Source organism: Pogona vitticeps, chromosome 2 (genome assembly GCF_051106095.1).
Source record: "Pogona vitticeps strain Pit_001003342236 chromosome 2, PviZW2.1, whole genome shotgun sequence".
NCBI lineage: Eukaryota > Metazoa > Chordata > Lepidosauria > Squamata > Agamidae > Pogona > Pogona vitticeps.
In genome coordinates this window covers 301,064,987-301,125,934 of record NC_135784.1, presented here as the reverse complement: position 1 = coordinate 301,125,934, position 60,948 = coordinate 301,064,987, and the positions used below count along the sequence as shown (strand labels likewise).

Below are 60,948 nucleotides of genomic sequence, written 5' to 3'. Positions count from 1 at the left end.
GGTGTAGTAGGAATAGATTCTGGAAGATGAGGATGAGATCTTGATGGAACCTGTTGGAATGATACAGAGGCAGATTGATGTTTGGAGTGTTTTTATGAGACTGTTTGGTACTGGAAGGTTGAGGCTGGAGACCAGCGTAAGTGGTGATCGCCTGTACCGACGGCTGAGGAATGGATTGTTGGATGCAGAGGTCCAAGATCTTTCCGTTGGAATGGAGGTCCAAGATCTTTTCGGTACTGTAGGCTGATCCTGAGGAAGCTCAGGTTGCTGTCTCTTCCGACCTCTGTGTTGTTTTAGTACCAGGATAGGCAGTACAGAATCATCGTCCGATGAAGAGCAGTAGAAGTCCTGGTACTGTGTCGATACCAAGGAGAGGGAGAAAAGTCTAAGACATTAGATTCATAGTAGTATCTATGTTGAGAGTGTCAACGGTCCGAAGTTGAGCTCAGGTTGGTAATACTGATATGCTCGATGTTGGGAGGGTTTGGATGTAGGATCATGGTACTGTGGAGGCTCATAGAGTGTGACCCGTTTGGAGTGTTGGTATCTCCTGGAAGGCTCTTGAGATGCCAAAGACCCAGTTGGAATTATGGGTCATACGGGATTGGCACCAAAATCACCAGTATGGTAGGCTTTCCTCAACCTCTTGCGGGCAGGAGAAATGTCGGGTGCCTGATATACTGACTCGGAGTCACCCATCGAGATGGAGCAAACTGTGGACACGGGGCTTTGAGTGTGCTGATGTAGGCAATATGGTGATCAATTGGAGAAAATGGAGAGTGTGCCAGCAGTGGAGACAGAAGTTGATCAGGAGGGAGAAGGGTCTCCTCTGACGAGTCCACACGGATAGTAGGTTGGTCTTGTAGCAGTGCTTGGTCTGGTACCGGTCTACGAGGATGAAAGTCGACGGTAGACTTCTTTCTTTTCTTTGATTTAGAGTGTTCTGATACCAAAGGAGACTTCGGTAACGAGGTGGACTTGGTCAATTGGGAGGTTTGGACTTTGATGTTTGTGAAGTTTTAGGGATCGATTTGGCTGTTGGAAAAGTAGTAGGTGGAACCAGAGATTGTCTCAGGGGCTGGGGTGTTTGAGATGATTCCATAGTCTGAGTAGGTTGTAGAGAACGTTCCCAAAGAAACTATCGAAAACACTGTTGCCTTAATTTAAGGGCTTGCTTGGTAATGTTCTTGCAAAATTGACAAGTGGAAGGTTGGTGAGACAGAAAAGGCAGAGATTGTGGCTGTCTGAAAGGGGGACTTTGTTGGAGCACAAAGTGCACTTCTTGAAAGAGGGAAGAGGGGCCATAAATGGTGGGGAAAGGGGAAGGGGGTTGATCAGGGGAAATTACAGAAGTCTCTTACAATTTCCTTGATTGTAGAAAGTCGAAGAAAGGATTGTTTTCTTTTAGATATCGACAAAGACGAACGGCAGCTCGACTAGAGGAGAGAGCTCAACAGCAGCAAAAAGGAACTGAGGTAATTACCAAGATGGGTGGACCATGTAGGCTAGGGGGCTGGTCCTTGACAAACGTATCATGAAGCTCTAGAATATTCCAGAAACCTCTGCGCAAGCGCAAATCAAACCCATTACTGTTCATGCAGAGACCACGAAGAAGAACGGATAGTTCCAATGGTACTTGGGAAGTGGAGAAATTCTTAAAGGGGAGCTAGTGGGAAGCAGCAATAGTGGAAGGTAATGCTGGTAAATAATCTTTTGCAGACAATGGCAGTGACACTTTAGTTAACTGAGAATTGCACAGAAGACAATTGGTAAATGACTTCTCTTTTATATGTCTAAAACCCTGAGATAATCAAAACAAAGCAACTAGTACAGTATACAGTGGTGCCCCGCATAGCGACGATAATCTGTGCAGCAAAAATCGTCGCTATACAGATTCGTCGTTATGCGAAATAAAAAAGCCCATAGGAATGCATTGAAACCCCTTCAATGCGTTCCTATGGGCTTAAAACTTACCTTTTAAGCAAAAACCCTCCATACGGCAACCATTTTAGCTGCCCAGTAAGTGAGGAACCCGTCCCTGTTTTACCCGGCGGCCATTTTGGAATTGCCGATCAGCTGGGGAAAAATCATAGCTATGTGAAAATCGGTAAGTGAAACAGCTTACCGATCATCGCAAAGCGATTTTCCCCCATAGGAAACATTGTTATGCGATCGCAAAAACATTGTCGCTATGCGGATTCATTGTTAAACGGGGCGCCCGTTATGTGAGGCACCACTGTATAGATACAAATTAGCATGTACATATTTTATTCAAAACTGTGCCATCTTTTTGAGGGGATACATACATGGCTACCTCCTAAGTGACCTGGAATTTCCTGCTGTAGGATTTGCTTGAGTGGGGTAGGTGTACTTTGGACCACCCTTGGAACAAGTCACATACTCACAGGTAGCAGAGAAAAAGGCATACTGAATTCCTTTGTTGCCTGGAAAACTGAGAATTGTAGTCCAAAATGAGAGGTTACCTACCTGTAACCATGGTTCTTCTAGTGGTCCTCTGTGAATCCACACAAGTGGGTGGCTGACAAGCTCACTTACCAGATGGTAGGATGTCACGGTAGAAGAGATGTCAAGACCGTTCTGCCAAAAGCAGCATCCACATCAAGGCAATAGTGCCTCACAAAAGTCGATGGAGTCCGGTGATGGTGAACCTATGGGACGTGTGCCGTAGCTGGCACACAGAGCCCTCTCTGTGGGCACACGAGCCATAAGTAGCTATAGAGAAATACTTACCCATTCTCCGATTCCGGATTTTGGCACTCTGCTCTGCTGGTGCAGTGGTCCAATGGAGGGGTGCAATGGTGACTATTACCGGTCTAGCCCAATGGGGGATTGGAGGACCAGTAAGTATTTATTTGTTAATACCACCCATGGGGGGGATACAAGCATTTAACCCTTGCAGTGCAGGAGCAGTTGTTTTTTCTAAACTAAAACCTCAGCATTTGGGTTTTAATTGCAGTATTGGCACTTTGAAATAAATAAGTGGATTTTGTGTTGCCATTTGGGCACTAGGACTCAAAAGGGTTCACCATCACTGGAGTAAAGCATGTAGCTGCACGGCAGATGGACGGAAGCTCTATTCCACAGTGGAAAGCAGTAGAGGTTGAGAGCGCTCCGGTACAATGAGCTTTAAAATGTTCAGGAGGTGTCTCGTCTGAGAGCTCATAGGCCAATGATAAAGTTTGAACAATCCAGCGAGAAATAGTTTGAGGTGAAGCGGGGGCACCTTTATGAGGGCCTTGAAAACATAAGAAAAGCTTTGGAGACTTTCTGAATAACTTTGTTTTATCAATGTAGAAGGCCAAAGAGCACCTTACATCAAGCATGTGGAGCATGCACTCGAGGGGTGTGGGGGGAGATGGAAATAGAGTTGGTAAAATCAATGGTTGACTGAGGTGAAATTCAGAAACAATTTTGGCAAAATAGAGGGTAACTTTATCTGGATGAAATTGAAGAAAAAGTGGATCTGATCTGAGGGCCGCAGGTTTGCTGGCAGGTTTGGCAGATGTTATTGCTACAAGAAAGGATGTCTTTAGAGAAAGTAATTTGAGTTTGGAAGTAGCCATTGGTTTGAAGGGTGTTGGAGTGAGCATGTTGAGGACAAGTTGTAAGAACCACTGAGGGAGAGGGTGTTGCCGTGGGGGGTGCGAATATTTTGGAGTCCTTTCAGGAATTTCTTTAAAGTTGGGTGGGGAAAAAGCCTCACTGAATCAGAATGAGAAGGCTGGTGAGCTACAACTGACTCCTGTCCTCTGAAGATGCCGGCCACAGAGACTGGCGAAACATTAGGAAGAACAACCTTCAGAATATGGCCAAAGAGCCTGAAAAACCCACAACCACCATCAGATCCCGGCTGTGAAAGCCTTCAAGAATAAAATGTCAAAATTGCCCCTCCACTCCTTACAGAGCCCAAGGGGACTCTCAAACCCATCCACTCCCCTCCCCAAATTCTGGGGTGTGCTTAGTGGTGCTTGTGGCCTCCAGGGGTTGCATATTATTCAGTCCTTGGCGGAAGAGAACAGTCGGTTCCATTTAGGAAACAACACCATATGTGAAGTTTGCTGCTCTTTAAAAATCCAAAGTGGAGTGACGAGAGATCAGTTACACAACATATTGTGAAGGAAGACAAATGTTCTGACAAATTCTTACTCTGATTCTTTTTGTTGCAATTACTGACACATTTTACATTCTTATGTTTACAATGCAGAAAAAAATGGCATTCTTTTTTTATGGTATCAAAGATAGACATATACTTTTATTGCTAAAAAAAGCACACATCTTTGCACATTTAGAAAGAATTACATAATATTGCACAGTAATGTGCAAAGTTCTAAAATTAATTTTCCCCTGCCTGAGACTAGATTTCTTTTAAGAGTTAAAACACCTGAAAGTAATTTAAGGGTATGCCTCTCTACTCTGCAATTTTATTAGAGAAGTCTGCAGGAATGTGAAACTGACTTAACATCCTTCTGCCAGGTCTGCTAAGTGGTGTTTTTGAAAAATATAATTATTACCAAGTGCATAAATAAAAGTTATTTAAGTTGCACAGAATGGCTTTAATAGTAGCATTAGCAATATAGCAATTAATGAACACTTGACTGATCTCCCCAGCACTGCATTAACATGCTAATTGAAAACGCAGGAAGAAAGTATTGAAGGAAACTAAAATTAGTCTTCCACAATAATGCTTCCTTTGTACGGCCCTGAACAGCTGGCATACTTTAAGTGGTTCAAGGAGAATGTTAGGATATTATCAGTCAAAGAGTAAGAGGAGAAATGATTGAAATGTACACAGTTAACAAATGTGTGGTGAAAGGGGATACTGAGACACATAGTACACCCAGGGTCACCCCAAAAGGCTACACTGAGGGAGATTCCAGGCAGCCAAAAGGAACTTCACATTGCACACAAGTCTGAGAGACACTTGCTATTAGTCTTCTGTGCCAGCTTGGATGGCTTTAAAAGTGGAACTGGCCAGCTTCTTGGAACAGAGGCCTATCAGTGATTAGCCAAGGTGGTTCTGTATCAACTCTGATTCAGAGGGTGTACATATTAGGGCTTCAGACTTTTTTTTGGAAGGGGGGGAAGTTGGATGCTCTTGTGCTCATGTCCCATTTGTTGAATTCTAATAGGCAACCGGCTGGAGCAGATCGTCCTTTGCCCAGATTTGCTCAAGATTTGTTCCCCTTTGCATGTCTGTAACAGAAAGGGGTGGCCTCACCATAAGGTGCACTGAGCTGGGCATACAGCAATGCCCGGAATGGCAAATCTGGGGTGCTGATAGCCATCTGCAACCTTCTGTGATCCTCAATTGCCTACAGGTACCTTATTTGCCAATATAATTTCACTTTTTCTTTTTCACTGTCTCTTTCTTACCAGATGTTGGGTGTCATGGCAGCTGTGCTATCTTCTAGATGTAGCCACCTTGAACAATGATGTTGTGCTGTATCGCAATCAGTCTCCAAGGGTGTGCAGCAAGTAATGTTGTCTTCTTTTTCCATTTATTTTTACCTTGGATGACTGGATGTAACACTCTCTGTACTTTTTCTTCTCTATTTTATTTATTTATTTATTTAACTTATATGCCGCCCACACTACCCAAAGGTCTCTGGGCGGCTTACAACATTTAAAATACAATAAAAAGGCAAAATAAAAGGACAAAATAATTAAAATGCAAATAAAATATATACTCTAAAAATTGCCATCGGACCCACAGCTGATATTATTTGAATTAAAAGCCTTCTGGAACAGGAAGGTTTTGACCTGGCGCTGAAATGTCGTCAGCGCCAGCGCCAGATGAATCTCAGTCGGGAGGGCATTCCATAGTCTGGGGGCAGCTGTCGAAAAGGGCCTTTGTCTACAAGCCCTCCCTCTTATCTCGAGGGACGGCTCTTTCAAAAGGGACCCCTGGCTAGATCTTAACTGCCGGGTAGGCTCATATGGAAGGAGGCGGTCCTTCAGGTATCCAGAGCCCAAGCCGTTTAGGGCTTTATAGGTCAAAACAAGCACTGTGAATTGAGCTCGGGCAGCAACTGGTAGCCAATGTTACTTATACAGAATCGGCTTGATATGTTCCCTAGCAGCCCCATCACACACCAGCCGCGTAGCTTGATTCTGGACCAGCTGCAGTCACCGGACTGTCTTCAAAGGCAGCCCCACATAGAGCGCATTGCAGTAATCTATGCGAGATGTTACCAGTGCGTGTGTAACTGTCATGAGACTCCGTTTGTCTAGGTAGGGCCGTATCTGGTATAATTTCCATAGCTGAAGGAAGGCGCCCTTGGCCACCGAGTCCACCTGGGCTTCCAGTGTTAGACTGAGGTCCAGGAGCACCCCCAAGCTGTGGACCCTGTCCCTTAAGGGGAGTGTAACCCCATTCAGGGCAGGGAAATGGCCCTCCAACCTGTCCGGCAAAGCACCCGCTAACAGCACTTCCATCTTGTCTGGATTGAGTTTCAATTTATTAACCCTCATCCAATCCATTATCAGGTCTAGACATGAGTTCAGGACAGAAACCGCCTCACCTGGATTGGTGGAAAACGAGAGGTAGAACTGAGTGTCGTCAGCATATTGCTAACTTCTCAGCCCAAACCTCTTGATGATCTCTCCCAGCGGTTTCATGTAGATGTTAAATAGCATGGGGGACAGTATTGAGCCCTGAGGAATCCCATGACATAAACGCCATGGGACAGAGCAACTGTCCCCCAGCACCACCCTCTGGACACGGTCAGCCAGGAAGGAGCGGAACCACCATAAAGCAGTGCCCCCAACTCCCAACCCAGCCAGCCTATCCAGAAGAACACCATGGTCGATGGTGTCGAAAGCCACTGAGGTCAAGGATTATCAACAGTGTCACACTCCCCCTGCCTCTCCCTGCAAAGGTCATTGTACAGGGCGACCAAGGCAGTTTCTGTACCAAAACCAGGCCTGAAACCCAATTGAAATGGATCCAGAAAATCTGTTTCATCCAGCAGCGCCTGGAGTTGCCCAGCCACAACCCGCTCCAACACTTTGCCCAAATAAGGGAGGTTTGCTACTGGTCGGTAGTTAACCACCAGCCTTGGGTCCAGATTAGGTTTTTTAAGGAGTGGATGAATTACCACCTCTTTCAAGGTGGTAGGGACGACTCCCTCTCTCAAAGAGATGTTCATGGCCTCCTGGACCCAGGTGCAAACCCCCCTGCCAGATCTTCCAATTAGCCAGGATGGGCAAGGGTCGAGCGGAGTGGTGGTAGAACGGACAGATCCAAGTGTGACAAAGTATTCTAGCTTGCTGCATTTGCAAGGGTTGAGCAGAGTGGTGGTAGAACGGACAGATCCAAGTGTGACAACGTACTCTAGCTTGCTGCATGTCATCTTTTCTGAGTTCTTGGACTTTATATACTTGAATACTTTGTTGTTGTTTAGCAATAGCACTGTTCATGAACCTGAAGAAGTGGATTACAATCCATGGGCATTCACAATGAAACAAATTCATTAGTCTAAAAGACGTCACACCCCTTTGCTTCTGAGGTGCTTCTTGCTGAAGCACACAAAAATGACTAATTCTCTGAAAACAATATCTTGTGTCCAATCTCTATTTCTAATGCTTCTATCTATATTTTGTCATCTTTGATCACATGGCTGTGATCCCACTGTATATTGAAAACTGACTTTCCAATACGTATGGAATTCTCATATTTCTCTCCCCTCCTCTTCAAATCTCATCACCAATACCACCAGTTCCAATCCTTATGATATCCAAATGTAAACAGCCTTAAATATGTGCCTTTGATAGCACTCAACCCTGCTAGGGATGGAAGTTTTGAATTTTTTTACTCTTAACTTCTAAAATTCTCCAGGAATTCTGGCAGATGCAGCTGAAACAGGCATCTCATTGCCCATTAGGCTGAATAGAGGGTTCCCCCCCCCCAAATACCCCTCCCAGGAAGCACCACAACAGTTTCCTTGTTTTAGGACAGAGAACCAATCTGAAGGAGACATCCATGGAGATAAGAAATATTGGTTTGCAGACTTCTGGTTTTGGATTGCATCTCACAGAATTCTGCCTGGGGAATTCCCAGAGAATTCTAGGAACTCAGAATCCAAGAGAAATCCAGATATCTCATCCCTATTTGTTACTTTCCTCTTACTTTCTCAGTTTCCAGATTTTGGGCTCCGAAACACCTGTGTCCATGGTGACGTATGTCCGCTAAATCAGTGGTCCCCAACCTTGGGCCTCCAGATGTTCTTGGACTTCAACTCCCAGAAATCCTGACCAGCAGAGGTGGTGGTGAAGGCTTCTGGGAGTTGTAGTCCAAGAAAACCTGGAGACCCAAGGTTGGGGACCACTGTGCTAAATAACTGTTCAAGAGACTTATAAACAAAAGTGCAAGAACTATCTGAAAACAACAAACTAGGAAAACAGCAAAGCCAAGAAAACATTCGAGTTAATGGAAACAAGTCTTTATTAAGTAACTTTTAATATCAGAAAAATAAAACTCTTATAATTCTCTTTACAGCAAATATATAATATCAGTGCTTTGGCCATCATAAGTTAAAGGCCCTTTATCATAAAATATATGTTTTTTTTAAACTTTACTCAAATTGAATTTATAATCCCTATAACCTCCCTACATATACATAACAAAAAGAGTGTAGTAAAATTAGCAAATACTAAACTATACTGAGCGCTTTGTCATTCTTGAGTCTGTGGTTTATAGAAACAGTACACGCACCTAAAGTATGTCGACTCCTTGGCTTATTAGTTGCAGTGTACAATGCAAGAGAATACAAAATACATGCTTGGTGAATGAGATTGTTCATATCTACAAGACTGCAGCTAAAGATTAAGATTTCAATACTGACATTTAAACTATCCTACAAGCTGTTGGCATTAAAGTTATGTATCTCATAATGTAATAATAATAATAGTAATAATAATATGCCATCAAGGCAACTTTTATACTGAAAAAAAATCATAAAATAAAAACCGTTATCTGTAAACTTTTTTATACGAAATGTAACTCTTTCAAGTGAAAATAAAAAATAAAGATTTCTGTATATTTACTAGTTCAATACACATAGAATTTGCTATATTGAGAAAACGTCTGTTGTAGGTTGGGAAAATATTGCTCAAAACAAAACAAAAAAGATTGACAAAGGAAGAGAGAGAGAAGTAAAAAAATAAAGAAATCCATCAGAACTTCTGAGTGTTTTTTTTTTCAAATGCCAGCACAGATTTGGGAACATTCTGAGGATGAAGTAGTGAAATACATCCACAGGTTGAAATGTAAAGAAAACAGAGAGAATGAAGAAAGAGAGAATCTAGTTTTTTCCTTGAGACAGGGACATGTGGTTTTGAAATGAGATAAACCGCTTTTTGCTGGGTCACAGTCACTGCTGCTTTCATGAATGATATAAGAGAGTGGATGCAACTCCTCCCCCCTTATGTTACTAAAAATAAAAACACATGCTTCACATAATGTGCAAGTACAGCTGAAACATAAAAATGATTCACATTTTTGAACTCTGATATTCTCTAAAATACTTAATTTAAGAACAGCTTGATCAAGCTAGCCAGTGGAATGTTATCTTCCTTGCTATCAGATACAATGGGTGCAAAAACCGGACAACTGTCCCCTATCTGATGTATGCCCCCCTTAACCGCTAGAGCAGATGGAAGGGTGAACACACAGTAGACTGCAATTGTTATGGAAACACCACAGCTTTTAACAACATGAATTCTATGTGTGGTCTGATGCACACATGGCACCCCATCACTCCCCTCCCCCCACCCAACGGTTCCCTTCCTTTTCACAAATGGAGTCCATCTAGAAAAGAGCAACATGTAAGATCGGTGCCCTTCCTTGAAATGCATGGGGAAGCCACTACCAGCAGTGAAAGTCTTGTACATGCACTGGAGCTCCTGTCTCTGTAGCATTGATCAAGGTAAGGCAGAATTTCTTACACCTACAGTAATGGAAGACCTGCACATTCCTGATTCTCTTAAGATGCTCCATTTGCATATGGGATGAGAAGGTGGTCAGTTCATGCCATCTTGTCCCCCTGCCCCATGTCCCCTATGAACAATGATCTTGTTAATAAAAATTGCCACTATGCTACTCACTGAATGCTAGGAAATTAATCTGCATCACAAAAATTAATTGCAACATTAGATAAGCTAAGCTTATGTTGTAAAAGGGGGGGGGGAAGTGCCCCCAAACCTGTTTTGAAAAACTGGCAGTGTAAAGAAGGCAGCATTGGAAGTGTGTTTGATACATTGATAATCCTTTTGTACCCTTCCCCCTTAACTGACAGTTTCTGCATTTAGGGCTGTACCAGGCTTTTCACTTTTTATTACCAACAATGCATAGCCAACATTTATCTGAAAGCCTACGAGCACTCATACTCTCTCCTGTCCTGAAACTAATCTTAAGTTCCTGACATTTCTTCCACATTACAGCTTTGATTCCAGAAGAATTTTGCTACAGGTGCCATAGCTGCAACCAAAACGGAGGAAGATTGGCTAGGCTGTGTTAATTTGTACAAGCCTTTTTGAAAATAGTACATGCCTTTCAAACAAGGTTAGCCTAATCTCAAGAAAGCCCAATAACAGTCTGAGTTCATTATAAGTTTACTTAGGGGGTACCATTACATCCAAGCCATTAAGAGTTTAAAAAGTCCATATATAATATCTCTATATATTTAAGAGTGAATTTGAATTGCCTGAGTAACAGCTGTCTGGCAAACTGGACATGATGGTGCTTCTTTTTCACAGATTTTGTTGGCACATTCCATGCAAAACAGGTTGTGGCCACATGGAACCAGGGCAGCAATTACTTCATTCTCAAAGCATATCACGCAGTCGTGCTTCCGTCTCAACTCTGGAGGAGAACTAGACGTGGAGCCACCGTTGGAAGAAGAGTAGCTGTTGGTACCATTTGAAAAAGCAGGGATGTAGACTGGAAGGCCAACTTGCCCAACTGTACTAGGTGGGTCACTTCTCACTCTCCGTGCTAGTGGATGTTCTAAGGTTTCAGGAAATGTAGGTGAGAGGCGAGGAGTGGAGGGCTGACTCCCTCTCCGTGGAGCCTTTGTGTTACTAGCTGGTTCACTACTAAACGTGGAGAGCGGGTTCACGGGTTCAAATGGTGTCCAGATGGTTTGTGAAGGTGTCGGCAAGGAGTCATACGCAGGAGAGTCGACTGCGAGATCCTCTGCACCCACAGAAGGCAATGTTTCGCCAAACCAAAAATTGCCTGTGCTGAATGGACTTGTTGGGCTGAAATCAGCCAACCTATTGCTGCCAAAATAGGAATCAGTAGAGCCACTTCCTAGAGAACTGGAACTGTCATTTCTGTAATTAGAAATCATTCTGGTGCGGCTTGGAGGAGGCACTGGGTTGGAAGTAAGCCAGGCAGATCCCAAGTTTCCCCCTTCAAAACTCACGTCTGTACCATTATAATGGAAATCATTTTCTTCATTCAGTTCAATGTAGTTTCCAGTGCGCATGGCAATATGCATTTCTATCTCTTCACGAGCACGATCTACGTTTTCAGGCATGCCGGTAACTTCAAAGACTGGCTCCTTGTCTCTACTGGGAGTAACTATGTAGGTATGGGTCTGCTGCTGAATCCTTTTGATTGTAGCGCCTTTCGGACCAACCACCAGCCCGACAACACGGTAAGGCACCCTGACTTGGACTGTTGTTTGGCCTGGCAGATTGGGGTTACAAGGCAGCCCTCCCAGAGCAGGGCCATTTTTGTTGCGTGAAGCTCTTATCATGGAGAAGTGTTCAGCAGCAGAAAGAATTTCCCTTTTAGCCATGGCTACATCTTCCTTGCGTCCAGTAACAACAAAAATGGGTTCTTCTCCACGGACAGGGGTCTTGATGTATGTATTCGTCTTGGCTCTCAGTGCCTTTATTTTGCAACCTGAACAGAGAAAACATGCAAACACAAAAGAGAGATGTAAAGAAGTTTGAAGTGAAAAAAACGGAGGAAACACTTAGCCTCTAAATTATCTTGTTCTGCTACTGCATTCCCCAGCACACTCTGATCAGTGAAACAGAAATCCTTTGTTTGACAAATCATGTCACCATACTCAGACCAACTGTTCACCAAATAATAATGGTGCTTCTGAAACCACGCTGAAAGTCTGTGTTAGTCTCTTTCAGTTTGAAATATATAAATGACTCAGCTTTTTAAAAACATTACTACCAACTCACAGGCCAGTCGGTATTTATAAACTTCTTTCAATTTACTTCATTTAAGAGAGCAAAAGTTTTACCTGCTACATTTTTTCTAAAGATCTCAGAATAAGTTCTGAGCTGCTTCACAACATCAAGCGAGTTGAAAAAATTAAGGCAGGGGGCAAAGGACAAAATGTGGTGGAACCTTGAAGATTAATAGATCAAAATCTGCTCCTACTCCACAGAGAATGCTCATAACTACACCCTATGTATTTATACATATATCCATGCTGTGGGGGGGCATGATCAAGTGAGGAAACAGACAAAGTGACAATGCCACAGCTGGGGTGATTGTGTGTCTGCAAAGTCAGTTTGGCTGCTTTAGAAATGCTAAGAGTTTTTTTAAGCATAAAGTCAGTGGATGTCCAGGGTGACATTTATTTTAACCTATAAGATGTTACCAACAACTGACTTATTAATGTATATAGGAATCCACACAACCGAAACTTAAATTTTCATTTCAGTCCTTCCCAAATAATTAGTTAATTTTAAAACACTTATGAATACATTTTAATACTCATCCTCATATGATTAAGGACAGGGAAGTCATGTGGATGTTTCTCACTGGAATAGATTATGTTTTTCATTTTTAAATTTTATTTTAAAAATTAAATCTACAACAAAATTAATTTAAAACGTATACAGTAAGATACAACATAAATTAAGAGCAACATAAGCTAACAAAATCACATATGACCTAGCAACAAAAATGCACGCCAACCAACATTTCTTAAGCTCCTTGCATGATTTCAGAATAGATAAAGGACAAAACAATACAGTTCATAGAGGGTCAACTCCATCCCTGCAGCACCTTGTTTCTTGTGGAAGGCAGGAGTACTCATATACTGTATATAAGATAGAACTTGAAGTAGAGGTGACAGTTAATCTTAAATGACAGAATTATGGGAACCTTCCATTTTATCAATCAGAAGATTAAAAAGGCCAGAACTGTATGGCTGGGATTGTATTTAGGTTTTCTCATGCTCTAGGTAGAAACCACTAAAATCAATGGCATTCAATGGTTAGGAAAAAAAAATCAATGGTTAATAAAATGGACAAACATGTCCTGCTGTTTTTATGAGACTACTTTAAGCTTGAGTGTAAGTTTGCCCCAATTCATCCAAGCAAAGGTGGGGAGTGGGAAATAAAGTCTTCCAGCATGGACTGACTAATCAACAATAATCAGTAATGCAAGAAAAATAAAGTTTAGACAGTTTAATGGTGCATTAAAACAAAAGGCCCATCAGCTATCTTTGATAATCTTGAGACTTTACTTTCATTAGGAGCTAGAAAAATTACAAATTCCTATATACTGAGTAAGTACTGTATTGATACAAAAATGAGCTAGGAGAGTATCTTTTCAAAGAGAATCATATTTTCAACTATATTTAAGATATAATATATAAAATTAGGAAGTGTTTGTACAATGAAATATCTTTTTCAAAGCTGGTTAAGCCTTGCACTATATAGAAACCTGCATAAGACCGAATAAGATTGAAGACTTGGATATTTTAAATTACAATAACCTTGTAAGGGACTATGCTATTAACAGACAGGTTTAATTTGAACAATTTTCCAATTACAGATTGCTAAAGATTACCACCTAAAATATAAAGAGACTCAAAAACTGATGGAAGAAAGGAAAGGCAAAAATGCAAGGTACACAAACTAGATGGAATAATTATTGTGGGTGACAACAGGATGGACTTGAATTAAGCGGCTATTTCAAAAGACTCAATTTAAATAGGAGCAGCCAGAATCCTGTTAGCTATGTCTACTGGCATAACTCTACTAGCCTGAATTTCAGCAGTGAATTAAAGCAAGCTAACATAGCATAGGTATGTGCTACCATATAGTAGTAACATTCAATTCTAGAGATAGCAGCCTGCAAAAGGTCAATGAACTCTACCCAGCCACAAGAACCGGTGATCACTACACACAAAAGACCAGCGAACAAAACCCATCAATCACTGTGACAGATCATCTCTCCTCCTTATCACAATACAGCCACAACAAAAACACACTGATCACCATAATCACCCATCTCCTGAAAAGGATAAAAGCTGATCCCACAGCTATAAATACTCTACTCCCAAACAAACTGCACCAAAGCACAGAGTGCTACTCCTGTCCTCTGAAGATGCTGGCCACAGAGACTGGCGAAATGTTAAGAACAACCTTCAGAACATGGCCAAAAAGCCCGAAAAACCCACAACAACCACTAGAGATAGCAGTTTGGCGTGGTTGGCTGCATCGGGTCCACAGGTATTCTGCAGGCACCCCAGATTTTGCACCCTGTTCTCCTCCTGTGGATGCCTACTCAGAGGAGGAAGAACAGCAGGGAAGCCCCGGGTGCTGCTCCTGACAGGGTGACTGCAGGATGAGGTTGCGTGCAGAATCCCGGGCGCCCGCACAACACCTGTGGGCCCGATTCAGTGATCCATGCTGAACCACTCATCTTTATTCAAGTACTCATCTTTATTCAATTCTTCAAAAAAAAATATCCGGTGTGAATGTGTACTGTGCTCCTGTATCCATGATCAAAACATCACTAAATGTCCTGATATTGCTGCAAGGTACTGTGCCTGTATTGCCAACAGGAAAAAGAATGCCGACAAAGGGCAGCCTGAATAGTAACAACACCAATAGCAGCAGTCCAGATGGTCTACAGCAGGAGTGGGCAATTAATTTCTATAGGGGGGGCACATGAAAAATCTGAACTGTGTTCGGGGGCCAAACAAACTTTACTTAAAAATAAAATGAAACAGCGATGTTATGATTGCTTTTATTTTAAACTTGTTAATCTTCTCAAATACTAAAGAGTTTTTTGTGGTATGTTAAAGATAAGCAACTGTTCAACTTTAGACAAAAAGCTATAAATGGTTTTGATGTTCAAAATTGTCCATGTGCCGGACAGGAGCGGCTTGCGGGCCGTATGTGGCCCTTGGGCCGCACTTTGCCCAGGTCTGGTCTATAGGATACCCTCTTGTGCTCACTACCATCACATCTGTAAAAAATAGCCCTGACAGCTGCTTTGTGTTCGAGTGAGAAGTGAAAAACAAGAGAGCCAGCTTCTGGGATTTTCCCATACTCTGTGTCACTTTGTGAATTACACTTTGCTTGGAGTAACTTTATGAATGTGGGATATTTTGCTTCTGTATTCACAATTCAAAATACCATCCCCTGACATTCTGAATTGTGGATACAGAAGCACAATATCCCACATTCATAAATCAGAGGTTTTTTGAAGAACTGAATTTCCTGCCTTTTAAAAACAGAAGTTTACATATACATACACGACACACATATTCCAATAGAATACTCCTGCAGTGCTACAGGAAAATGAGCACTATGATCTGTACTATGGTTGCTGAAAGAGGGAAAAAGCAAGAATAGCTGGGGTGTGGCTGTAGTCCCTCTGTGCCAATGTATTTTGAAGCGCTGTTTTTGGATTTAAATGATGGAGCAAAGGTGCTAGTAAGTGTAACACATACAATGGAGAAACAAACACACCCTTTAATTTCTCAGGTAAACTAATATTCCCACGCCCACTGTGCAGAATGCAGACTAGAAGGTTGTTCCAGTTTCTAAACCCTTTCCTTGGAGTAGGCAATCTGAGGAAAACAATGTATTACATCAAAAGCTCTAGAAACATGTTGCATGCATGTTTTCCAAAAGATCTCCCCTCACTTTTTGAATTTTTTTTTAAAAAAAGGGGGGGGAGAGCTGGGAGTTAGCAAAGATTGTTATGGGAAACCAAGGTCAAAATCATCCATACCACGTGAAAGAAAGTGAAGAGGGAAAAAGGATAAAAATCAACTCATTTGAAATGTGTTGTTGCAGGACAGCCTTAGAGCAGGGGTCAGGGAACATTTTTACCTTTTATCCCCCCAAAATTTATATATGTCAACATTATCCCCTTGATTCAAAAGGAAGGAAATCATACATTATTTGAATTAAAAATATTATTGAATCTACACAGGCTGTGTACCGAACTAGCAGGATGCACCAAATTTGATAAAGATGTGCACTACTTTTGCTGGAACACACTGCACTCCAGCCATGGTGTGGTATAGGGAGTAGTAAGGTGTCCAACGTGCCTAGCAAGTTGCATAAAATATTTGCTAGCTCGCAGAAGATTTAATAATCATCAGTGGCTGCCAGAGTGGTGCTAGCAATGACATGCTTGCTAGAGACAGCCAACACAAAAGGGGGGGGCTTTCCCTACCACTTTAATCATTCTATGTGTTGTCTGCAAAAAGGAACAAACCAGGCTAAAGGTCATGTCACCCACCCTGGTGCCACAGCCCAATATCAAAGGACCAGTGTGCTTTTTTTATCATCATCAATGGAAAACTCGGCAGTAGCCGGAGGACTGGAACAGATCAGTCGACATCCCAATCCCAAAGAAGGTAAGTGCCAAAGAATACTCCAACTACTGTACAATTGCACTCATTTCACACACTAGCAAGGTTATGCTCAAAATCCTACAAGGTAGGCTTCAGCAGTATGTGGACCAAGAACTCCCAGAAGTACAAGCTGGATTTTGAAGGGGCAGAAGAACTAGAGACTAAATTGCTAACATGCGCTGGATTATGGAGAAAGACAGAGACTTCCAGAAAAACATCTACTTCTGCTTCATTGACTATGCAAAAGCATGGCAGAAAGCGATGAGGACTTAAGGAACCTCTTAATGGAGGGTGAAAGAGGAGAGCGCAAAAAAATGGTCTGAAGCTCAACATCAAAACAACTAAGATCATGGCCACTGGTCCCATCACCTCCTGGCAAACAGAAGGGGAAGATATGGAGGCAGTGACAGATTTTACTTTCTTGGGCTCCATGATCACTGCAGAGGGTGACAGCAGCCACGAAAATCAAAGATGCCTGCTTCTTGGAAGGAAAGCAATGATAAACCTAGACAGCATCTTAAAAAGCCACTCTTTCCGCCCCCCCCTCTTAATTCAAGCTTTCTATTTTGCTTGCCTGTACTTTTTCATAGTTTTGAGTCAGTCTCTCTCTCACACACACATACACACACACACACACACATCCATCCCTCCACCCACCCACTCTCCCTCCCTCCCTCCATTTTCTCCATACATTTAAATAAGGTTGATGAAGCCTGTAGTCTCTCGCACCTTCTTTCCCTCCTTCCCTCATTAACCTGATCCTTTCCCTCCTCCTGCTTGCTTGCAGTCATTTCCGGAGGAAGCAGTCATTCAGAAGCCCCAGATTGATTGATTGCCCGGGGCTAATCCACAGCTGTAATCAATCAAGCAGGCTTATCTCTGATCTCTGAAAGAATGGAGGATTTACAAGTGCCCTGCTGCAACTAAGGAAGTGACAGGGAGAGGTGGCTTACAATTTGAGGTTTGGCTGCAGAGGGTGGGGGTGGATGGGGGGGTAGCACTCTGCTCATTACCCCCAGGATTTTCACTTTTACCCCATTTGGGGTAATTTACCCCTGTCCCCGACCACTGCCTTGGAGATACCAGAGATAGCCAGAAAGGCAGAAGAACGAGTGCTAAAAAGTCAAGCCTGAACTCTCATTAGAGCAAACATGAGGAAACTGAGGCTATCCTACGATGCATATACTGTATAATGAAAAAAACCCTCAACTAACCAGAAAAGACAATAGTGCTGGGAAAAGTGGGGTGGCAGGAAGTGAGGAAGATTTGGCATGAGACCAATTGTCTCAATAAAGGAAACCAAAGTTGTTAGTTTACAAGACCTGAGCAGAACTTACTGGAAAAGACAATATTGCTAAGAGGAGAGACAGCAGGAAGAGATAACAGTGTAACATGAGAAGCTCTTGGTTTGCAAGATCTGAGCAGAGCTGTTAATGATTGGACATTCACTACATATCAGAAGTGACATGATGGCAGATAACTTCTTTGTTTTTTTTTTTCTTAATTACCAAATAATCATACAATGATAAGACAGGTGGAATGATTAAAACTATGGCAGGGTATAAGCACCAAAGCTCTGCTAAAAGAGTAAGACTATTCTCAGCCACAAAGCAAAAAAGTCATTTAAGTAAACTTCTTGATATTTGGTCTCTATATTTTTTTAAGAAATATTTTAAAATTTTAAAATAAGACTCAGAATCCCTTTCTGAGAACCAATGCCTGATTGGCCAGGAAGGAGAAAAGGTTTTCTCGAGAGTCAGCTAAGTGGGTCCTGATTGACAGTATCAAAACTTCAGACTGCCCCAAACTAGGAGCTGATTTCCCTTTTGAAGATGTGTCAGAAGTCTGCTCTCAGAAAACCTGAAATGTTTACTGAAAACAAGCTTGTTTCTTTGACTCTTCAAAAAAACAAACAAACAAACACACAAGCAAACAAAAGAAAACCCTCCAAATATTTCTGTTTCGGGCCTGCAAGCTACTACTTTGTAATATTCTGGCTGATAAACCAGTTTCATGTATGCTCAGTCTTATAATGAAGTGGACTGGTTGCTTTTTCCTTTTGAAAGGCCTTTTTTAAGGATTAATATTTCAGCTTCTGGAGCCCGGATAAATTAGATTGGTCTTTAGGGTTCCTTCTGGGGTTTGAGTGGTAAAACAGATTTCCTTTTTTTAAAAATCGTAACTCAAAAACTCTTTGCCCAAACTTCCCTAAATTTGCCATGGAGCAAAAGCAGACTCCTACATCCGTGCCATAGTTTGTGCTGATCGAAAGTCTAGCTTCAAAGTTATAATTGTTTGGGCTGCCCCCATTTTAAGAAATGCATGATAGAATGTTGATTTGCTCTGCTGCGTGTGTGCGGGGGGCAGAGATCCGTGCCCACAGCCCAGTTCAAGGAAGCCTTCTGACTGGCACTGGGCCGCAGACCGGAGGTTGGGGACCCCTGCTTTTGGTAACCAGGCCCTAAGCCGTTTAGGGCTTTATATGTCAGCGCAAGTACTTTGAATTGGGCCCCGAGCAGCAACCAGCAGCCAGTGTACTTTTTTCAGAACTGGCATGATATGAGTCCACACAGCAACACCACTTACCAGCCATGCAGCCTGGGTCTGTGCCAGTTGCAGTCACTGGACCACCTTTAAAGGCTGCCCCGCGTATAGTGTGTTGCAATAGTCCAATCTGGTTGCTACCAATGCATGTGTGATTGCTGCCAGGCTCTGCTCATCCAGGTATATGCCAGTTTAAGTACAATGTATGTAATAGGATTAAAAGAATGATTTTCCCCTTGCTTGGTAGGACCTTAATACATATCCTTCCCTATCTCTTTGTCTATACTATCTCCAATAATACTACATTCCTGACATTTCCACTGTCTGAAAAATGAGTGTTTCAAAGAGGGATGTATAGGCTTGACTTCTACACAAAGTTGCAGATAACAGCTAGGGTTGCTACTCTGAAGGAACAAATACTACTGAGGTTAACTATTGAAAGCAATCCTAGAGATTAGGATTCCCACGAATTACTGATACTGTCATGCTGAAGGGGGAGGGTCAAGAATAATGTCAGTTAGAAATGGAAAACAGAGTTGATCAAGTTTGCTATTTCATAATTTCATAAACTGGAGACACAAACCCAATCTGAGACCTATAATTTTTTTTCTGATGGTTATTACTAGACTAAGTATTAGGGAAGGCAAAAACATTAACCTAAATAATCTATACAGAAGCCTATAGAACCAGATTGAGGCCCTGATTTTAAAACTATTGAATCCTGTTTATAAAACTTTCAAAGATTACATTAGATGAAATCCTGCTATACAGTAAGTCACAGTAGGTTCCATCGATTCAAATGGACCTAATTTAGTTTGTGACTTTAGCGTAACAAATCACAACTAGAATAGGCCCATTGCATCAATGGAATCTACAGAGAAATTGACTCATCAAATCCCCACTGATTCAGTAGGCCTGCTCTACTGTGACCTACTATGCTAAAGAACAAGATTTCAGTCACTGTCTCATAATATAGAATTAGAATCCATAATCCCATTTCATAACAAGATATTTGTGCGATAGTAATTTTAAATTAAGACCATCATCATATAGGGCTGTTTTAAAAAATTATTTTAAATAAAACATGTCTAATAAAAATTGTAAAAGTCTTATTTCGAATTTATTCATTCCTGGGCACAGATAGTGCGAGGAAAACTGTACTGTATTTTTCAATCAATTTAAAACTTTAAAAACTTGATGCTTAGCTCCACCAAAATTATGTCAAACATATTAATAAAAGGTTCATGCTGGACACATGCTAGACCAGATGACTTTAATTTGTGGTGGTGGCTTATAAAAACTTAAGCATACCGAAGAAATAACAGAAGAATTGTGGCAAAGATGCTGGCACAATCACCATTATAATTTCTTTTAAAACACAATGATAACATAAAACCAATCAAAACACAAGAACTTAGGCTCAAATTAGTACAGTAACACTGAAAAAACTGGGCATGTTTAGCCTTAATAAAAGAAGACTGAGGGGTGATATGACAACACTTTTCAAATACTTGATAGCCATACAGAGCAGGGCAGGATCTGTTCTTGATCATCCCAGAGTGCAGGACATGTAATAACTGGCTTAAATTACAGGAAGCCAGATTTAGGCTGAATAGCAGGAAAAACTGATATTAAAGCAGTACAACAATGGAACCAATTATCTTGGGAGGCGATGAGCGCTCCGGTGCTGGAGGCACCCAAGAGAAAATTGGACCACCATCTGTCAGATGTGCTTTGATTTTGATTCCTGTATTGAGCAAGTAGTTGGACTAAATGGCCTTATAGGCCCCTTCCAACCCAATTATTTTATGATTTTATAACAGCTTCAATGAGATTGAAAACATTAATGAAAAATGTACAAGTTCCAGAATAAATCTTAAGGAGGCAGGATGAAATCTTTTTTGAACTAAGTTAAGATGTTTTCACCACATGTTGAACTTGCTGTCAGAAAGCAGCTCTGAGCCATTGATTTAATTTTCATTTATACCAGCACTGTTCTACCATCTTCTATTTTCATAAGGATTTGCTAACACAGGAATTAATCTTCTATGTGGTATTCCCTTCTACTGGGAATATAATGACACCATGAGACTAAATGGCTAATAAGGTCTTGTTACTTGGATGCAGTCCTGTTTCCAAACCAAGGACTGGGAAATACCATTATCTACACATCAGATTGACAAGTGAAGTCCAGTAGCAGCAGCCCACTAATCAGAGCTGGGCCAACTGTATCAGATACCAAGTCTCCTTCTGCGCCAAGGAAAATCAGTTTCGCCTCCCATCTAAAATTTGACATCTGCAGCAAAACTACTTAAGAGATGGCTAAAATGGAAGTAATTCCTTAGTTTTTAAAGTAGAACTTCAATAAACTGCATCTTCTCTGAAAAACCAGAGTCTAAAGTTGCTTCCATAGAAGGAGTAGGGTATGTCTGTAAAGAATCTTTAAAGCTCTACAGCATAAACAATATGTTGTTTCTTATTATTGGTAAAAATTTACTCCTAGCCACAGAAAAATAAATCCTACCAGATGAGAACAAATAACAAAAAATGAACCAGAAATGGTCACCCACTTGAAGACAACTCATTGCTGGCCTACCATGGTTCGCTGGTTTCTCACCAGAAGGAATGCAGATGTTTAACAGCATCTTCTTAGAAAAATGCATGTTCCATCCATTCAAAATAGCCACTTACAAAGTCAATGTTTTTTTAAAAACTGATTTTCAAAGGAAAGCTGACTCTACAAGCTCCAAGGTCAACCTCTCCTCTGTTATTTGGAGAAAGAACTACCATCCAAAGGAAGCTGCAGCCTCTGACACCTGAAACTTCTGAATGCGTCATCAATCAATGCTAAAACAGTTTAGTTCTTTAGGAATTGGTGATGGAATACAGAAGCAATAGACCACCGCGAGGACATTCAAGCCAAAATAACGGCCATTAGCCTTCTAATGCAGTTCACTGGATGACCTTCATTTTTGTCTTTACTCTGATCTCTGGCTTCCGTGCCCTCCCCATTAATTACTTCTGTGCTGCACCCTAACATGTAATCTAACAGCCTGATAATACATTAAGGGATGATGAGTCACATGCTGGTTTATTGGTTTATGATCTAAGACATTTTCCACTTCCAACACTACACTAGCTGTCAAAGCATAAGGATATAATGAGGAAAAATTGCCATTCCCACACAATGTTTCCAGGTCTCTGGACATGTGAAAAAATAACCACATGCAGGAGTTACACACAGAGAACAGATAGAACTAGAACATTTGAAACAATTAAGCTAAACTATGCTCTTCCAATTTGCTATTATTAAAACACTCTCACCCATTTAAATCTTATATTTGTATGCATTTTTTATAATTATATAGTATTCTAATGATTTTACTATATACTGTACTGTGAACCACCCAAGGAGTGGGAATACTAAATGGGCAGTGTAGAATTGAAAATGAAAATACATACAGTACATACATACATACATGAGAATCAGATATATTCTGCAAAAATCAGATTTAACTTTCAGAAACCACACACAAATGTTGGCAAATTTCATGCACATATTGATCCTAATGCATACTTTCTGAGCCTTGACAATTGGTCAATCACATTTTCTACCTATAAGAAGTTAAAAGTCATAAGGCAACAGGAAAAAAGTTGCTCATGAGGGAACAGGGGAAAAGTTTAGAAAGGGCACAAAAATGTTAGGATCATATTTAATAGGACAGATGTGAAGAGTTGAGACAGTTTTGACTATAACGTCAAAAAGCAAAAACCAAGTTAAAGCAAATTGACTTTAAGAGAGTCAGATTGTTAAATTACACAGATCCTTATTTGTTTACAAATACTGTAGATTTTAAAATATAGCTGCCTAGAATGCTATGTCCATGGAAATTAACAATGGGATTTTCACTGAGACAGCTGTTCAATGAGAGCTTCTTTTCCCCAACCTTGTTTGAGTCTTGAATTACTGTACTGTATATACTCAGTAACAGGAGTGGGGTGTGGAGGCAAAAGACCTGTATCTCAATGTATCCATCCTCCAAGATTTACATACACACATACAGTGGTGCCTCGCAGAACGAGCGCACCGTAGAGCGATGAATTCGCTCTACGGTGATGCTTTTGCGATCGCTAATGCGATCGCAGAGCGATGCCCCCAATGGGCAAAAATCGCAGAGCGAAGGTAGGTAAGCGATTCGCTTACCGACCTTCGCTTTGCGACCCGCTGATCAGCTGGTGGGCGGGTCCAAAAGGGCTGCTGCGCGACCCCAAAATGGCCATGCGCAGCGTTTCGCGCCCTTGGTAAGCGAAGGGAGGGCGCGAAAACGCTGCCGGAACAGCCGAAATGGCTGCGCGCAGCGTTTTCGCGCCCTCCCCTCGCCTACCAAGGGCGCGAAAACACTGCGGCCGCCCATTTCAGCTGTTCCGGCGGCCATTTTGGACTCGCCGGACATCTGATCGCAGCCATTTTCGTGCCCTCGTTCAGCGAGGGGAGGGCGCGAAAATGGCTGCCGGCCACAGGGAAGCACTGCTGAACGGTGAGTATTCGGCCCAATTGGAACGCATTAAACCATGTTTAATGCGTTCCAATGGGTTTTTTCTCACCGCTCAGTGATGTTTCACACAGCGAGGGTTAATCCGGGACGGATTAACCCTCGCTGTGTGAGGCATCACTGTAGATGACTAAGAGATAAATAAACGCAGTATTTCCAACAAGAAAAATGTTTGCGTGAGAAAAGAAAGAGGCTGATAGGCAAATGTGATCCCCCCTTCCTCAAGGTTACCAAGTACCACCTTTCCAATACCATTTCATTGTATTTTTATTCCTAATTCTTAACTTTCCCCCCTGTATCTACAGATGAAGGTCACAACGAAGATATCCAAGGTTAGTTAGCAAAATGTGTACAAAAGGCTGGAGGAGTGGAGTTAGGGAATAAACAGGAATAGTTCTTAAACCTGGACAATGATTGCTGTAGGTTTCTTTGCGACCTTTCATTATTTATCTAAACTGCAGAGGCAGTTCTATATCCATATGCAGGATAAGCTAGGAGACATGAACATTTCATGGCTATAAGAGGGTAAAACTGGGTTTAGAGGGAGTAAATTCCTAAGGCCAATCCTCTCCACCTTCCTGATCCTTCTGAACACACTTCTTTCAGGTAAACTAGGTGATCACTGAAAGCAAACATTTGGAGTTTTCTCTATCTGACACTGAAATGTGGTGAAGAACTGATCCAATACATTTCAAGCAACCAAAGTGGACAAAAAACATCAAGCAAGCAACGCATTTTGAAGAAGCAGGTCTTTCTACTTTTCAGCATGTTTGGAGCAGAGGCCCAGGAACCACATGCCACCGTGGGGATGCATGGTCCTCCAAACTATAAGGAACCATTGTCCCAGCAAGGTTCCCTCTAAGGTAGGGGTCTCAAACTCAATTTACCTAGAGGCCGCTGGAGGCAGCGTCTAGGTGAAGCTGGGCTGCATCAGATTTTCCGCCAAGCAAAGCAAGAGCCCATGGAAGCCGCCCAGGAATTTCCTTAGCCCGGCTGGGGCTCCGAGGAGGAGGAGGAGGGGCGCACGAGCCCTCGTCACTGGCCACGACCCCCTCCGCCTCCTTCTTCACTACCACCACCACCACCAGCAGCAGGACGAAGAAGCAGAGAAGGGAGGGAGTGCCGGTGACTGCCTAGCGGGGGGGGGGGGGAAGGAGGGCACGACATTAAAAAAAACAACCCCTCACAGAATTGCCTTGCCAAAAGAGAAAAGTCACCATTGGTACCCGTGAAATTTACAGAATGGGGTGGGCATCCCACAGGTGCGCGCACACATACACACACACTGAGGTCTGGCAACCTTCCTCTGAGTTTCCCCCCTCAAAAAAAGGTGCACGCAGCAGCAAAAAAGGCACACACCTCACCCCGACAGAGGAGCAAACTTTGCGAGGAGGAAGAGGTGGAAGCACTGCTGGGCGCTGGCTCGCTGGTGCTAGGGGTGCCGAGAGAGAAAGAGAGCCAGAGAGGTGCTTCCCTGGAAGAGGTGACGGCAGCTGTTGGCAGTTTGGAGGCGCTCTTTGAGGATGGGCCGGAAGCAAGCTCCGCTCTCGGGCATCACTCAGCAGCAGCTTAGGCGCTCGGGGGAAAGGGCTGGCAGTGCACCTCACTTGCCAGCTCTCCCCCAAGACAGCGCCTCTTGCACCCTCCATCCGGAACTGCAGCCTGCTAGCCGGCAGACAGGAGGGCTGGCTGGCAGGCTGCAGTTCCGGATGGAGGGTGCAAGAAGCACTATCTTGGGAGACAACCAGCGAGCAAGGTGAGGCTGGATGCATGGGTGCTTCAGGGGGGACAGGCAAGGTGGGGGCCACAAAATATCATCCGGCAGGCCGCAAATGGCCCCCGGGCCACATGTTTGAGACCTCTGCTCTAAGGTGTGCACCTGCATCTGTGCACATGATTCTACCCCCTTCCGCACTCTGTGCACTCACAACAACTGGTTTTAGCCTGTTGGTTCTCGTTGCAACAGAACCTTGTGCACGAGAAACAGAGTTGCACGTACATGGGGTAAAGTCATGTGCATGAGGGGCACAGCCCTGCCCGGCAGACTGAAAATTAGAGGAAATGTTGCTTCCGACTGCAGCTTAAAGGAATTTATGAGGAAAAAAAAAGGAATTTCTTCCAAAGGATGGACGGTGTCATCGAAGCTACCAACATGAATTTGACCCAACTCTAGGAGGCAGTGGAAGACAGGAGGGCCTGGCATGCTCTGGTCCATGGGGTCACGAAGAGTCGGACATGGCTTAATGACTAAACAACAACAAAGCATAACTGAAGACCAGCTCTCCCATAGAACCGTCAGAGATGTGGAGATGAACTGGATTGATACTAGAGGACACATGTTTTTCTTTCACATTCAGCATGTGGAAACTCAGGTTACTACCAGCAAGCTTTTCTGTTCTGCCAGGATTCCTGGCAGCATGGAGGTATGGAGATTGATTGATTGATTGATTGATCGATCATTCATTCATTCATTCATTCATTCATTCATTCATTCATTCATTCATTCATTCATTCATTCTCATTCTTACCCTGCCTTTCTCCTTGAAAAGGACCCAAAGCTGCTTACAACAATGAAAGACAAAGTTTATAGTTGAAAACAACGAGTACACAACACTGATTAATATAATTAAAAGACAATATTTAAAAACTATGAATAATGAATAAGGAGGCATCTTACATCATTACGGCACTAAAGGAAAATCCACTACAGGACTGGCTCAGACTTCACAGAAAGCATCTACTGTTTGCCTTCAAAGGTATTGTATTTTTCCGGGTATACAGTAAGTCGATAGATAAAAGTAAAGGTTCCTTTTGACATTTAGTCCAGTCGTGTCCAACTCTAGGGGGTGGTGCTCATCCCCATTTCCAAGCCATAGAGCCAGCGTTTGTCCATAGACCGTTTCCATGGTCACGTGGCCACTGTGGTGGTACCTATTTATCTACTTGCATTTTTACATGCTTTCGAACTGCTAGGTTGGCAGGAGCTGGGACAAGCAGACAGAAGCTCACTCTGTTGGGGTGGATTCAATCTTACAACGGCTGGTCTTCTGACCTTGCAGCACAGAGGCTTTTGCGGTTTAACCCACAGCACCACCATGTCCCACTGTATAAGATGATACTTTGTCTAAAATCTTTACACTAAAAATTGAGGACTGTCTTATACACGGAAGTAAGCTGAGGAGAGAACAAAACGACCCATACCTTGCCTCTGCAAACAGGCTTCCTCCAATCATGAGCCTTATGTAACTGATGATACTGTACAAACCAATTGGAACACACCTCGTTGGAGGTGGAGCCTGTAGGCAGTGCTCAGATTCAACAAGGACTTGGAATGGTCTGAGTGTTTGAGCCCGGAGGCTGAATACTCAAAGCTAAGATTTCTTAATTTGGGGTCAGAAAAACAGGATGTGTGTATGTGTGTTAATACATGGAAAAATACGGTAAATCTTTACAAATATTAATCAGGAAACAGAATCAAGGATATATGTGTGGACAAAATTAATACTATAAATACTTTGAAGACAAGGGGGAAAGAGAATATGAATACTCACTCACAATCATTCTACAAACAACTCTTGCTTATCACCAGCAACTTCTTCTGTTAAACTTTTTTAGAACAACAAAGGACTTAAAACAAGTATTTACACATTCATGTGTGCATTCTCAACAGTGGCAAAACCAACCTTCCTTCCGTATGTTTTTGACTATTGCTGTGAAACTGTGTGAAAGCATTCAGGGATGAGGAGTGAGAATAATGCTGCCTTTTCCCTCTCCTAACTCAATATCAAAATGTCTGTCAACCCTGACTTGCTATATATATAGCTGTGATGTCATCCTGCTCATTATGTGATCCCTAATTGGAAAGGATTATCAGTGTTATTACTGCCAAGAAAAAGAGGCATCTGGAAAGAAGACTAGGAAATATAAACTGAAAGCACTGTTTTTGACAGACAAAAAGGTAAATGTTCACAGTATCTTGGGGTTTGGTTTTTTTTGTTTTGCTATTTAGGCCCTTTTCCAAAGGCACCAAATTCACTAGAGTGTGATACAAATAGCTTGCACAATCACAGTATGTATGCGAACTGAAGCCTTGGGAAGTAAACAGAAGAAAATAACACCATTACTGCGGACAGTAAGCACCTACTTGAATCAAGTCTGCAAGAAGAGCATTTACTTTGTCTAAGAAAAGCCATCTGCCTTTGGGGGTTTGTTTGGCATACAGCAGGGGCTGATCTGCTGTCTTTATCAATCTACAGTTGTCTCACAGTGAGTAAAAGTCCTCCAAGGAACAGGGGGGAATAACCTGCCCTTTAATGGTTTATGTTTGAGTGTTTACCGGAGCTAAGAAGTGTTTTTTATACAGTATGTATGCCAGACAATCTACCATAGCCTTACCTGTCTGTAGAAATACAAGAAGTGTGAGACATAAGGATCATCATAACTATACTAATGATCACCAGCAAAGATGCAGACATCCTTATAAAACGGATTAGAGGATGAGACAGACACCTAAACACAAGCCTTAAATTATGGAGATTGCTGTCACTGGTATGTTCTATTTTGTCCTGTTCCTACCCTTATCCCTGACCAATTCTGCTTTCAAGCACTAAACAACAGAAAAGGATGGGGCAAATGCTGAGAGTCTTTTTCCTCATAATATATAAGGATTTCATATATACAATAACAATATATGGGTACTGATTGTGAATAATAAAAATCACATTATTAGGATTTCAGTTCTGCTGGGCTCACCTGAAGGGTGCTCTGTAACATACTGTATGAAGAATAAACTGAATGCTTCTATGTATATCCTGACCATGGAGTAATTCAAGACAGACTCCCTTCCCCCATATCATAGATTAGGGAGAAGAACTTCCAGATAAGAGGACAGAGCAGATAGGATTCACATGAGCTCCTCACTGCACATGCTTGAAAACATTTTTTCTCCTTATTCCTTCATGTGCAAAAGAAACACAGCGACAATCCATAGGAACAGAGGTGAAAGAGCTGCAACACAACTGATAATAAGTGCTAAAAACAAATATGCATTGCTCCATCATCTGAACACATAAGACATAATTCTGTCCTGTTAATGGGAGCTTCCATGGAACAATGCCTTCTGAAAACATGAAATCCAAAGTAGAATAATAAAAGAGCATGTTTTCTCAGAACAAAATTCAGAAAGAAGGTAAAATATCACCTTCATTGTGAATGGGGTAGTTCAGTTCTTTCTAATGAAGCTTTTTAGAAAAGTGTGTGCTTTACTAGATAAAGTGCTTCCTTGATTCCAGACTACAATTTGTAACGCAGCAGCCATAAAAGGGATAGCAAGGCTCCCTACAAACATATTACCGATTCCCTCTTTGATAAGATAACCAGCTACACCAAGGACAGCTTCTCAAGCAAATATGCAATAAAGGAGCTACATCTGGTACCTGATGAAAATAACAGACAGTTGAGCCTGGACAGTTACACCACATCCACTGCAAAAAAACATAAGACCACGAGCAGGTCCACAGGGCCATTAGAGCTCAAATGCAGAAGAACTGATATACTTCCTGAATTTAATGTATTGTGTGTTGGGCTTACGAGACAGATTGGGGATTCTGTTGGTGTACCACCCAAGTCTCCCTGCCTGAGCTGCCTGGTGTTCATTTTATTTTATTTTATTTATTTATTTAAACTTATATGCCGCCCACTCTACCCAAAGGTCTCTGGGCGGCTTACAATTAAAATAACAATAAAAAGACAAAACAATTAAAATACAATTAAAATAGATACTCTAAAAATTGCATCAGGACCCACAGTTGATATTATTTCAATTAAAAGCCTTCTAGAACAGGAAGGTTTTGACCTGGCACCGAGATTCGCCTGGCACAGATGTCATCAGCATCAGTGCCAGACGAATCTCAGTTGGGAGGGCGTTCCATAGTCTGGGGGCAGCTGCTGAAAAGGCCCTTTGTCTACAAGCCATCCCTCTTACCTCCTTGACGGATGGGTCTTTCAAAAGAGCCCCCTGGCTATATCTTAACTGCCGGGTAGGCTCATATGGAAGGCTGTTGCTTGGGGACCTCAACATCCATGCTGAGGCTGCCTTGATTGGGGCGGCTCAGGACTTCATGGCCGCCATGACAACCATGGGGCTATCTCAATGTGTCATCGGCTCGACACATGAGAAGGGCCATAACTTGGACCTGGTTTTCTCAATGGGACTGGAAGATGGTGGTTTGGACGTGGAGGGGCTGCTTTTGACCCCACTGTCATGGTCAGACCACTTCCTGGTCAAGTCTAGTCTGTTAGCTTCTATTCCCCTCTGCAAGGGTGGGGGATCTATTAAGATGATCCACCCTCGAAGACTAATGGATCTGGATGGTTTCCTGAATGCTCTGGGGGATTATCTGTCTGATATGGTCAGCACGCCTGTCGAAGCTCAGCTCATCCTATGGAATAGGGAGATGACCCGGGTGGCTGACACAATTGCACCTAAGCGCCCTCTCCCTGCAAGCAGAGCCCAGACAGCTCCTTGGTATACTTCTGAACTGTGTGCAATGAAGCGAGAGCGCAGGTGGAGGAAATTCCACTGGGAGTCCGATCAAACACGACTTAGAGCCCATTATCCGGCCTATATTGTGGCAATATGGCTGGTGAAAAGGCAATATTTCTCCAGCCGTATTGCTTCCTTAGAATGTCGTCCAGCAGAGCTGTTTCGGGTGGGCCTGATTGGGGTGGGTCTACATGAGTTGATTTTGAAGATTTCTTGGGCTTTCTAGGCTCAGCCTTATCTTTATTTTTCTTAGGAGTCATTGGGACAGATCAGAATTTGGCATGGACGTCAAGCTTGATTTCGAAGCCAACTTTGAATGGTCCTTCTGACGAGGGGAAGGAGTCATAGGGCTCGAAACTGGCTGAGGGTTTTCTCAATGTTCCGGACGTGGAGATCTCACTGGATCCATGGGAGTCGGATTAAGAGATTTTCCCCAGAGGTACGAACGAAGTCTTTGTAGTTGCAGTTTAAGAGCGGGTTTAGTAAGTTTTTTACATTTGGGGCAAGAGTGTGTTTGATGTTGCTCTCTCAGGCAAAAGAAGCAACAGTCGTGTCCATTGGTGAGCAGGATTTTATTCGTGCAGAGCACGCACCGCTTGAAAGGCCCTGGAGGGGCCAATAAAAGCTAGGAAAAGGGGGGAAGGGAGAGGTAGTTGGGGGTGGGGAGAGAAAAACCACAGGAAGATGAAAAGATAGATTTGGATAATCTAAAGGGGAGAACATAGAATAAACAGAGGAAACATCCAGCAAAAGAGATGACTGAAGAAGAAAAATACCGGAATGATCTCACAAAATATAATTGCTATAATGTTCCAAAACAGGTCCAACCAAAGCGGCGGCTAAAAACAAAATCAGGGGTGCCCAAATGGGCACAAAACGTTGGTTATAACATTGATATAGATGACTGGACGAAAATATGGAAAGATAATTATAAGTTGATTAAACCAGTATATCTTAAGAGAAAATATCCTTTATATGTTTTATAGATGGCATTTTACTCTGGTAAGATTGGCAAAAATGTCAGAAAGGATCAGTAATGTTTGTTGGAAATGAAACAAAAAATAAATAAATCCAGGGACTTACTATCACGTATGGTGGTCATGTGAAAAAGCAAAAAAAATATTTGGTTATAGGTTTGGGAAATGTCACAAGAAATTTTCCTGAAATGTTTTTACTGAATATAATGCCAGAGATCATTGATAAAAAAATAGTCTACTGTATATATACACATCATCTAGATTACTATGGGCCCCAAACCGGAAGAATGGACAAATATCAACGATGGAGGAACTACTAAAGAAGCTACTGGATATTGCAGAACTAGATATGCCTTCAGATGCAATACGAGATCAACCGAGATACTTAGTAAAGGAAAGCTGGAAGATGATGTAACCTCCCTTATTTGGGCAAAGTGTTGGAGCGGGTTGTGGCTGGACAACTCCAGGCGCTGCTGGAGGAAACGGATTTTCTGGATCCATTTCAATCGGGTTTCAGGCCAGGTTTTGGTACGGAGACTGCCTTGGTCGCCCTGTACGATGATCTTTGCTGGGAGAGAGACAGGGAGAGTGACCCTGTTGATAGTCCTGGACCTCTCAGCGGCTTTCGACACCATCGACCATGGCGTTCTTCTGGACAGGATGGCTGGGTTGGGAGTTGGGGGCACCGCTTTACGGTGGTTCCGCTCCTTCCTGGCTGACCGTGTCCAGAGGGTGGTGCTGGGGGACAGTTGCTCTGCCCCATGGCAGTTATGTCATGGGGTTCCTCAGGGCTCAATACTGTCCCCCATGCTGTTCAACATCTACATGAAACCGCTGGGAGAGGTCATCAGGAGGTTTGGGCTGAGGAGTCAGCAATATGCTGACGAAACTCAGCTCTACCTCTCGTTTTCCACCAAGCCAGGTGAGGCAGTTTCTGTGCTGAACTCGTGTCTGGACCTGATAATGGACTGGATGAGGGTTAATAAATAGAAACTCAATCCAGACAAGATGGAAGTGCTGTTAGTGGGTGCTTCACCAGACAGGCTGGAGGGCCATTTCCCTGCCCTGAATGGGGTTACACTCCCCCTAAGGGACAAGGTCCACAGCTTGGGGGTGCTCCTGGACCCCAGTCTAACACTGGAAGCCCAGGTGGACTCGGTGGCCAGGGGCACCTTCCTTCAGCTGCGGAAATTATACCAGCTACGCCCCTACCTGGACGAGCGGAGTCTCATGACAGTCACACATACACTGGTAACATCCCGCATAGATTACTGCAATGCGCTTTACGTGGGGCTGCCTTTGAAGACGGTCTGGCAACTGCAACTGGTCCAGAATCGAGCTGGGTGGCTGGTGAGTGGTGCAGCCGCCAGGGAACATATCAAGCCGATTCTGTATAAGTTACATTGGCTACCAGTTGCTGCCTGGGCCCAATTCAAAGTGCTTGTTTTGACATATAAAGCCCTAAACGGCTTGGGCTCTGGATACCTGAAGGACCGCCTCCTTCCATATGAACCTACCCGGCAGTTAAGATCTAGCCAGGGGGCCCTTTTGAAAGAGCCGTCCCTTAAGGAGGTAAGAGGGACGGCTTGTAGACAAAGGGCCTTTTCGGCAGCTGCCCCCAGACTATGGAATGCCCTCCCGACTTGAGATTTGTCTGGCGCCGGCGCTGATGACATTTCGGCACCAGGTCAAAACATTCCTGTTCCAGAAGGCTTTTAATTGAAATAATATTAGTTGTGGGTCCGATGACAATTTTAATATATATTTTAATTGTATTTTAATTGTTCTAAATTGTATTGCATTTTAAATGTTGTAAGCCGCCCAGAGACCTTTGGGTAGAGTGGGCGGCATATAAATTAAATAAAATAAATAAATAAATAGTGTCCAGAAAGAGACAGGAACTTAGGGGAAGAAATGATCATAGAGAATTAGTATTTGCAAGAATCTGTTGATGATATTAGATTACCCAGATGATGGCGAAATCTCTGATCTATATTTATGGATGTTTTATTTTTATTGTCTTTTACTTTGTTGTTTTATATGTTTGTATGTATGAATAATAATAAAATTAAATTAAATTAAAAAAAAGAAAAATCAAGGGTGCAGCTGAAAACCTCCAGGGACTTAAAAAAAAAAAATTATATTCTTTGTTAAATCTTACATCCAAGTGAAAGTAAAGTCCGCTTGCCCTTTGTGTCTCAGAAAACTATTTAGAGAAGCTTGCAGCATGTGCGCCATTTTCTTTGCAGACTAAACATGACTAGAGGACATGTTTAATATTGTCAAAGAAGGCAACAATGGTATGGCAAGATAAAACAATATTTAATACTGACTGATGCTGATAGGTTTTGGACCAAAAGAGAACAAAAGTGGACTGGTCCTGCATATCAAATGCCACCCCACAAAATCTTGTGGGATAAAATGTTACTAAATCTTCACTGAAACGTGTCTGCACTGACTCATTCATACATAACTACTGTATTCTCCTTCCCCCAGCACCATACTTATTTTCTTAAGAAATAAAAATTCTTAAGAACTCAAAGAAAATGCATTTAAGAACATTTAAACAATAATAATTTTCCAGCAGTTATCAGGATATCCTAATACAGTACTGTACCTTTTAAATAGAACTATCAAGTTCTATCAAGGGACGTGGTGGCGCTGCGGGCTAAACCGCAGAAGCCTGTGCTGCAGGATCAGAAGACCAAGCAGTCGTAAGATTGAATCCATGCGACGGAGTGAGCGCCCGTCGCTTGTCCCAGCTCCCGCCAACTTAGCGGTTCGAAAGCATGCAAATGCAAGTAGATAAATAGGGACCACCTCGGTGGGAAGGTAACAGCGTTCCGTGTCTAAGTCGCACTGGCCATGTGACCACGGAAGATTGTCTCCGGACAAACGCTGGCTCTATGGCTTGGAAACAGGGATGAGCACCGGCCCCTAGAGTTGAACACAACTGGACAAAAATTGTCAAGGGGAACCTTTACCTTTACCTATCAAGTTCTATCAAGCAATAGTTTGAAAACACAAATCTTTTAAAATAGTAGCTGTGGGACCACTGTGATCACACAATTGTTCCTCAAGGGGAAGATGAGAAGACACAAGAATGTGGAAGATGGTGCAGAGGAAGTAGGAAAATAGTCAGAGGGGGTTTCAGAGAAACTGAAGGCTAGGAAGAAAGTGAAAAGGAAGACAGAGGATTCTGACAAAGAATCATTCATACTGTAAAACTTATGAGGTTCAAGAAAGCGATGTTCATCCTAAGGCTATTCACATGGTTGCCATTCCACAGATCAGGATATAGAACTGCAAGGTCCTTAATGATACAGCATGTAGTTTTTCCGCCATTCAAGACTTCCTTAAAGCACTGTACTAAAACATTGCAATCGGTGTGATCCTCCTGACTCATGTCTGGGGTTCGCTGTTCTCTAAGCTGCAGCTGCAGCAAACAGAAATCACAAAGAAAAAAGAATGGTATAAAGATATAAATGCTACAAAATGAAACTAATAGAAATACACTAAGAAATCATTTCCCACTCACAAGAAGGAAACCTCAGTGTAAACAGTTTTGTAAGCGGTGACCTGATGCAGACTGAGGTCACAATAGAAATGGCCAAAGTCCAACAGCCCAAATATCCTAACTAAGCACTTCTCAGCCATCATTTTAATCTCTAGGAGCTCTGCATCTGTCTGCAGCTGTGTAGACACATCACGCTGCTTGATAAAATGCACAGCTCATCTTAGCAGCTGAGTCCACTTGTTCCTTTCTACTAGGATATTTCACTTTGCACAGAAAAAGAGCATCAAACTAAGAAAGAGCTGTCTGTGTCACTGCAAATGCTGGGTAATGAGGTTCTGAAACACGATAACCCCAGACTGCCCTGCAGCATCTGGCCAGGAACAGCAACAGTGATAGTTCAATTCAAAAGCTGCTGATTGTTACTACAGTACTTGCCCTATTACCTTGCCCACACCACCACAGGACTGGTTGGTTTCCTTTAGTTTGCAGCCAAGTTCAATTCAAAAGCTGCTGATTGTTACTATAGTACTTGCCCTATTACCTTGCCCACACCACCACAGGACTTGTTGGTTTCCTTTAGTTTGCAGCCAGAACACAAAATGGAGCAAAAATATAGCTGTTTTAGAAGCTGAGAAACATCCTACATTGTTGGGCAAAAAGAAGGATGTATGAGTGACGAATGGAATCCTCATTTCTACCTTTCTGCGGAACAAGACATGCTACTGGAATTATTCATGCACCATAAAATGATACACAGTAGTCTCAAAAAGAAAAAAAATCAGTGTGTGGTTGATTGTGCATATTAACTAAGGCATTACATTAGTCTCCAATATGGCCTCTAAACAGAAAGAAAAGGTACCGTATTTGCTAGCGTACAAGATGCATTTTTTGGCCCCAAAAACATGCCTCCAAGTGTGTGTGTGGGGGGTTATTTTGTAACGCTGGGTGCACTTCATTTGGGCCAGGAAGGAGCTGCCGCCGTTGAGTAAGTGACGCGGGGCCACGCTGGTCGGGGAGGAAGGCAGGCGGGCAGGTAGGCAGTCGGTCCGGATGGAGGGAGGGAAGCAGAGCTGGCCATGCCTGAGCAGCCAGAGCCCGCCGCCCCGCGCCGCTGAGCCAGCGGCGCGCTCGCTCACTCGCCCGCCCGCCACCTGCCCGCTTCCCCTCCTCCTCCTGCCGCCCACCCAGCCGCTTCCCCTCTTCCTCGCCCTCTCGCTGCTGAGCCAGCTGCTTGCTCGCCCGCCTGCTTCCCCTCTTCCTCCTGCTGCTGCCCGCCCAGCCGCTTCCCCTCTTCCCTGCCCGCCTCCCGCCGGCCATGAACTTCCAGGGTGGGCCCGGGCAGAGCCCCAGGCAGCCGCCGCCGCCGCAGAGCCGTCCACTCTATATTTTGAGTGGAAATGTTGGGGGGGGGTCGTCTTATATGGCCAGTTGCCTTGTATGCCAGCAAATACGGTACTTGAAAACTAATATAAAAAAGAGACAACTACCTAACTCATCTCCTGAGAGGCAAGCATAAGCTGGTCACTTATGAATACACATTTTTACTTTTCATGCTTCACAATACACTAGTACCACTGTAACTACAGCCCTATATACAACATACAAGGAGGCCCTTGTCCCACTACTAGGGTTCACTACTCTCCATGGTACATTGTGGAACGGATCTCCTGTGGATATGGGCATCCGACTGTAAATGGATGAACATAAATGAGTAACTGCCACAGGACAGCTACTGATAAAACTTTCTACATGATCCACACAATGACATGAGAAGCCAGTTGCCTGGATGACATAACTATGTTAAAAGGTAAATGTGATCACCTGATGCTCCCCTACATGTTTGGTTTGATTTGTTAGTAATGTAAGGACAAACTTATTTCAATCAGCAAGAAAAAACTGTAAATTTAAGTGGTCTAAACCAGTGGTCTCCAAACTTTTGGGGGCCGCGGACTGGCTGGGGGGGGAACCGAGCTCCATGGGGGGCACATTCCGCTCGTGTGATGGGTGTGGCGCGCTTGCGGGGGGCGTGGTACGCTTGCGGGGGGCGTGTCATGCTTGCGCTCTGTACGTGAGAGTGATACCGCCCGCGTGTGTGTGCATGCATGGGGTTGGAGAGCCGTATCTGCGGCCCAATTCCGGCAAGCCCACAGACCGGCACCAGGCCGCGGACTAGGGGGTTGACGACCCCTGGTCTAAACAATGGTGCAGACTGGTCCATTAGGTGATATTTACAATCATAAAATTAACCTAACCTCCTGTTTTGTTACTACAGCTAGGCCTTGCATCTGTGTCACAGTACATATTTTGCAGGCTTTCCTTCTTTATATATACATTTGGGATGTCTTAAATATATACTATATAGCAGTGGTCCCCAACCTTGGGCCTCCAGATGTTCTTGGACTACACCTCCCAGAAGCCTTCACCTCCACCTCTGCTGGCCAGGATTTTTGGGAGTTGAAGTCCAAGAACATCTGGAGCCCCAAGGTTGGGGACCTCTGCTATATAGGTCTTATACCAAATAGATGTGCTAATTGTGGGGTTAGGTGTAAGAGTATGTGAATCTACTATCTATTGTACATTTTGTCCTTCCACCTTCCTGCTAGTGTTGATCTTTTGCTTCGGTCTCCTTCAGATCAACCCCACCCAGACAAAATAAATACAGCAAACAAAAAGTTTAAGTACATGACTGAACAGACTATAGCAATTTATTTTAATGAATAGAAAATGAAATGCCTGCATTTGACAGGTAGTGTGTAAATATTCATTATTTGAGAAAACATTAAATCAGTTCTTCATTTATATAGGAAAAGCTTGTTCAACTTGAAGCATCTGGCAGAGACATTACTTGTTGAGAAACTGACTACATGGCTTATTTAAGCACACCAATATTAATATAGAAATTTGGCATTTACATCTTTTTCAAAATATTTAAATAAAACCCCTAATTTTTTTAAAAAAACCATTCTTATGTAGCAAAAAATCCTACAACATTGCACTGCCCAACAGTAAATTTACAGGTGATTGTGTTTAACAGGGTCATGCTACAGAGATTCCATTTTTGGTACTAGGTCTACTAGACCCTTGTATGACAGAAGGACACGGCATTAAAGCAAAGGCAAGCATGAAATTCACACATAAAAGAAAAAAGTAGATTTTTGTTGGCTGAAGTCTGCTACAACAGCAGCAGCACTTACAAGGAATGGTCTGAACTAATAACATACAAACCTAGTACTTCCATGCCTTAGCCACAACCCCTCTGAAAAGCAAGCAAGCCATATCCTTAATATTTCCCACTAAATAAGGCGTGCCATTTTCTAGCTCTGTCTCCTTTCCCTGGTTTGCTAACAGTTTTAACACATAAGGTACTTATGCAAGATCAAAATTGTCTGTGCCACACTTAGTGGGTTGAAGGTGCTACATCAGAAATGATGCACAATAAAATTCTCACAACTACTCTCGCATATGCTAGTACAAAACAAGTCTGTGCTTGTCTCTAGAAGGCATGGATGTCAAGTAGCTATGATCAACAGTTCCAAATTGAAATCTGTGTATTTATAGATGACATTACTGAGAAGCAGCATGCAAGGAAACAATATCAAGACAGACTATAAAAGTACAGGCACATTTATAAAGTAACAATTTATCCTTAAGAGAACTCTCCCTCTTCACCATGCACTGCTGAAGACAAATTATGCAGTTCCAAATTAAGCCTGCTTGGAAGAAACACAAAGGAAAAGAAAACATACTGAAAGGGGAGCCATAGGCCTGAATCTGAGTAGTAATCCAACTAGCGTAGACTTATTAAGTCACTACAATTACATATGTGTTGATTCACTATTCACTGAATGATTCAGTGGATCTACTCTAGTTGGGATTAGCAAAATGATTTAGCCATGGCAATTACAACAAAGAAAGGTATTATTCTGGCAATCACAGAAGTTGAAGTAGTTTTTAATTATCAGTGTGTATATGTTAATAAAAAAAATCACACAGACCAAGAAAGGCATGATTACTTCAGTTATTCAGATTAGAGATCTCTGTTGCAGACTTTGAAAATAAGGCCAGAAAGGTTACTTGCCCTGTGAGGACTACCAGAAAAACAGTAGAGATCTCCATCCATTCTTGGGCAGGCTGCTGCATTCCCATGCTAGATGCAGAGGTAAGACCCTTCTTCCTTTGGCAGCTCACTTTGCTTTTATTGGAAAGGCTCAATGTCAGGCAAAGCACAATCTTGTATGCACAGACAGGGTCCCAGGTTCAGTTCCTGATCTCCTCAGCTAAAGAAAGTAGCACAACTTCAAGGAAGCCTGACAAAAATTGCTAGTTTTCAACTGCTAATGCTAAGTGAGATGAACTAATCCCTTATATTCCTGTTCCTAAAAACTGAATTGTCACCAATCTGTGTAAGGGTTCAGTGTCAGACACCAGGTTATACTGGCTGAACTAGTCTTACAATGAGTACTGTACATTATAAGCAAAGAAACACTCAGCTCCTCAACCGTAATTATACAAAATGAGGTGCGGCATTTCAATAGCAACTTTAATAGCTCTTCATGACTCTGACTTAAGGGGGGGGGACAGGACACTGGACCAGGCCCACTGAATCAACAGGGATATAGTAAGGCAACATATATGCATTCCTTTGATGCAATGGGCCTTCTCTAACTTACAACTATATTTCAGCCAATATGTTTCTGATAAAAATAACTTAATTCAAAAAGAAATTACATTTAATCCAAACTAAATTTATATCATTGTTCTGTCTGACTTTTCTGTAAAACAAACATTATGGCAGAAAATATTTTTGCCAATCACCATGCTGCCCAATCAATGTATTTATCTTATGCTTTTCAAAAACAACACATCTTGCCAAATGGATGAATGCCAAAGAGTGTTTCCCACCAGGACAAGATTCTGGCTGGACCATATGGAAGTTAAAATTTTGAAGCAAAGAAGGAAGTTCAAAGAATAATTAAGGAAAATGGGGCAATAAGATAGATACAGAACAAATTTTCTGTGAATGTGAATAAATTTAATCAATGCCGCATGTAATTTATGCCCTGCCACGTGTACAAAAAACATCTAATAAACGGCCAAGATAACGCTATTGAAGTAGTGTGCTTCTGGTCAAAAACAGTCTAATCATTTTACTATTTTAATTTGTTTGGATTTTATTTATCTTTTATATATGTCCATAATTCTAAACTGTGCAATACTCTAACATGAATAAAGTAAAAGATGATTGGATAAGAGAAGCAAAGAACTAGCATATAACCACAGGCACTAGTATCCAGTTGATGCCATCCTGCATTTTCCTGCAATCATCCATGAATTCCAAGCGGGTGATATCATTCTCCTATTTCACGCCCAATTAAAATGTGTCGAGTTCTAAAATCACTCACATTTATAACTGCATCAAAAAGAGAAAAAACCCTGTGAGCAATCAATTTCCATAAGAGATCTGCTCTGAAATAACTATCATTCTTTGTTTAATAAATGTTTCAGATATTTGTTACAGTCCAGTCCTCTACCCAGCCCTGACTGAGACAAGATGAACGGGCAAGGGTGCTTGCTTTCCTGCCACACAAGGTAATGCACCACACTTTCTCACTATATGAATCAGTCAATAACTGTGATGTGACCTGTGATCCTTAGCCACCTGAAAATGATTCATGAAATTAGCCAAAGGGTTATTCTGTTATTTGGGGTTAATTGTGGACCATTGTTTTTACCCTCCTCCTTCCAAGCTCTGCAATGCCCAGTCTGAAGAAGAGTTCTGTGGGACCTGATAGAAAAAAAGTTACGGCACCTAAAGACTAAGTGATATATTTTAATGTGAGCTTTCGTGAATAGGTCTACTTCCTCAGACACCTGACTTGTCCAAAAAAAGTTCACATTAAAATATAACAGTCTTTAAGAACTACTGGATAGTTAAGTGGTTGAAGCCTCTGGCTGCAGAGCCAGAGGCTGGGAGTTCAATTCCCCATGGTGCCTCCTTGACAGGGGCTGGACCTGATGATCCATAGGGTCCCTTCCAGCTCTGCAGTTCTAAGATTATAATTATGAGATGTCACAATGTTTTTGTCCTCCTTATTTTTTATTTTTATTTTGTTTTTGCCCGATACGGTAGCACAAACCAACAGGGTTACTTCTTTTAAACATGATTTTGTTTGTTTGTCTGGCTATGGAAAATACCCAGAATAGACACCTTGGGCAGGATCTACAAATAGAATAAGGAGATTTACCATAACTCAAGGCTACATCACTGCTAGGTAATACTCTTAATTTGACTTCAACTAACTGCTTTTTTAAATACTTGCCAAATATATTTCATACTCCACGTTTTCTGATACAAGGCTTTCCATGTTTCTGGATGCTTCAACTCGCAGCTAAACAGAAGCTGTATGCTTCAATGGAAGGAGACAGTGGAGGCATGAAATGCCCAGCAGATCTCTGTAGAGACACTCCTCACACAACAAAATCTACATCCTTGAAAGGAAACCTGATTATTCTCAACCAGTTCTGCAAATTTTCACCCTCCATTCTGGGATTCTTAACAACAGAAATTGAAGTCTCAACATCTGGCCAGGATGAATTTTGGATTTTTTGTTTGCCCACCTGCATTGCACTGCACCACCTGGCCTGAAGAAGTCCTGTAGGAAAGGAAAACTTGCTTTTTTCTGAAATTTGGCTGGTTTAGCAGCACACTTTTAAGTATCTAGCTGTGGTTTCAGAGGTTGGGAATTCAATTCCCCCCTGTGCCTCCTGCAACTGAAGCCAGCCTGTGTGGCCTTGGGTAAGCTGCACAGTCCCAGGACATCATTTTCTATCCTTTATCTGGAAAACCCTGAAAAGGGTCAGAATTGACTTGACCGCACATGATTATTACTAAAAGAAATTACTCTCACTTGTAAAGATCTGAACAAGGACCCTCTCTCTCACTCACTCACTCTCTCTAATCTGAGGTGGGGGATTTGAATTGAACTTCTTGGTAAATGAGTTTTGGGAGAGATTATATGTGTTTTTATTTCTGAGCCAATACAGTGGGAGTCATGGGTGGTCATCTGTTTTTCAGTGGTTGTGAGTAGACATAATTCCTCGTTATAAAAAGTGTCGGGGTGTCTTGCTTGCAACCACTGGAAGTAGGGAAGGAAGACTGAGGATTACCCAAATCCCCCTTCAGAGCGGCTGAAAAATTCCTGACTGCTTGTGAATGTGTTTCTTAAATCTATCCCAAGAACTGAACACTATCTTTGAATCAAATTCCTGTTTTTATAAACAAATCCTTACAAAACTAGAGAAATAAGTTCTGAAGTACTAATTACCACAAATAAGGATTAAAAAATGTCAGTAATTTTCTTTAGAGTTCTATACTTCTAAAAAAAATATTTTCGTAGCAGTAACAGAAATACAGTGGTGCCTCACACAACGATGTTAATTGGTTCCAAAAAAATCAACGTTGTGTGAAACATCGTTCTGTGAAACACCATTTCTCATAGGAATGCACTGAAAACCGGTTAATCCGTTCCAATTGGAACGGATTGCCATCGTTCAGTGAAAATCCCCATAGGAAACATCGTTGAGTGAAACAATGTTTCCTATATTGGAATGTATTGAAGCCGACTCAATACATTTCAATGCCTTTGCGAAGTCCTTTTTCGCTCCTGTAAAAGTGTCTTACAATGTTTGGACGCTGTTTTAAATGATTGCAATGGTTAGTCCACCTCCTGAAACCTATGCAAACTGATTTTGGTGTTGTTCTGACACTTCGTTAATTTATGATGATTTTTTGTTTTTTCTCCATAGGAAACCATTGGATGGTCTGTCTAATGGTTTCCAATGGAAAAAACAAAAAATCATCATAAATTAACGAAGTGTCAGAACAACACCAAAATCAGTTTGCATAGGTTTCAGGAGGTGGACTAACCATTGCAATCATTTAAAACAGTGTCCAAACATTGTAAGACACTTTTACAGGAGCGAAAATGGAGATCGTTGTGTGAAAATCCCCCATAGGAAACATCGCTGTGTGAGGCAGCAAATTTAACAGAAAAAGGCATCGTTGTGTGAATTCATCGTTGTGTGAGGCACTCGTTGTGCGAGGCACCACTGTAGTTTCTTTTCTGAAAACACAAAACAAAAGTAACACTGAAATAACATTGGGGGATAAGAAACAAGAGGAACGATGGCAGTGTTTTGGGGGAGTGAGGTTTTTTTTGGTAAATTATTTTATCTTTCTTTACTTTTAGAATCAGAGAAATCTTAGGAGAGAAACATATTCTTATTTCATTAACGAATCTGTTTCCTTCCCATCTATTCAAAAGCTCAAAACCAAATATAGTGGCCGGTTTACTGCAATAGCCCTGTATGGTGCAGTAGGCCAAAGGTTATCCTGTAAGATTCATGGTTGAAAGGTGATCTGAAGAACAATTCTAACCATTACACCAGAGGTCCCTCAGCCTATGATACCCTTCCAATTCAGGCAGCAGAGTGGCCAAAGACTGAGGTTGTTGGTGGCATGTGTCAAGTTGGGCCCAACATATGGCAGCCTTCCAAGGTAAATGAGATATTAAAGGAGTGGTTTTAGTGGCAGTGAGTTTCAATGGCTAAGCAGGGATTTGAACCCAAGCCTCCTGAGTCCTAGTCTCTCATGCAGTCCATTACACCACAATGGGTATCATGAACACAGGTACTATTTGTTTATTTATTACATTTATATTCCACCTTTCCATTACAAAGTAGCCCTCAAGGAAGCTTACAATCTTCATAAAAGGATAAAAACAAATATTTTGACCATAAAGTAATAAAATCCAGAAATTTTGAAGCCGTGATAATTTTTTTTATTCTTTTAAAAACTAACCAATCAGGCTACTGTGAAAAATTTGGAGGTTTAATTTTGCTTTAAATTACTTTATGGTTTTAGTAAGATAAAAATGAACATAGCATGTAAAATACAGTGGTGCCTCGCTTAATGGGCGCTCCGTTTAGCGACGAAACCGCATAGCGACAAACTTTTTGTGATCGCAAAAGCGATCACATTGCGATGTTTCCTATGTGTTTTTTTCGCTTTGCAATGATCGGTTTGCCGTTTCGCTTACCGAACATCGCAAAGCAATGATTTTTAATAGCTGATCAGCGGTTCCAAAATGGCCACCGGTTTAAAAAAATGGCCGCCCGCTGTGTTTAGGGACGGATTCCTCGCTTAAGAGGCAAAGAAAATGGCCGCCATATGGAGGATCTTCGCTTTAAGGTCAGTTTTTTTGCCCATAGGAACGCATTAAAAAGGTTTTAATGTGTTTCTATGGGCTTTTTAAAACTGCATAGCGATGAAATCGCTTAGCAGCGATTTTTGCTGCACGGATTAACGTCGCTATGTGAGGCACCACTGTAATACTCTTTAGCATATACCAAACATTAAAAATATGGAAGTCTTAGTTTCATACAAGTAAAACTGCGCATATAATAATACTAGTAGTAACTATGGGGTGTAAAGTCAATTCTGATGTCATTTCAAAAGGCTTTCTTCTAGGAATAATGGGAAAGTCACGCAGCAATGCATAACTGCACCATCAAGTCAATTGTGACATGACAGTGTTTTTCAGGGTTTACCAGGTAGAGAATACTGAGAAGTGATTTACTATTTCCTTCTTCTGGGGACGCCATGGAACTGTGCAGCTGGCTCAAAGCCACACAGGCTGGCTCTACATCACAGAAGACACAGTGGGGAATTGAGCTCCCCACCTCTGGCTCCACAGCCAGATATCTAAACCACTGAGCTATCCAACCAGAATGTGCACATAACCAGTAAAGAATTTCTCTAAACAGCTATATTTTATGCTATCTATGCACATGTACCTTACCTTCTGCCATCTGGGAATTGTAGGAAAAATGAAAAGAGAAACCAAACATTTATGTAATAAACACAATAAAATTTAATATATGGACAAGAGAAGTCTCCCCCTAGAAGACGGGAAGCAGCCTCAGTGCCCAATGAAGTCCCTACTATATACAGTTCTCATGAGGGTAACACTAAATATTAGGTGCAGAAATTAATCTTGAATAAGTGCTGCATGTGTCTATACCATGCATATACCATATTTTTCTGTGTATAAAACAACACTTTTTACTTAAATAATTTGACAAAAATTGAGGGTTGTTTTATACACAGCAGCTTTCCCTGCCTTTTGCAAAGCCACAGAGCAAAGCAGCCGTGAAAGGGTGGCATGCTCGCATCCCTCTGATCCTGAGGCAGCCATGAAAGGGCTTCAGGACCAAAGGGGTGCAATCATGCAAATTTTCAGTTTTTCTAATTTGGGGGTTAGAAAAGGGGGAGTCGTCTTATACACTGGGTCGTCTTATAAACAGAAAAACAAAGTAAATTATTCTTTTCTAATTCTCCAGAATGGATTATATACCTTAATCTTCATATGACATAACAAATTTAATGTTGGGATATCAATCCACAGGGAGATGAAGAAATATATGCACATGATGCCCCCATCACATGAAGGAAGAAGGCCTAACCAATCCTGATTGCAAGTCAAATAATGTGCCAACAACATATTCTAATATATGTATAGTACTGTACTTCAATCTGAAAAAAACATCTGCTATCAAGATGTGTAATTAACTTGCTTGATTGAGTTATCCAATTTTTTTTAAGTCACTACTTTTAAGTCACTATCACAAACGGCAATCTTAAGGTCCATCTGGAATTTGTTGTATATTAAGGCTGCCTTCGATTGCTAATCACTCAGCACAGCAAAGATTTCTACGCTGTCTTTTTTTTTTAAAAAAAGTTAGATCATTATCACTGCAATGACAGTCCTCCCCCACCACACATGCTAATTAATTCCACTTCTTGCAGTGTGGATTCTACTGGAGGCATCATGAATATGTTAAGAAGGAGCCTTGCAGGATCAGAAGGGAACCATCTGGCCCAGTATCCTGTTCCCAACACCCGCAAGCCAGATGCCTCTAAGAAGGCCATAAAGTGTGGACATTAACAACAATGTTCCCCGCATCTAGTGTTCTACCTCGCTAAGGGAAGTTATATTCAACTAGCAGGGCAAATATTCTTTGACAGAGACATGTCCTCCTGAATCTGACTTGACGTATACCCCATCCCATCCCAACTATATGCACATCAAGGGAGTAGTTTAAGGAAAAAAGATTAATGAAATGCAAAACATTATGATAATTTCTTCATGAATATATTGGGATTTATATAATTTAATTTTAAATTTTTTTTTGCTACACAAAGAATACAAATTCTTATTCTTTACATTTATTTAGTATTTTCTACACCAAAGACTTGTGTGTAGGGAAATGATTTGGACACTTGTGAGCAAAAGACAAACTGACAATACATGGGGAACAATGAACAGTTTAGTAGGAAGTCAACTTAGACATTCAGACTTGGGATTTTTCCCCTTCTTGTTGTCATTCATTTAAGTCTACTAAATTATTGTTTAATGTTTATAAAAAACTTTAAAAAAACCAGAACATCTATTCATTTACCTTTCTGCAGCATTACTTAAGCTATATTTTTCCCAAAACAAGGAAATGTCAATCTGAGTGGGTAAGATTGAGTGGGTAAAATTTCTTATTAAAACTGAGAAAACTGAACTCTGATCAGATAATATTTTTGTACTGATTTTTTTGGAAGTGAATGTCTTTCTGATCATTTTGGTGCTGTATCGAAAATATGCTTCAAACATTGTCACTATTATAACCACCATATGGGAGAGATTTCTAGCAGTTTTGTGATAACAGCTAAAGGGAAATTGTGCTCAGTGAAAAAACTTTGTGGGCCTTTATGGGAACATTTTCACATATGGCCAGAAGTGGAGACAGATAACTTTTCTCAGTTTATTAGAACACAGAGTTCACAATATCTGAAACCTCTGTGACTGCAAAGCAGGAGTAAATTACAGGGGTGAGGTGCCTGGCTAGATTTGATAGCTCTGGTAAACCTCTCTCATCTTCAAGTAGGGGAGTTTTTAAAACATCCAGATCCCAGAAGTTCCCATTCTAGGAGTTCGACCTGCCAAACTGTGTTCACCTAGATCAGTGGTTCTTAACCTTTGTTACTCAGATGCTTTTGAACTGCAACTCCCAGAAACCCCAGTCAGCACAGTTGGTGGTGAAGGCTTCTGGGAGTTGCAGTCCAAAACTCCTGAGTAACCCAAGGTTAAGAACCAGTTACCTAGATGAAGGCTGGGTTGGACAGACCACGTTTGTGCCTAGTTTCATGCTGAAAAAAGAAGTTGCTTCTGGTGCTTTCTGGGAATTTTCACTGTGCCCATCCCTAATTAGGACTGCAGTGGTTGACAGAATAGTCTTCAAGCATCTCTATACAGGGTTATCCAAGGCAGTATTTCCTATACATTTGCTTTATCACCTTTAATAAACCTCTCCCAGCACCATCAATTGTCAGAGATGCTGAAGATCTAACAAGAACTGGGATCCAGGGTTCTCTTAGCAAGTCTTTAAACTAGAAAGAAATGACCTTCTGCCCTCCAGATGCTTAGAACTACAACCCCCTTAAACTCTAGCAATCAAAGGAAACTGCCAGGGATTATGGGAGTAAAAGCCTAAAACATCAAGAGGACACCTTGCTTAATTATTTCAAATACTTGCTTCCGAGACAAAGTATTTTTAAAAATCCACTACATGCATCTTAACTGTAATATTGTGAGATTTCATTGATAGAGCAAGTAAAGCTTTACTTGATCAACTGGTGGGGCTATCAAGATCAATTTTAATTAGTGAGAATGCAGCTCAGAGGTGAACATATTTATTTAAAGATGTTTTGGTTCTACTACGTTAATGTAACATGGAGTGAAATAAAAACAATTTAAAAATAGAAAAATTTCTTATAACAATGAATGGCGGCTACCATATATTAAACTGTACACTATATTAGTTGTTCTTTCTTATCTCAAAAGGCACATATATGAAGGTTTGGATGATATGAATTCAAATAAATTGATTAGTTGGTTAAAAGAAAGATTAATAATCAGTAAAGAGCCCTGCCAAATTAACTTATTGAAAAGCAACTTCTGAGGCATTTTCCAAACAAAATACAAACATGTGCTATAACACTGTAATTAAGTTAATGGAAATACCCTGTTGGGCGATCATAACATCCACAAGGAAATGATGACTTGACTTTATGACATCTTAAGCCATGTCACCACAAGAGGCATAATAGGAAAAACAGATTAGTTGTCAGAAACACCGTAGGAAGCAGAAGCTGAAATTGTAGAACAAGAGATCTTGCCCGACAAACATAAAAGAACCCATACAGCTTTCTTAAAACTGTTCTTTGTGAAACTGTTTTGTATTTTTTTTGCTTAATTACTGTCTAGTGGAGACATCAAATTCTTAAGCCAAAACAGTATAAATTCACCCCACTGAGTAGCTTCTCAGAAGGCAACTGACCATTAGAAGGGGCCAGTTATAAACTTGCCGGCAGCAACTGGCCCATGCAAGTTTCATATTCAGTTGTAATCAATGATGAGGATTTCTTAAATAAACCTCCCCAAAAGGACGAAAACATAACATAACCTTAATATAACTTAAACTTCATGTTAACATGTATGTTTAAAGCTTATCCCTTCATGAAGAAATGTAATAGACTTATTTCAACCTTTAATCCATGCCTCACAGGTCACTTCAGTCAGATATTTTCATGCACATTGCTCTTCCCATCAATTTCAGGATACTGTATTCCCAGACCAGAAAGGCAAGGCAGGGGAACAGTTTCAAAGGGGAGGAGGAACAAGAAAGCACCAGACAATTGATCTTAATGAGAGTGGATGAGAGAAAAGACTGACTGATTCAATCCTTTTATGTTGATACAGAATTTAAGAATATTTTATAATTTGCAATAAAAAGAGATGAAAATCATGTTACAAATTTAACTATGTTGCTCTGAAAGAATAGTTGTGCCTCATCTTTACTTCCATTCTGTCCTAAAATGACTCTGTCCATTACTTGCTAAGTAGCCCTTTGAAATAGCACTACCACAGAGTTATGCTTGACTCAAAACACTGATTTCTCACATTCTGTACTTTTGGGGATTATTCTGCACTCATAATTATGGTGCTGCGATCCTAAACTAATATCACTGTTCACACGTTATAGTGCACTTAGTAAATAGGTTTTGCCTTGGGAATTTGCTTAATTGCAACAGAAAGGTATCTTTCCAAATTTATCTCTGCCTACAATAATTTGTCACATAATTCCCAGAATCCTATTATAATCAGATAAACCAGAAGATATGTACAAGTGTGGTATGCAATCATTTCAGCTGTTTGTTGTATGCCTGGACACAGGTGAGGTGTGTATCTGGTTTAATACTTGGACATGTAGCAGATGACTACAAAACTGTAAAAAAAACACACCTTGCACAATTCTCTTTATACATGTGTATTCCACAACCGGATTCTGGCCAATGAAAAACTTTCCATGAAAGACCTCTCAGAAGCACGTAACTCTCTAAAGGGTCACACTCACACACATTTACTGAAGTAATAATTATAATTTAAGTTATTCCAGAACCAAACTCTGCACCCAAACCAGTAAATGACCAATGTCATGGATCACTGCTACCTGCTCTTTCTTCAAAGAACAAAAGACAGTGTGCACAGGATTATTCCATAACTATTCTCTCAATGAAGTTGAGCAGATGACTTGTATATGGTTTAATGAGGTTTTGAACTCGGGTCTCTCCAGTTCTAGGAAACAGAAAAGTACCATCACAACAACCCCTCACTTGGATATGATCTCAAAAGATAGATGCCACTAGCTATAATACCTTGGAAAAATCGGAGCTGTAAGCCAATATAAGTTTGGGATAGATTGTTCTATTCGATCTACTTTCTCTAGAGAGGGCTCATCTGTACAGCAATGTTGTTTCTATTGTTCTACCATTTTTTGCAGTGTATATGAACAGCTGATATCAGTAATTGCATTGACACCTAGGGAGGGGTATTTGTTGTGGGATGTCCTGGGTGCACTGGGTTGTCCTTGTACTGCCTGTCTGCTCACATCCAGAATTGCTCCCTCATTCCCAACATAGTCTCCTGTCTATATTATTTCCTCTCTCCCCGCCTACTTCATTTCCTCTCCTGTCCTCCTTGTTTTGCCCATCTGCAGGAGCTGGAGAGTGATCACATTAACATTGTCCTGAGACCCATAAGAGCAGATTCTGCACTGTAGAAAATCAGAGTATAACCAAACAAAAATATGCTACTACCTGGTGGTGGTTTCAAAACAAAACAAACACAAACAGGAAGCAAGAGGGGTTTTTTTTTTGTCCTGCTTTATGGACACTATAGTGTATTCAGTCCTGTGTTGTGTAGGCGCTGGGATGCAGTGCTGGTATAAGGGATGCAGGGAAAATTGGACAAATGCTCAGTGCTGATGGGCTCCGAGTCCACTTATTGCCCCAACACAAAGCATTCCTCTAAACTGCTCTTACACGACTTGATGACAATTTTGATTAATTAATCATCTCCCTAAAAAGTCTGACTCGGCTTTCTTTCTTCCCCAGTACTATCACCATGTCCATATATTGTTGCTGGCACACATCTGGGTGGGTTGACAACTTTATGCCCCAACACTATTTCCAGAAAATTCATTTTTAGGAAACAAAGCACCCCACAGACCCCAAATTATTTTCTCATCTCTGCCACTTAACTATTATTAACTGTGAAAGTTCCTGAAATAGTCTCATTCTCCCTGCTGAACATGCCCAGACCTGTCCAAAGACCTGCTGCATAACTATTTAATGACCTCCCATCTTTCCATCACAGCAGAACCAAAAACCATTACAGCCTTCTTTCTTTTGCAGGACACAAAGAATCAAATAGCCCTCCCATCTTTCAGGCTTCCCCCAAGTTCCTTTTCCATCCTTCCAAGCATCCCAACCCAATCCCTGCCTCCACCCATGTCTAGCGACTCTTACCACCTATCCAAAGTGCCTCCCTTTGTCAACTCCTCACCCATCACCCTCAAATCTACTTTCCCCACCCCTTTAATGCTACAGCTCTCTCAGGACACCGTGGCGATCCTTCTGTGCAGACTGAACTTCATTGTCGCCCTACCTGAGAGCATCCCATTCCAGCAGAACCAGGCGCCCCTCTCATGGCAACCCCTCACTGGGCTTTCTAAGCAAAATCTCATTGTCTTCTTTGGGTGCGATCCCGCCGCCCTCGAGTATGCATGGGCCAGCAGAAGCAGCAGCTGCCTCCTCGTCCTCCCTGGCCACCCCCTAATAGCAGGATCCACTGGATCCTCGGATCGTACCCTCCCCACCCCCAACACCCTCCCTTCCTCTGGGTTCACAGCAGGCTTTTGTGGGCGTGGTGCCGGTCTTTCCAGTCCACACCCGGCCTTCTTTTGTTGTTTCAACGCCGCCGCCCCCCCCCAATCATCCCACAACAAAGCCACCCGGACTCACTCACCCTGCCGGCCCACGATCTCGGCCACATGCTCGGAGCTGGGCACCGGGACGCATTCGGTGGTGTTGACGCTCTTCCTCCGCAGCAGCGCCGCCTGCTCTCCGTTCAAAACCGGGCCCGGAGGCATCCCGCTGGTCGGGGCCGCCGCCGCCACTCCTCCTCCGCTGCCGCTACCAGGAGGCCCGTAAGCTTGAGACAGCATCGCCGCCATCACCCCGGGGTGGACCTCGTCGCCGGGCCCGTAGAGCGCCCCGCCCAGCCCCACCGCCGCCTCCGGAGCCTCGAAGGCCGGGCCGGCGGAATGAGGCGGCGGCGGCGGCAGCAAGACCGACCCGAGCCCCGGCGGCAAGAGCGGGGGCGAGGCCGGCGAGGGCAGCAGCAACAAAGAGGCCGGGCCTCCTCCTCTTCCTCCGGGCTCCAGCAGCTCTTCTTCTTCCTCCTCCTCCTCTTCTTCGCCGCCGCCGCCCCCTCCATCTTCCCCCGGCGGCTCCTCCAAGTCAAGCTCCAGGTCGCTGCTTCGGCCCCCGCCAGGCGCCTCTCCTTCGTCGTCGTCGCCGTCTTCTTCTTCTTCCGCCGCCTCATGGAGCTCCCGGGAGGCCGGCGCCAGCTCGCTCCGGCGCTCCCGCAGGCCCAGGCCGGCGAGGCGCTCCCTCAGCAGCACCGTGTCGGCCAGAGACGAGGAGGAGGAGGAGGAAAGGGGTGGCGGCGGCGGCGACGGGTGGTGGTGCTGGTTGTGGTGGTGGTAGTGAAGGAGCAGGCCCGGCGGCGGCCTGGACGGCAGCAGAACCACCAGCTCGGGCGGCTCCTCCTGAGGCGACGGCGAGGCGCTGCCGCTCGGCATGGCCGGCGAAGGGAGCTCGGCTAGGCCGGGCGGAGGAGGTGGAAGCGGCGGCGGCGACAAAGAAGGGGGCGAGGAGGAGGAGGAGGAAGAGGAGGGCGGCGGCGACGCGCTCCGGCTACTCGGTCCTTGGCGACATGTTGCTGCCGGCTTTCCCTCAGCGGCGGCGGGGGCCGCGGTTCCCTCTTCCTCCTCCTCTGGCAAGGCCTGGGCGGTGGGCGTCGGGAGAGGAGGAGGGATGGTGGGCGTCCTACTGCTGCTGCTGCCGCCGCCACGGCCCCGACTCGGCTCAGGGCTTCTTTTGTTCCATGGCTGCTTCCCCCCGCCGGCTCCCCCAGCAGCAGCAGCGGCGGCCGCGGGCGGCGGCGGCGGTGGTGGCGGCGGCGGCAGCGGCGGCCCAGGCAGCTCCAGCCCCGCCCCGAGCCGGGCGATTGGGTGGCGGCCGTGTGGGAGCAGCAACGGCCGGCGCTTGGGAAGGGCTCGGCGGCGGCGGCAGGAGCTGGAGGAGGAGGAGGGAAAGGAGGCGGGTTCGGCAGCGAGGACAGCCGCCACGCCTGGGAGGGGAAAGAGGGCGGACGAGGGAGGGCGGTACGGGGCCCGAAGCGTCGGCAATGGCAGCAGCAGCAGGGGCGAGTGGCGGGGTTGGCGGCGGCACCTCCACTCCTTCCTCCTCCTCTGTGTTTCCCTCAGACGGCATCCACACGCGCGCCCTCCTCTTTTCAGCCCAATCTTGGCCGCCGGGAGGGAAAAGAGGCCGGGCGGGTCTCGGGATTGTTGGGTTGGCCTGGCGGGTATTGTGACGGGGGGGAAAACTGAGGGGACTGGAGACGACGACGGTGGTGGTGGTGGTGGTGATGGCGGCGGCGGGAGGAGGAAGGAAACGGCCCCCTGCCCTGCTTTGCCTCGGGGTCTTAGGGTGTGAGGGGAAGCGAAAGGCCCAAAGGGGTGCCCCGAAAGCTGAGGTAAAAGAGCGGGAGCGGAGTTGAGGGCGAAAAAAGCGGGAAAGGATGGGGGGGAGGCGAGGCAGGACAAAGAGAATCGAAGACAAAGAAGAGGGAAAAGGCTGCCTGAAAAGCGCGGGGGGGGAAGAGACAGGTGCTGGCTGAAAATAACAATAAAAGGAGCAGAAGAGAGAGAAAAGGCTAACATAAGATGTACTCCCAAGATGGTTTAGAGAGGTGGCTGAGCGCTGGCCCTTATTTTCCTCAATAGTAAAATCGAGTGGTTTGGGCGTGGAAAGTCCGCCAGAGCGACAACAAAGAAATCTCTCCACAGTCTCTCCAAAAGTGTGGGGAAAAATGGCCTTTTCCTTGGGTCTTCTGTTCGCAAGCGCACCCTCGAACCATCAGTTTGGGAGACTAGAGGTTGCAGAGGAAATGATTTCTAAAAAGCCACTTAACTTGATGCCCAGATAACCCTGGAACATGGCACATCATACTTTTCTTCAGGTTCTTACATTTTTTAACAGGCAGTTGCCCATCTCAGAGCAGCTTGGAATGAAAACGTGGCATTCTCTGACCCCCTTTTTTTGAGGTGTGTGTGTCATTGAAGATCAGCAGTGGAGTCTCCAAATGTTATAAGCTAATGGTCATTTCTTGTTGCGCTTCTAATTTAACATGCTTCCTACGCAGGTGGCTGGAAAAGGTTCTGAGGTTTAGGTTGTGACCACGTGGCATATAGTTTGCATTTTGGACCACTTGTAGGTGGTCCGTTGTGAGCTCATGACATATGAGGGGCATAGTACTACACCCTTACCTCAGTCGGTGCTAGCAGTAGGGCTGCTAAGGTTGAGGCTGGGCTAGAATTATTCCCTATCCGACTGAAAGGTCACTTTAGGGGAGATAGCTCCTGGGAAATAGACCCTTTTGGTGCAAATAGACACATGGCTTTCTTGCTGTCTAATTGCACCCTTACCATTTAGACTGCAATTTACTATCTCTTAACACTTCTGCTTTCCTCGCAATTAAGGTTATAAAAATATGACATGATCAGAATCCAATTGAAAATACAGTGGTGCCTCGCTTAACGGTGATAATCCGTTCCAGGAAAATCGCTGCTAAGCGAAAACATAGTAAAGCGGGGGGGGGGGGGATGCATTGAAACCCCTTCAATGCGTTCCAATGGGGTCAAAACTTACCGTCCAGCGAAGATCCTCCATAGGGCAGCCGTTTTCGCTGCCTGTCTTGCGAGGAATCCGTCCCAGAAAACAGCGGGGAGCCATTTTGTTTACCCGGTGGCCATTTTGAAACCACCAATCAGCTGTTTTAAAATCATCGTTTTGTGAAGAGTCGGTTTTAAAATCATCGTTTTGTGAAGAATCCCGAAACAGGGAACCGATCATCGCAAAGTGAAAAAACCCCATTTAGACCATCGTTTTGCGATCACAATTGCGATTACAAAAAGATCGTTGTAATGCGGTTTCGTCGTAATGCGGGGCAATAGTAAAACGAGGCATGACTGTACTAGCATAACTAATTTTTAGCTGCAAATTCCTGTTAAAAATCAGTGTAGGCATTTGTTGTCACATGCTGTGTGATACAATTGATGTGTGACAACAAATATGAACGTAAGAAGAGCCCTGCCGAATCATTCTATAACATAAAAACACAAGAAGAGTCCTGCTGGATCAGGCCAAAGGCCCATCTAGTCCAGCTTCCTGTCTCTCACAGTGGCCCCACCAGGTGTCTCTGGGAGCACATGAGACAACTAGATACCTGTCTCCTGATCCCCCTCCCCTTCATCTGGCATTCGGAGGTACCTTCCTTAAGCCTGGAGATTATACATCCCCATCATGGTTTGTAACCTGCAATGGACATTTCCTCCAGGAACCTGTCCAATCCCCCTTTCAAGGCATCTAGGCCAGATGCCATCACCACATCTTGTGGCAAGGAGGTCCACAGACTAACAACAAGTTGGGTCAAGATATATTTTCTTTTGTCTGTTCTCACTCTCCCAACACTCAACTGGAGGGAATGTCCCCTGGTTCTAGTATTGCGTGAGGGGAAAAAGAAAAGAGCTTCCCTTTATCCATCCCCTGCATAATTTTATACATCTCAATCATGTCCTCCCTCAGGCACCTTTTCTCTAGACCAGGGGTCTCCAAACTTTTCACAGTGAGAGCTGCATAATATATTTGCTGTACAGTGGTGCCTCGCTTAGCGATCGTTCCGTTGAGCGACGAAATCACTTAGCAACGGAGTTTAAGCAATCGCAAAAGCAATCGCTTAGTGATGGTCCCTATGGGGAAAATTTGCTTTGTGATGATCACAGGGAAGCGATCATCGCAAAGCCCCCATTTTCGGCCAGCTAATCGGCGGTTTCAAAATGGCCGCCCGCTGTGTGTCCTCGCTTTAGAGGCACCGAAAATGGCCACCCCTATGGAGGATCTTCGCTTTAAGGTTGGCGTTTTAATGGCGTTTTAATGCGTTTCTATGGGCTTTTTAATTCTGTTTAGCGATGAAATTGCTTAGCAACGTTTTTTCTTGCATGGATTAACGTCGCTAAGCGAGGCACCACTGTATTTCCAAGGGCCGAAGGAACGCGAGCTTGTGTACACGCATGTATACCGTGTTTCCCTGAAAATAAGACAGGGTCATATTAATTTTTGCTCCAAAAATGCATTAGGGCTTATTTTCAGGGGATGTTTTATTTTTTTTCATGTATAGCACTCTACATTTATTCAAATACAATCATGTCACCTGGTTGCTGTACAATGCTGCACAATGGTAGAGGGTGGGGTTTCACTTAACTAGGGCCTATTTTTGGAGTACAGCTTATATTACAAGCATCCTAAAAATCATACTAGGTCTTATTTTCAGATTAGGTCTTATTTTTGGGGAAACAGGTTATGCACACATGCACTCCTGCCCAGCTGCATGCACCCCCCCTGCCCACATGCACTCCCACTCGCATGCATACCTGCATTCCCGCCCACACGTAAGCACACTCACATGCACGCACAGGCTGGATAAAAAGAAGGTGGGCCGGATGTGGCCCATGGGCCGTACTTTGGAGATCCCTGCTCTAGACTAAAGAGCCCCAAATGATGAAGCCTTTCCTCATAAGGGAGGTCCCCCAGCCCAGTCATCATTTTAGTCACTCTTCTGCACCTTTTCCAGTTCCACTATGTCTTTTTTTGAGGTGTAGCAACCAGAACTGTATGCAATACTCTAGGTGCGGACTTGCCAGCATTTTGTACAGTGGCATTATAATGTTGGTTGTTTTATTTTCAATCCCTTTTTGTTTGCAAATGCATACAACTTGTAGCAGTTCACAGTTGAGATTTATGTTAATTGAGTTGCATTGGCAGGAGTAACTGGCAGGATTCTGGCTGATGGTGCATATGAAAAGGATTGTGATAGCAATTAAAGGCCAGAATCCTACTGATGTTCATGTAAGGTTTGCATAACTTGCTGTGCTTAATTGCAGCTAACCGGTGAGATGTGGATGCACATTTTGATTATATGCTTGGTTGCGTAGGCAGGATGTGCCCTGGCATCTCGCCAATTATATACAGCAAGATATGCAAAATTTATGTGAACACCAGTAAGATTCCAACCAGTGATTGAAAATATGTTTGTTTATGTAGGGGTAAGAAGTATGTATGTCACCTTGAGGTTAAATAAAACCTACAACTGTAAGGCCCAGTATACCTCTTTTAAAAAAGAAGACGAAGCAATATTATTATTACTATTTTGCTTAAAATTATGAATAGGCATAATTCCTTCCTCCTTACCCACTGTGTGCAGGCAAGATCACACTTTTTATGTTCTGTATGAAGCTAGGCAATTTGAAAACTTTGTTTCCACAAGTTTTGAAGCTTGACAAAAGTGTAACAGGAATTACTTGAGGATGGCAGCCTAGTTTCCATGGAAGAATTTACTCAAGACTCTTAATCTTCCTCATAATGTGAACAGTAAGGAGTCATGTGTAATACAAGTGTCTCAAAACTGCTTTTTAATTTTTTTTGTTTCATGATGATGTAGGTTTTCATTGATTTTTGTTCTATGCTTTCTGAGAAAATGCTGTATTTTGAAAGGTGTGTTATAGAAATGAATAAAAAGAAACTGAATGTGTCTCCTACTAGTATTTTCAGAGCCTATAGCTATACACAGTGAGAGTTTGTGACAGATATATAGCTCCTCAGTCTGAATTCTGTGCAAACCACTGATCTAAACCGTTACCTTCTTGAGTGGGAATTCTAATTATATATAAGGACCAATGAAGATTAGAATTCCCACTCCATGGACCAAAATTAATTAGATTAGCCATTCTTAACCTTTTTTTGGCCACAACCATAAACACAATATGACGGAAATATAGGCCAAATCAAGATTGTATAAGTCACATAAGGAACCTTTGGTGCTGTGTGAAGAACTGTTTCCAGTCTGTGCCCTCCTTCAAATGTTCCAGGGCTTCCTAGGGGACTACATGAATCTGGTTGAGAATGGCTGAACTAGGTAATAATAGCCACGTTCTTCTGAGTACTCTTGATTCAGAGTACTATTTGATGTATAGACTTGAGTTTTGTTCACATGAAGACATGAGTAGTTTTTTTTAAATCACTGTCTATATAGCTTGTCCCTAGTGTTATATTTATGTGCTCCGTTTACAATATCATTATACCAGGTCTTCACAGACTGATTTTCAGAAGCCATTTGGTGGCATGTTAACTTGCACTTAAAATGATGCTGGAACACATTGTAAAATCATCATATAATTGTTCCACTTTGTACCAAAAGTCTTCATTACAATTTTCAATTTCAGGATCATGCAGATTAGCTGTGTAAGGATTCTTAAAAGTGTCTCCTGAGGTTACTGGTATGAATATGTGGTCTTGAGCCATTTGTGGTTTCTTTATCACCATAAAGTCCAATATGAATCAACCATGATAGTCTGGGGAACTGCAGTGTTTCCCAACAGGGGATCCAGATCTTAATAATAATAAAACGTGTATTCTTGAAGGCTTTCACGGCTGGGATCTGATGGTTGTTGTAGGTTTTTTGGGGTGTCTGGCCGTGTTCTTGAGGTTTTTCTTCCTAACGTTTCGCCAGTCTCTGTGGCCGACATCTTCAGATACAAGGGCCAATGATCGCTGCACACAAAAGACCAGCTAACAACACTTATCAATCACAGTGATAGATAATCTCTCCCCCTTATCACAACATTACACCCACAAAACGCTGATTACCATAATCACCCAATCTGAAAAGGACAAAAAACTGATCCCACAGCTATAAATACTCAGCTATCCTACAAACTGCACCAGAGCACATACAGAGTTCTGACTCCTGTCCTCTGAAGATGCTGGCCACAGAGACTGGCGAAACGTTAGGAAGAAAAACCTTAAGAACATGGCCAAACAGCTTGAAAAACCTACAACAACCATCAATAACAAAAAACTTAACTAATTTATTGCTCCTACTGGCAAATTGAGATCCATAGGCTATTTAAATAAGCACCTTGTCAGTAGAGTGTGCAAGGGTGCTTTTAGCTAGCTGTACAAATATAAAGAGGATAGAACGTGCCAGAAAAGAGATAGTGTTGAGAGGTGAAGGGAAAGAGTTATCTGAGCATAAGAAACCTTCCACAAATGCTTGTTATTTGATTCTGCTGTAAAAGTCAATGTTGTGAAACTCCAAAATTTGCAAAGCTGCCAGTATTAGAACATACCCATTTATCTCACTCAGATTTCATGTTTGAGCTGCTCATCTGTTTTTAACATAATGGATGAAAGGACTATACCTTAGCTTGCTCAGAAGATATGTTTATCCAGTTTAACTTTTAAGAGGCTTCTAGTAACTTCCTACAACTTCCCTTGTTTACTTGTTCTAATCACAAGTTATTCTTTCAATTGTTGCATGTGTAAGAATTTCAGAGAGGAAAAACAGCTTGTAGAAGCCTGGTCTGCATCTTTTCTGTACGTACATTTTGCAGAAGAATCTCAGTACTGTACAGTATTGGCATACTGTAATCTGGAAATAAACTATTTGTAAGGATCTATTTTAATCAGGCCATCATTTTTACCTTGGGAGAAAAGTATTCAGACAGTATGTGATATAAAACAGACATGATGACACATATACTGTATTGCCATTGCTATGAGTCTATGTTTCCTGCATGCCCAAGACTCTGAAAATATGCCTTTGAGTCATTCTGGCTGACACCCACAAACCACTTTAAAAGGGTTTAGTCCCACTGACAACAGTGGGACTTATGGCCTGATTCCAAGCATTTCTGTGCTAACCAGTGATCTAGGAATGGAGTGTAGTGATCACTTTGCCAGTACATCATAATGTGAAGTGGGATATTGTGGAATTCCGGCTGGAAAGTACAGCAAACCAAACATTTAGGACTGATTTGTAAGTTTGAGAATGCACCACTTTTCCACATCTCTATGTGGAATTCCACTGAGGGGAGATTTCTACGTAAAGTAATATTCAGCAGGATTACATGTCAAGACTGGATTTTCAAATTTACCAGGTAATTCTGAATGAGATGTGTGTGCATGATGTGTGGATGCACTTCAACATAGTCTGTCCTATGTTGCGATGCACAAGTTCCCCCTTGCTACAATTTCTGACGTGTGTAAAGATATATGAGAGGTACAGTGCTTCTTAACCCTGGGTTCCAGATGTTCTGGGACTACAACTCCCAGAAATCCTGGCCAGCACAACTATTGGTGAAGGCTTCTTGGAATTTTAGTCTGAGAACATCTGAGGACCCAAGAATGGGAACCACTGTCTAGTACAATCTGATAACGTGCAAGGTGTATTAACAGGAAAATATTAATTTAATTGGATGGTGTTGTACATGCATAACTTAGTGGTTTAGGTATTTGTCTTCAGAGCCAGAGGTTGGGAGTTCAATTCTCCATGGTGTCTTTTGTGAGTACAGCAGCCTGTGTGGCCTTGGCAAATTGCAAAGTCCCTGGGTGCCCCTTAGAAAAATGGAAAGGTCAACCACTTCTCAAGATTCTCTACCTGGAAAACCCTGAAAAGGGTTCTTGTAAGTCAGGATTGACTTGATGGCACACAATTATAGTAATAATTGTTTTCATGCATTGCTTAGTGACTTGCCCCTCATTCCTAGAATAAAACCTTTTGAAATGGTGGGTTCATTGCATTATATCCGGTGATTTCATGGGCACTGACCAACAGCCACATTTCCTACATCGGCACACCAGCAACATGCACATTGGAGGAGCAGGCTTAAAACAAGGGTGTTCCTATGAAGACTTGTCTGTTCTGTGATTCTTGCACTGAAGATACAACTGCACTTGCAGAGAAAGTCGTTTCTAGCCACAAAATGAAACCAGGCACTTATTTTCAATTTGGGCTAAATATGAAGGGGCATTAGCTCTCATGGTGCTTCTGAAATTAAACAATTGTTAGTGGAACACAAGAAGTAAATGTAATTGCATCTATGTTGCATTGATCAAGGCACATTTAGCCTTGAGAAAAGAAAACGGGAGATATGTTAGCACTCTACAAATACTTGAAAGATTGTCATATACAGGAAGGGTAGGATCTCAATCATTCCACATAATAATAGACTCAAGTTACAAGAAGCCAGATTTCAGTTGAATATTAGGAAAAACCTCCTAAATGTGATTGTTGTACGACAATGGAACCAATTACCTCAGTAGATGGTGAGCACTCCAACACTGGAGGCGTTTAAAAGAAAGCTAGACAGCCATCTGTCAGATGTACACTGTACTTTGATTTGGATTCCTGCACTGAGCAGGAGGTTAGACTCAATGACCTTATACAGTAGGTCCCTTCTAACTCCATTGTTGTATGATTGCATGTTGGATATATCTCACAGTCAACATAAATGAAGGGAT

The 60,948-nt window shown here is 42.8% G+C and overlaps 1 protein-coding gene across 1 annotated transcript; it reads right to left on the bottom strand.

Annotated features, from left to right (window-relative positions):
- Nucleotides 1-8,446: 8,446 nt before the first annotated feature.
- MEX3C (mex-3 RNA binding family member C) lies at nt 8,447-54,299 on the bottom strand. Its single transcript, XM_020811053.3, has 2 exons — nt 51,269-54,299; nt 8,447-11,932 (listed from the first exon to the last, which is right to left on the bottom strand). Exons 1-2 carry the CDS (start codon nt 53,250-53,252, stop codon nt 10,704-10,706), a joined length of 3,213 nt encoding a protein of 1,070 aa, XP_020666712.3. The 5' UTR covers nt 53,253-54,299; the 3' UTR covers nt 8,447-10,703.
- Nucleotides 54,300-60,948: the final 6,649 nt, after the last annotated feature.

Coding starts and splice junctions, on each gene's coding strand:
- MEX3C (XM_020811053.3), bottom strand. CDS start 53,252: ATGTTAGCCTTTTCTCTCTCTTCTGCTCCTTTTATTGTTATTTTCAGC. Junction 11,933..51,268: donor CGAGATCGTGGGCCGGCAGG/GTGAGTGAGTCC, acceptor TTCTCTGTTCAG/GTTGCAAAATAAAGGCACTG.